This window comes from Aquarana catesbeiana, linkage group LG03 (genome assembly GCF_042186555.1).
Source record: "Aquarana catesbeiana isolate 2022-GZ linkage group LG03, ASM4218655v1, whole genome shotgun sequence".
NCBI classification, from domain to species: domain Eukaryota; kingdom Metazoa; phylum Chordata; class Amphibia; order Anura; family Ranidae; genus Aquarana; species Aquarana catesbeiana.
Window position 1 is genome coordinate 272,263,282 of NC_133326.1, and position 72,089 is coordinate 272,335,370.

General features: G+C 44.0%; 2 protein-coding genes across 2 annotated transcripts in view; one reads left to right on the forward strand and one right to left on the reverse strand.

Annotated features, from left to right (window-relative positions):
• Positions 1-14,542: 14,542 nt before the first annotated feature.
• YEATS4 (YEATS domain containing 4) lies at positions 14,543-44,438 on the forward strand. Its single transcript, XM_073620078.1, has 7 exons — positions 14,543-14,738; positions 22,982-23,101; positions 41,631-41,697; positions 41,802-41,896; positions 43,529-43,621; positions 43,785-43,872; positions 44,199-44,438. The coding sequence occupies exons 1-7, from the start codon at positions 14,688-14,690 to the stop codon at positions 44,366-44,368; spliced, it is 684 nt and encodes a 227-aa protein (XP_073476179.1). The 5' UTR covers positions 14,543-14,687; the 3' UTR covers positions 44,369-44,438.
• A 14,628-nt stretch (positions 44,439-59,066) lies between these two features.
• The window catches only part of NUP107 (nucleoporin 107), a 127,260-nt gene continuing 114,237 nt past the window's right edge, over positions 59,067-72,089 (reverse strand). Inside the window, exon 28 of the mRNA XM_073620079.1 lies at positions 59,067-59,299. Within this exon, the coding sequence (XP_073476180.1) occupies positions 59,192-59,299 (108 nt within the window). The 3' untranslated portion in view covers positions 59,067-59,191. The remainder of the gene's footprint in view (positions 59,300-72,089) is intronic.

A 72,089-nucleotide genomic window follows, 5' to 3' on the forward strand; every position in this document is an offset into this window, starting at 1 on the left:
GAAGCCAAGGCGTCCAGGCATGATTCAAGTACAGACAATTGGTCTATATTTGGCAAGTACAGGTTCGCAAATGTAAATGTCTGCGACTGGATAGTACCTTTGACAAAAAGGTATCTACCTTCCGGGTCAGCATGGAGGTCCCTCAGCTGCCAAGGCAAAGTTTTAGCCAGGAGGATACTTGTCCCTTTAGACTTTGAGGAAGGTGAAGCACTGTGGTACACTATCGGGAAATGTTTGCTGTGGAGTTTAGGGATACAGTCAGCCCGAAAATGGGTCTCCTGTAGGAACACAATTTGGGGTCTCTGTCTCCAAAGGTCAGAAAGACAACTGGAACGCTTCTCTGGAGCATTTAAGCCTTTCACATTCCAGGATACAAACTTCAGAGACATGTCTGATAGAACGGAGCCGGGTCGCCAGACCTCCCCAGAACCCGGAACTATTAGAGATATATATAAAAAAAAAAAAAAAAAAAAAAAAAAAAAGGGGGGGAAGGGGGAGGGGGAAAATAGATTAGAGTAGAAGAGTTGCAGTGAAAGAGTGGTGAGAGACACAGATAGAGGCAGGAAAAATAAAAAGAAGAATGGAAGGACAAAAAAAAAAAAAAAAAGATTGGGGAGAAGCAGGAATAATCTAAAACTCCAATCGGAGAATTACTGCCTAATGGGGCAGCTAGGGCCTAGTTGGGGAAGCGGTAGGGCACTTCAGAGGTCGGGCTCCCGGAACGCGAATCGCCCCCCAGGCCACCTCTCAATAGGAACGGTCCCATCCGGAACCGCCTTGGTATATTAGACTTCATTGAAAAGAGATAGCTCTTTAGAAACACAGAGCATACAACCCTATGACGTTCAGTATTTTATAACACTTCTTAACGTTATAACCAGTAACAATAAAACGTTGAGTAAAGCCTTAGTTAAAAGAACTATATTAAATTCTGATCTCCCGTTATTAGCTCTATTTACTAACTGGATCACTAAACCCACTGGGTCCCATCCAAGGGAGGGCAATCCAAAACTCCTTACCCGAGTCTCCATATCTGTGAAAGTCAGTTTCCATCTGAAACTATCTCAGGGTCCCGAGGTAGGGTAGTTGGTAAGTAGTAGGGGTGGATAAGGGAGGGGGTGAGGAGGGGAAAAGGGGGAGGTAAATGTGGGGGAGGGTGTGAAAAGGGGAAGGGTAGGGAGGGGAGGGAAGTAGTGGACCAATAGTTAGATAATTACCTCTCTATACAGATATTTATCCTTTGTTATTCTAAGAAATTCCAACTCTTGATATCAGCTAGTCCCTCTTTGTCCCCTCTCAGAGGTTAAACTCACTTCAGCGGTAAGCCTCAAAATTATTAAACAGTGTGAACTATTTGTACCCTTTTCTGAGTCTGGTAGTGTGGTACACATATAAACATAAATCAGTGAGGGGTTGCTGAATTATTATCGACAGAGTCTGTTATTTCTAGTTTACAACAATAATGACATATCTGTGCCTTCTTAATGATGATCTCTCCTGTGAGGCCCGCTTACATGACTGCGTACTTTCCCTCCATTCCTGGAAAGAAAAAAAAAAAAAAAAAAAAAAAAAAACAAAACAGGGGGGGGGGACCAAAACTGTCCAGGATACTGGAGACTTAACTTGTCTCCATGGAGCCCCTAGGCCAGAGAGATACTAAAAAGTCTAACCAGAGCATACGAAAGATAACAACAATAGGCAAGTAAATAGCCAAGTTCAGGCTTCAGAGCGACTTATCTCTGTGAATTCAAGGTTCGTTGTCTTGTGGGGCCAGCGGTCTTCTACGCTGCGACCTGTTGTTGCGTCGAGGTCTTTGAGGTCTGCCCGACGGGTTTCCTGCTGGTATGTTAGTAGTAGGTGTCAGGACAAATGCCAGCCAGTTAGGTAATGCCATTGATGGTAGCCCAAGGGTAGTGAGGAAGGTGGGAACCTCCCTAGGGTGTCGGAGGATGTATGTGCGACCTCCCTTCCTTGCTATCAAATGAAAAGGATGGCCCCACTTGTAGGTGATTCCTTGTTCATTGAATTTCTCCAATAGGGGTTTCATGCAACGACGCATCTGTAGGGTCCTGCGGGAAACATCTGGTAGGAGAGATATCTGGGCTCCATCAAAGTCAATATGCCCTCTACGCCAGGCTCTTTGTAGAATGTCCTCTTTAATAGAGTAATTATGCAGGCAACATAGAACATCTCTAGGCCTGTCCTCCATCGCATTTCTGGGGCCAAGGGTTCTGTGGACCCTGTCTATTGCGATAGGTGTTTCTGTCGGGCGCTCTAAGCAATCATTAAATAGAGCAGTCACTGTCGTTTTTAAGTCCGCTTGCCGGGTCGCTTCTGGCAGACCGCGGATTCTTATGTTACGCCTGCGGCTGCGGTTTTCCTGGTCATCTAGTAACAAGTGTAGCTGTGCGATTTGGTCTGCCATCTCCTCTTTTGTGTCATTTAATTCTGTGAAGCCCTGGCGCAGGGTTGTGGTTTCTTCTTCAATGGAAGTGACTCTTGCGGTGACTGCTGTTACTGATTGCTTAATTCCAGCAATCTCTCCTCGTAACGCTGCCTCCATTCTAAGTGCCACTGAGTCCAGGTCATCTCTTGTGGGCAGCTTTTGCAATAGAGCCCATAATGTCTGTTCTCCAGTAAACATAGATGGGGGCATATGTGCAGGCACAAGCAGTGGGGCAGAGCTCATGGAAGTCTGCTGTAAGATGGGCAGAGGCGCATCAGGGGTTAAGCTCTGTGACTGAGAGCGTTGTATGTCATGTGAATCCCACTGCGGTGTGCAGCTGGGTTCTCCTCCCGGGCTTGTAAATGATGTGAGTGATAGTGAGCGGGGGAGGCAGGGGGAAAGGTCGCTGCTCGGTGAGAACGGCAGCATGTCATTACACTGGGCTTGTCTCCCCCCTCCTCCTGTCGGCGCGCCAGGCTCCTCACCTTCGCTTGTGCTCAGCGCCATCTTAGGAATGTCCGGTGTAGAAGCCACTGGCTGTTTCGGCACCAGGTATCTCTCCATTCCGCTCTCCGCTCACACAGCACAGCTGAGCAGTCTTTCCTGGCCAAGAGGATACTCTGAGAGTCCAAAATGTGGGGTTTTTCTGTGTAGGCGATCTGTGAACAAGCCGCGACCCGGGAGCCCTCTGAGAAACACGGCCTCACTCCTCCATGCCGAGACCACGCCCCTCTCTCAGAGGTTTTGAGGGGCGTTACCTTGTATGCATTTGTGGGTGAGGCAGAGGGTCTTAAATGTGATCCTATTCTTTACGGTTAGCCAATGTAGGCTCCTCAGGGGTGGGGAGATGGACTCCCAGGGTTTTTTTCCTGTTAGCAGTCTTGCCGCCGCGTTTTGGATGGCCTGTAGGCACGCAAGCTGATATTGGGGTAATCCTTTGTAAAGTGAGTTTGCGTAGTCGAGTCGGGAATTGATGATTGTTCCGACTACTGCTGCTTTGTCCTCTTCTGGGATGAAGGGGATGAGTCTGCGTAGCAGGCGGAGGAGATGGTGAGATCCGCTAACTACTGATCCTATTTGTGCATCCATTCTTCGTTCTCCCCTTGCTTTGTAGCTGTATTTGGGAATGAGGAGGAGGTTTTGGTTAGATGATCGCAGATTGCGATTGGGAGTGTAGTGTTTTATTTTCTCTCAGAGGTATTGAGGGGCGTTACCTTGTATGCATTTGTGGGTGAGGCAGAGGGTCTTAAATGTGATCCTATTCTTTACGGTTAGCCAATGTAGGCTCCTCAGGGATGGGGAGATGGACTCCCAGGGTTTTTTTCCTGTTAGCAGTCTTGCCGCCGCGTTTTGGATGGCCTGTAGGCACGCAAGCTGATATTGGGGTAATCCTATGTAAAGTGAGTTTGCGTAGTCGAGTCGGGAATTGATGATTGTTCCGACTACTGCTGCTTTGTCCTCTTCTGGGATGAAGGGGATGAGTCTGCGTAGCAGGCGGAGGAGATGGTGAGATCCGCTAACTACTGATCCTATTTGTGCATCCATTGTCATTTCTGAGTCAAAGATAACTCCAAGATTCTTGGCTTTGGTGCGCGGAGAGATGGTTTGTCCTAAGATGGTGGGAGGAGTCCACGGGGTCTTGGTTTTGGCACTTTGGTTAGCGTGTAGGAGAAGAAGTTCTGTTTTTGACCCGTTGACTTTGAGGGAACTAAAGGTCATCTATCAAAGTGAGGCATTTCTTTAATTGCTGATGGTGGTCTTTTTGTCCGGTGATGCGAAAGTAGATTTGGGTGTCGTCAGCGTATGAGTGGAAGCAGAGGTCTGATTTTTTGATGATTTTGAGGAGTGGGCGGATGTAGATGTTGAATAACACTAAGCAGAGAGCAGGGGGGGACAGGGGTGCTTTTTTCTTTTTTTTCTTTATTCTTTTTTTGCTTTTTTATCTTATTTTTATACTGCTCCTTTCATTTTTTTTTTTTTATCATTTTTATTGTTATCTCAGGGAATGTAAATATCCCCTATGATAGCAATAGGTAGTGACAGCTACTCTTTTTAAAAAAAATTGGGGTCTATTAGACCCTAGATCTCTCCTCTGCCCTCAAAGCATCTGACCACACCAAGATCGGTGTGATAAAATGCTTTCCCAATTTCCCAATGGCGGTGTTTACATCCGGCGAAATCTAAGTCATAAAATGCTCGTAGCTTCCGGTTTCTTAGGCCATAGAGATGTTTGGATCCACTCTGGTCTCTGATCAGCTCTATGGTCAGCTGGCTGAATCACCGGCTGCATTCTCAGGTTCCCTGTTGAGACAGGAGAGCCAGAGAAAAACATGGAAGACGGTGGGGCGAGCATTCCCTCCCACTGCTTGTAAAAGCAGTCTAGAGGCTAATTAGCCGCTAGGATTGCTTTTACATGAAAGCTGACCGCTGGCTGAAAAGAATGATACCAAGATGATACCTAAACCTGCAGGCATCATTCTGGTATAACCACTCAAAGTCGTGAATGGCGTACCTGAAGACAAAAAAATGGTTAACAATAAAGCACAGTAAACAGGAGAGTATAAAAAATTGCATACCTGAAAAACAAACATGATAAAACATAATAACAATAAAACATTGCAGAATAGAATACAGTAAAAAAGAGCAGAACAATAGAGAGAGAATAGAGAGAGAGAGAGAACAATAAAACGACAACTATTTTTTTTTTATTTTATATTTTTTTTTTCTTTTTTACACTTTTTTTTGTAACTAACTTTTATAACTGTAACCGGTTCCAGGTTCGGGTCTCTCAAAATGCGATGGCATCTTGGGAGACCCTGTGAAAGTGTGCCTAGTCTGTGCAATGCTGTACCCTACGCTAATACTCAACTAGTGAATGATAGCGTTCAAAACATTCACTAATGCAAAGACCAGGATTGTCAGGACAGGAGGGACAATAATAGCGGGTGTCACGCCTATATCAGCGCTTGCTGTAGACACAACATCTTTTTTGGGGGGGGTCATTGGGTAGGGGTACTCGGGAGGACATAAAGAAAATGCCTCTCATGCAGCCGACTGCATTTGGTTGGGGATGTGAATGGGGGAAGTACGGGTGCTGCAGAAGTGGTGGGTTCCCAATTATTAGGATTGGCGAATGCAGCAGGAAGGGCGTTATGGGTACAACGGGCCTGTGTTTGTCTTCTTCTTGGTGGCAGCGGGACACTACTTGTGCTTGCCACCTCATCAGCTTGAACTGCACTTATGGGACTCGCCACGTCACCAAGTGTTACTGCAGTGCTGGTTTGACAACGACTGGGGTGTACTAGGCCGCTGGTGCTTGCCAGTTCACCAAAACTGTTAGCGATCGCAGGGATCAGGCCTGACTCTGCGAACGCTGCAGTTATGCGTTTAGTTTTTTGTAAGTGTCAGTGATCGATCGATACTGCACTTGGGTGGGCTGGGCTGGGTCGGGCGGAGGGGCAAAACGCAGGTGCTAGCAGGTATCTGGGCTGATCCCGCTAACACTGCGTTTTTGGGAACCCTAAACTGCTGGGGACGCTAGTATAGATCTGATCGGATCAGATATTGATCCGTTCAGATACTATACCACTAAGGGAGGTGTACGGTGCGTGCGTGGGTGTTAGCGGTACTGGCGCTAACCTGACGCTGCTTGGGGCTGGCGCTTGCCAGTTCACCAAAACGCTACCAAAAAAACTGTTAGCGGTCGCAGGGATCAGGCCTGACTCTGCGAACGCTGCAGTTATGCGTTTAGTGTTTTGTAAGTGACAGTGATCGATCGATACTGCACTTGGGTGGGCTGGGCTGGGCCGGGCTGGGCGGAGGGGCAAAACGCAGGTGCTAGCAGGTATCTGGGCTGATCCCGCTAACACTGTGTTTTTGGGAACCCTAAACTGCTGGGGACGCTAGTATAGATCTGATCAGATCAGATATTGATCCGTTCAGATACTATACCACTAAGGGAGGTGTATGGTGCGTGCGTGGGTGTTAGCGGTACTGGCGCTAATCTGACGCTGCCTGGGGCAACGCATATCACTGCCGGGCGATCAGGGGGCTAAACCTTTATTAGGTAATAAACGGCGGGTGCCCTGACACTATAAAAAATAAATGAACTAACCAGCGTCACCCGTAACAGTTATACGGTGATCAGTGGTGAAAGGGTTAACTAGGAGGCAATCAAGGGGTTAAAACATTTATTAGATAGTATATGGGGGTCCCTGACGCTATAAAACGCTGACGGCGAACCTATATATTTACCTCCCTAACTAGCGTCACCAGTGACACTAATACAGCGATCAGAAAAATGATCGCTTAGTGACACTGGCGATGGGGGGTGATCAAGGGGTTAAAACTTTCTTAGGGGGGGTTAGGGGGGTATCCTAGACCTAAAGGGGGCTAACACTAACTGCCCTACCACACTAACTGTCACAAACTGACACCAATGTAGTAATCAGAAAAAAAAAAACTGCTTGGTGTCAGTGTGACGGGGGGGGGGGGGGGTGATGGGGGGGGAGGGGGGTGTAAAGTATGCCTGGCATGTTCTACTGTGTGTGTGTTTTACCATCACTCGGATGTCTTCTCTCCTCGGCGCAGGAACGGAAAATACCGAGCCGAGGAGAGATGACATCACTTCCTTTGCCTCTGTGTACTATACAGAGGCAGGGGAAGAATCTCATTGGCTGGGAGCGATCGCGAGGGGGGGCCACGAATGGATGGCCTCCCCCTCATCTCTGAACGCTCCCAGTCAGAAGCCGACCGCCTCGGGCACGGGGGGGTCCGATCGGACCCCCCGCCCGTGGCAAGCAATCATGTACCAGGTACGTGATTTTGCCTGCCCGTGCCATTCTGCCGCAGTATATCTGCGTTAGGCGGTCGGCAAGTGGTTAAACTCTCCAGTAATCTTCCCAACTATAGAAGTTAAACCAACAGGTCTTGATGTCAGATAGATTCATTCCTCCTAAAGATTTTCTGGTGGTTAAAATGGAGAATGCCACCCTTGGTTTTTTTCCGTTCCATATGTAGTTTTTTAGTTTTGTATTTAATTGTGTAAAAAATTTGGTCGGGATTGGGATGGGTAAAGATCTAAAATAGTATAATATTTTAGGGAGGGTTTTCATTTCAAATGCGGCTATTTTCCCTACGCAGGAGAGTTGTGTTTTTTGTATATTTTGTAGGTCTTGACTAGATCTAAAAAGGTGGGGGGGAGTTAACTTCGTATGTTTTGGTTGGTGGGTATAAGAATTGTATCCCAAATAAGTTATTGAGGCGTTATCCCAATTAAAGCCATATTTCTCACGTAGCATATTAGTTAATGTCATAGGAAGGTTCATAGGGAGAGCATAACACTTGTTTTGATTTATTTTACCTTACCAAATTTTTCTATCAATTTTTGAGCTTCTGGTAGGGAAGAGTCAGGATTGGTTAATGTAAGTATGATATCATCTGCAAATAAACCTAATTTATGCTCATATCGTCCTATAGTTATGCCTTTGATGTTAGAGTTTGATCTTATATATTCCGCAAGTGGTTCTATGGCTAGTGAAAAAATGAATGGGGATAGTGGACATCCTTGTCTGGTCCCTTTAGTAAGGGAGACATTTTTAGAGATTATACCTGATGTAAATACTTTAGCCGTGGGTTGTGTGTATAGCGCCATAATTGCCGAGTGGATGAATCCTTGGAATCTGAATTTAGTTAGAGTTTTGGAAATGTATACCCAGTGCATTCTGTCGCCTGCCTTTTCTGCATCTAATGCTAGAAGCAATGAGGGTGTTTGATCGATATGAATTTGGTTAAACTTTGAATTCTTCTGGTGCTTTCCTGCCCTTAATAAAGCCTACTTGGTCAGGTCCTATTAGGTAAGGGGTTAGGTTTACTAGCCTGCTGGCCAAGATTTTTGCATACATTTTTAGGTTGGAGTTTAATAGTGATATGGGTCTATAATTTAGAGGGGATGAGGGGTCTTTGCCTTGTTTCGGTAGTGTTATTATTATCGCTTCCAGTAGATCTTTTGGAAAAAGTTTAGAGTTAGCTATATGACTAAACATGTTAGTTAGATAAGGGACTAGAATTTCTTTGAAGGCCATGTAATATTCCCCTGATAGGCCATCAGCTCCTGGTGCTTTGTTTTTGGGTAGTTTTTTTTTTATCACTTTAAGGGTTTCTTATTTGATATTGGTTTATTGAGTCGCTCTAAATCATTAGGATCAATATTTGGTAGTTTTATGTTAGAAAATATAACACAATTTCTAGATATGTTAGGTTGGGTAGTATTACTTTCATCCTTTAGGTTGTAAAGTGATTCATAGTATTGCGCAAAGGTATCTGCTATTTCTTGAGGATTGACTACTACTTTACCAAAAGTATAATGGGATAATTTATGGATTTTATTTTTTATTTGGCGCTGGCAGAGTTGAGAGGCTAAAAGTTTTTCTACTTTGTTGTTCTGGGAGTAGAAATTTATTTTCATTAAAAAAACAAAAAACCCCCCAAAAAACAGACCAAATAAACTAGACTCTGCAACATTCCCCCTTACAGCATGCTCCACAGTGTTTCCCTTTACATCAAGGAGATAAAGAGAGATCTCTCCAAAGTGAGGGGTTATTATACCTAAGAAGACAGTTGTCACAAGAACAGGTTTACTCATTGGAAGATTTCTCCTCTCCTCTTGTTCCTGTGACTGCTTAAAAAGCTTGGATTTTGCCTTAACCTATTATAATGGAGATAGTGGTCACCAGCACCAATAGTGAGGGTGAGTCTCCACAGGGGACAAGGGTAGCAATAAAAACTAGACATAAGTTCTAACATTTCCACATTCTTTCAAAAAAAAAAAAAAAAAGTGCTTTACATACTGTACACTTTAAAGCGGGGGTCCACCTATCTATCTTTTTTTTTTTTTTTGAGTTAATTCACAAACTTTTCTTCTCAGCATTACATACTCACATATTGTGTGTAATATGTCCGCCTGTGTCAGATTTCGTCGGAAAGAATAACTTATATTATTCACTGCGGTTTCCATCTTCATTGTGGGCATTTGAAGCCCACAAGCATTTATTTCCTGGATGTGGTGAATGCTGTGCTCCCAGCATTCACCGCTCGTTCCCGCACATGCTCAGTGGCATGCTGGGAAGCCTGAGACTAGCTCCCAGGAGTCTGGGAGAGGCTAGAAACACGCCTACTCCCACGGGAGGAGAACCAGGAAGTGCAAAGAAGAATAGAGAAATAAAAGGTAATAACGGCGTTTTAAATTTTTTTAAACGGCATGTCAGCATCTAGGCAAGGAAGAGAATACATACAGATATTGTTCAAAATGTGGGTGGAACCCCGCTTTAAAGCAGAATTCCAGACAAAATAACAACATAATAAATAGTATCCCATTATATGATAAAGCTTATTCTACAATATTCGTCTTCAGTCCAGAACCCTGCAGTACCTTTTTTTGCACCCCTACCTGTCCTCAGTCTGCCAGCCAGAATCCAACGCGCTTCCTCTAAGACCAGGCTGTCCTGAATTCCCTTCCCAGTCTGTGACTGAACAGTGAAAGTATAAGCAGCACAGTGATAAGCACATCTCTATGTCACTCTGCTCTGACCAGTGTTGCCAACCCCCCATGATTTATTTTAATGACAAAACATGGAAAATTTACTGAAGGAACACAATTTTTACTGACCTTCTGAAAAATGACAGAAACTAATATTATAAGCTAGGACAATTAACCAGTAAAAATAATATGTAAATATTAACAAAACTAATACAAAGTAATCTGCCTGCCTTTACAAATAAAACTCAAAACAGTGACAAAATGTGAGCATGACTAGGATCATGAAAGGCTTGAGGCACCCTAGTTTAAAACAGAAAAAAGTTCTGTAGTGTGAGTAGCACACACCGTGTCAAACAGTATGCATGGCTAGATTTTTCCTAGCAGTGGGAAGGGCCTAAAGAGGGATCATTTCATCTCCCGGTTATCTTCTTCTCCTTTGTCATTTCTTTGGGATAGGATGTAAAGGGGAAGCTCCTTGATGGAACATGGTCATAAATAAAAAATGATACTCTAGCTATAACTAAAAAAAAAAAGCTCATGCTCCAGCAGTCCTCTCCTGCACTCCCCCCTCCATCCCAGATAACCCCCCTGTGACAATGAGCGGGGTTCCTCTACCTGAACCAGCTGTCACTTTTCAAAAGCTGTGTGGCTGTGCAGGCATCATTCATTCACAGAGATCTGTGAATGAAAGAACTACAATTCCTGTCTTCCACCATGGCAGACGGCTTGTAGTTTTCAATGAACTGCAAGGGCGTTGATGAGTGCGCTCGTATGCATCTTTTGTTATGTATGTTTTTGTCCTATTACATGTACCTCTTATGATTAATAAACTTTACATACTTTTTTACATTGTTGTTATGGTAGTGCCTTTAAAATCCCACCCCTAGGGGGTTCCTCCATTCCTATACATATTTGGGATGTGGCACACCCTCACTAGAAGCAGGCTGTTTTGGATATCCCCGTTTCATGAGTGCGCTCATAGTTCATTCACAAGGCCTGCAGCTTTCAAACTGACAGCCAGTACAGAAGTAGAGGCTGAAAGTTGAAGGTCTTGTCTGAAAGAGCCTGATATTGCACAAACATTCCACTGATCCCAGTTTTTCTGTAAAAATACAGTATGCGCATGTATTATTTTTTCCCTGAACTTATTTTTTAACCACCAATGGAGGATCTACTCCTCTTTATTTATCCAGTGCCGATATGAATGGCACTGGATAAATAGATTTCAGTCGGCCCATTTGTATACCAAGCTATCATTAGATGGCTTGGTACACAGAGACACTGTTCCAAGCTGATCCAAAGTACTGGGTACCATGCAGGGTTGCCAATTGTCTGTAAATTTATGGACAGTCCGTAAATTTGAACCCGTTTACGGGCTGTCCATGTGCAGTTCTAAAGCCGGCCTGGCTCAGGAAAGCTTGGACAATTTCGGGCGGGCGCATGCGCAGCGAGTCAATGACATCATGGCGCAATTTTTGGATGAAGGGCCGCACATCAGCAGGCATGCCTCCTGTCCCGATCCAGAGATCAGACCCTGGCCCGCACCATCCATCCATGGCTGGAGTCTGGACTTGGCGGTAGGCCCAGCGGCTTACGTACACTCTGAGCACAGCACAGGTGGCTTGGACTGCTGGAAAAAGACGTTGGAACTGGTACTGCTGGATGGACTTGTCAAGACTTGAGGAGGTACAGACAGGTCAGCAGACTGTCTGTATCATGTCCTCCGCAGCCCCTAACCATCTGCTGTATCATGTCCGCTGCAGCCCCTAACCATCTGCTGTATCATGTCCTTCGCAGCCCCTAACTATCTGCTGTACCATGTCCTCCACAGCCTCTAACCACCTGCTGTAGAGAACACCGATTGTAGGAGACCATTGATCAGAGAACACTGATTACAAAAGACCATTGATCAAAAAACACAGAGTACAGGAGGCCATTGATCAGAGAACACAGATTACAGGAGACCATTGATCAAAAAACACTGATTACAGGAGACCATTGATCAGAGAACACCGATTACAGGAGATCACTGATCAGAGAACACTGATTACAGAAGACCATTGATGAAAAAACACTGATTACAGGAGACCATTGATCAGAGAACGCCGATGACAGGAGACCATTGATCAGAGAACGCCGATGACAGGAGACCACTGATTAGAGAACACCGATTACAAAAGACCATTGATCAAAAAACACAGAGTACAGGAGACCATTGATCAGAGAACACAGATTACAGGAGACCATTGATCAGAGAACACAGATTACAGGAGACCATTGATCAAAAAACACTGATTACAGGAGACCACTGATTAGAGAACACCGATTGTAGGAGACTTTTGATCAGTGAACACTGATTATAGGAGACCACTGATCAAAAAACACAGATTACAGGAGACCATTGATCAAAGAACACTGATTACAGAAGACCATTGATCAAAAAACACTGATTACAGGAGACCATTGATCAAAAAACCCAGATTACAGGAGACCATTGATCAAAAAACCCAGATTACAGGAGACCATTGATCAGAGATCACCAATTACAAGAGATCATTGATCAGAGAACATTGATTACAGGAGACCATTGATCAGTGGTGGCCAGTGCATTGTGGGCGCACGGGCGCTGCCCCCCCTGACACCTCCGCCGCCCTCCCTATTCATGTGCCCGGCCCCTTTCAGGACACCGGACACATGAAATACTATGGCGGGGATAGGCAGGGGGTGTGTATTTTGAAGCACGTGATTAAAGCCAGAGGCTCTAATAGGCTTTAAATAGGGTGGGCTTGGGCTCAGAGCACTGCGTCCCGAACCCACCCTGTTGTGTGGCATAACGTATTAATTTTCGCTATGGCCAAAGCATTAGGGGATCCTATTGGATGCCTAACGCTTTGGCGGAGGAAGCCTGAGGAGCCGCCGCTTTCTGCCAAGGAGGAGAGCTGCCGCTTGCCGCCGAGGAGGAGAGTCCCGTCACTCCAGGAGAGGAGCACAAATGGCTGCATACGACGGGCACAAGTGGCTGCATTTGATTGCCACAAGTGGCTGCATTTGATGGGCACAAATGGTTGCATTTGATGGGCACAAATGGTTGCATTTGATGGGCACAAATGGCTGCATATGATAGTCACAAGTGGCTGCATATGATGGGCACAAGTGGCTGCATATGATGGGCACAAGTGGCTGCATATGATGGGCACAAGTGGCTGCATATGATGGGCACAAATGGCTGCATATGATGGGCACAAATGGTTGCATTTGATGGGCACAAATGGTTGCATTTGATGGGCACAAATGGCTGCATTTCATTGGCACAAGTGGCTGCATATGATAGTCACAAGTGGCTGCATATGATGGGCACAAGTGGCTGCATATGATGGGCACAAGTGGCTGCATATGATGGACTCAGTGGCTGCATTTGATGAGTATAGTGGCTGAGTTTGATGGGCACAATAGGTGCATTTGATGGGCACAGTGGTTGCATTTGATGTGCACAGTGAGGCTGCAATTAATGGGGGGGGGGAGTTCAGTATTTTTCAGGTTTGTGTCCCCCCCCCCAAATTTTGAGCATCAGCCACCACTGCCATTTATCAGAGAAAACCCAAATAACAGGAAACCCCTGATCAGAGAAAACCCAAATAACAGGAGACCCCTTATCAGAGAAAACCCACATAACAGGAGACCACTGATCAGAGAAAACCCACATAACAGGAGACCACTGATCAGAGAAAACCCAAATAACAGGAGACCCCTGATCAGAGAAAACCCAAATAACAGGAGACCCCTGATCAGAGAAAACCCAAATAACAGGAGACCCCTGATCAGAGAAAACCCAAATAACAGGAGACCCCTGATCAGAGAAAACCCAAATAACAGGAGACCCCTGATCAGAGAAAACCCAAATAACAGGAGACCCCTGATCAGAGAAAACCCAAATAACAGGAGACCCCTGATCAGAGAAAACCCACATAACAGGAGACCACTGATTAGAGAAAACCCACATAACAGGAGACCCCTGATCAGAGAAAACCCACATAACAGGAGACCACTGATTAGAGAAAACCCACATAACAGGAGACCACTGATCAGAGAAAACCCACATAACAGGAGACCACTGATCAGAGAAAACCCACATAACAGGAGACCACTGATCAGAGAAAACTTAAATAACAGGAGACCACTGATCAGAGAAAACTTAAATAACAGGAGACCACTGATTAGAGAACACCGATTGTAGGAGACTTTTGATCAGTGAACACCGATTACAGGAGACCACTGATCAAAGAACATTGTTCCACAATCTCCAAACCCCATTCTAATAAGATGCTGTCCTAATAGCAGAAACAGAGCAGTCATCAAGCTGAGGACACCGCCCATAGACCCGCCCCCAACCTTCCTCCACTGGCTCTGGTAATCAGGACCCACCGCCATCAGGCTCCGCCCTGCCCCGCCTCTTCTTCCATGCGGCCTGGCAGTGGCGGGGGGTTGCCTGGATTGTACCATTATGACAATAGAAGAGGGGGGGCGCAGATTGCGGCGGAGGGTTTGCCTGTGGACATCCCTGTCCGTTCGTGTCGCTGAAATTGGCCGCACACTATGTGCGCTCCCCGCTATCTGCTCGGCTTTGTGTGCTCGTTGAATGGTGTGTGAGGCGCTGGCTCCGGTGTGAGCTGCTCTTGCTCCTCCCCGGCCGCCTCCCGCGGCAATATGTTTAAGAGGATGGCTGAATTCGGGCCGGACTCCGGAGGGAGAGTGAAGGTGAGGGGCCGGGGAGCGGTGTGTGTCGGCGGTGGGGGCTCCGTGCTATGGCGGGCCTTTGTGTGGGGGGCTCGTGTATGGAGTGCTGCTTTGTACGGACGGGGCTGCCTTCTATTTTATCTTGTTTTCTGGGCCGAGATACAGGAAGCTACAAGTCTCCTCACAGAGAGGAGGTGTGTCCTGTGCTGGTCACCTACACACCCCTAGAACCTTTAACCCCTAGAACCTTTAACCCCTTGACACCCAGGCCAATTCTGGCATTTCTCCTACATGTAAAAAAATCTTTTTTTTTTTTTTTTTTTTTTTTTTTTTGCTAGAAAGTTACATAGAACCCCCAAACATTCTATATATTTTTTAGCAGAGACCCTGGAGAATACAATGGTGGTCATTGCAACTTTTTATCTCGCACAGTATTTGCGCAGCAATTTTTCAAACGTGTTTTTTTTGGGGAACAAAAACAGTTTCATGCTTTTAAAAAAAAAAAAAAACGGTAGTTAGCCCATTTTTTTTTTTCTTTGCATAATATGAAAGATGAAGTTACGCCGAGAAAATAGATACCAAACATGTCACGCTTCTAAATAGCACACGCTCGTGGAATGGCGCCAAACGTTGGTACTTAAAAATCCCCATAGGAGACTGGTTAAAATTTTTTACTGGTTACGTGTTTTGAGTTACAGAGGAGGGCTAGAATTATTTCTCTCGATCTAACATTCGTGGTGACACCTCATGTGTGGTTTGAACACCGTTTTCATATGTGGGCAGGACTTGCGTATGCGTTCGCTTCTGTGTGCGAGAACACGGGGACAGGGGCACTTTAAATTTTTTTTTTTTTTTTTTTAATTAATTTTACTTTAGATTTTTTTAGTTTGATACTTAAAAAAATAAATAAATACATTTTTTTTTAATCACTTTTTTATTCCTATTACAAAGAATGTAAACATCTCTTATAATAGGAATATGTCATGACAGGTCCTCTTTACAGTGAGATATGGGGTCAATAAGACCCCACATCTCACCTCTAGGCTCGGACAGCTGAAATAAAAAAACAATCTCAGCTTCTCAGCCGAGGCGGTGCCATTCGTTTGAATGCAGAGGCCAGGCATGACGTCATAATATCGCGCCTGGCCTCTGAATGATCATAGAGACTCCAGCAACCATCTGGTCCGCCGGAAATCTCTATGGTAAACATCCGGGGCGGTGGATCCATTCTCTGACTCATCGATGGCAGTGGTGAGTCGGTAGAAGCATCGGAGGGCGGCGGGAGGGTGGTGACATCCCCTTTCGCCGCCCGTAAAAAAGATCAAGCGGCTGACCATCGACAATCATTCTTCTGGTGTAGGGAATTGCTGGCTGAAAAAAACAATAGCTGAATGATGCCTGTAGCTGCAGGCATCATTTAGCTATACCCGCACAAAGTCAAGGACGTCATATTACGGCCGGCGGGTGGGAAGTGGTTAATATTGATTGGACCCTGGGCAAACATTTTCTTGATAATACTGATTTTTTTTTTTTTTTTTAATCGACTTATAATATAAAGAGGCGTTTCAACACTGACCACCAATGTAATAGGGGTTTACACTGACCACTAATAGAAGCATTCACAGTAACCACCAATGTAAGGAGGGATTTACACTGACCACTAATGTGAGGGGAGCATTCACACTGGCCACTAGTGTGAATGAAAGGATTCTACACCAAGCCTCAATGTAATGAGAAGATTTACACTAACCACCAGTGTAACTGAGAAGTTTAGCCTGCGTTCACATTTGTATGTCGGGAACACATGCAAAATCACTTTCCTGACACCACGGAAATGTGCTGCCCTTTAGCAAATACACAGCAGTGCCATTAACTGTTAATGACACCCTCATGCATCTGCTGACGTGCTGTGGCACTGTGTGATTTTTGAAAAAGGGTTAGAGACTTTCTTCTGCATTTCTAGCGCATAGAGCAGCCCATTGACATGAATGGGCTGCCCTACACGCGACCTACATCTTTATCCACCCTGTCGGTACACCTTTGCATCCTTAATGACCACTGTTGTAGGCAGGACTTTCAAGCATGCCCCATTACCTCCCCAGTGGGCAGCATTCAGTATAGGTGATGGAGGATATGACCTCGGGGGGGCATGTTATACATATGAATGCCGCCTTTATTTGCATATCAATACCGGTTATTTACATGTAAACACAGGGTCTGCCAGTGAGTCACCTGTACACAACAATAGGGCAGAGCTGGGCAGCATTAGTAGCAGAACTTCACACTGAGATATCAGGACACAACACAGGACTAAAATTTCAAGGGATAAGGGAATTTAAACTGGGATAGTTTGCAAGTATGAGGCCTCTGCTTTGGGCCCCACAACAATAATGGGGCCCAGGGCAGCTGCCCCTTTTGCCCTGCCTTAAAGACGGCCCTGCTTATAATATCCAACATGTCGCCTATGGGAGAGAACCAACCTATACCAGGTGTGCGTGACAACCTCACAATAATGGTTCCCTATTAAGGTCCATCACACCAGCGTGTTGTGTTGTATTAGCAAAACGCTGACAAAAAAAGTATAGTGTGCATTACAGCTTATTTTTCTTTTTTTTTTCTTATTTTTTCAGTGCAACGCGTTCAAATGCATGCATGAATGCAAGACTCTGCAAGGCAACCCCCCAATGCCATGCACGACAATGCATTGGAGAACTATGCAAAAAATGTAACATGCATTCTCTGTGGTGTGAATGAACCCTTAGTGTGCTGGCTGCATTTCTTTATTCCTTTTTGTTTTTCACTTGTTGATCCTTCCAATAACACCCTTCCTGTCCTAGGGTAACAACACTCACTGTCTGTACTGTATCTGGAGAATCACTGCAGGACCGCAATACACTAAGCTGTGGTTGTCAACTTGAAAGGGGGTCTCCAATGTGGCCCCTAGTGTCTTCAGAGGGCCACGTAAAATATTTATTGCATGTAAGGCTGGGATCATGCGGGGCGGATCCGCTGAATGGCTTTCCCTAGCTCCGCGGGGGATCTCTCCGCTGATCCCCGCTGAGCAGGTGGATGACAGGTTCATCTCTGCTCACTGTGCAGAGACGGACCTTTCAATCCTGCTCTCCTCTATGGGGAGATTGGATATAAACGGACAGTGTGGACGGATGGTGAACGTATCGACATCCGTCTGTTTTGAGCGGATCTTGTCAGATGGCAGGCGGGTGTCGGCGGACACATCTCCACTGACATATGCCTCCACATAGAAGTCAATGGGTGGCCCGCTCGGATCCGCCTGAAAAACAGACAGCTGGATCCGAGCGGGCCAATTGTGTGAAAGGGTCCTTATGCTACAGAAAAATGTCAGACTGAAGACTTAAAGCGGAGCACCCAGAAAGGGGAAGCTCCGCTTATCTGCCTCCTTTTCCCCTTCGCTGCCAAATTTGTCACTTTATTTTTGGGGGGGGGGGGGGGGGGGGGGGGGGAAGAGCAGGTACCTAGTTTTGACAGGTATCCAGGCGTTCACCCCCCCCCCCCGCCTCCTGCCAGGCCATTCACAAAGCGTTTCACACATGCACAGTAGGGGACTGCCTGTTTCCCTTACCTAAGATGGCAGCAGCACCCGAGAACTGATTGAAAAATCGTCTCAGATTAGACACTGCTGGATTCGCAGACAGGTAGGTGTCCTTATAATAAAAGTCAGCACCCACAGTATGTGTAGCTGCTGACTTATTTTTTCTGAAGGAGGCTGGACCTCCCAATACACATAATGAGAATATCGGATGAATGATTGTCCGTGTGGTTTTTTTTTTAATTTTTTTTTTTTTTTTTGCATGCGTGTCTCATATCAAATAAAGATGTTACTAAAGTTATAAAAATTTTTGTAGGACAGAATACAACTTCAGAAGTGATGTAATGTGTTTTACTTGGGGATGCACCAATACCAAGCAGTTACGTGAGCATCGGTACTCTCCCAAATGCTCCCAATACCAAAAAATACTTTGCAATGCGATTTTGTGTCAATACAAAAAGAATGGGTGCAAATTGCACTGCAAAGAACCACATGTAATTTGAACAGGAATGCTGTACATTTTCCTGTCTGAATGACATGCGATTTCCCACACCACTAATGTGTGTGTAGAAAGGGGTTAAAACACCATCTAGTGGGCAGTTTAAAAAAAAAAATGTAAGAACTCACAGTACATGGAGCCTGCATGCACAGGCCACTGGTGGAGATGTAGAGGCGGTCCGCCCCCAAGCTGACATCACTTCCGCCCTATACCCATGGGGTCCTGGGACTTATCCTACAGCGGCCCTGATTTACTACCATCAGCAGACCGGGACACCTATGTAGATTATTTTGCATATGGCCAGATGTACAGTGCCTTGCAAAATTATTCACCCCCCTTGGCATTTTTGCGTTTTTTGTTGCCTCACAACCTGGAATTAACATGGATTGTTTGAGGATTTGTATCATTTAATTTACAGAACATGCCCGCAACTTTGAAGATTTTTTTTTTTTTTTATTCTGAAGGAAACAAGAAATGGGACAAAATAACAGAAAAAGTCAATGTGCATAACTATTCACCCCCCTAAAGTTAATACTTTGTAGAGCCACCTTTTGCGGCTATCAGAGCTCCAAGTCGCTTTGGATAAGTCTCTATGAGCTTGCCACATCTTAACACTGGGATTTTTGCCCATTCCTCTTTGCAAAACTGCTCCAGCTCCTTCAAGTTGGATGGTTTGCGCTTGTGACTTGCAATCTTCAGTCTGACCACAGATTTTCTATTGGATTGAGGTCTGGGCTTTGACTAAGCCATTCCAACACATTTACATGTTTCCCCTTAAACCACTCAAGTGTTGCTTTAGCAGTGTGTTTGAGGTCATTGTCCTGCTGGAAGGTGAACCTCCGTCCTAGCCTCAAATCACACACAGAGTGGTACAGGTTTTGATCAAGAATATCCCTGTATTTAGCACCATCCATCTTTCCCTCAACTCTGACCAGTTTCTCAGTCCCGACTGCTGAAAAACATCCCCACAGCATGATGCTGCCACCACCATGTTTCACTGTGGAGATGGTGTTCTTTGGGTGATGTGATGTGTTTGGTTTGCGCCAGACATAGCGTTTTCTTTGATGGCCAAAAAGTTAAATTTTTAGTCTGACCAGAGCACCTTCCTCCATACATTTTGGGAGTCTCCCGCATGCCTTTTCTCAAACTCAAAATGTGCCAGTTTGTTTTTTGCTGAAAGTAATGGCTTTCTTCTGGCCACTCTGCCATAAAGCCCAACTCTATGGAGCGTACGGCTTATTGTTGTCCTAAGTACAGATACTCCAGTCTCTGCTGTGGAACTCTGCAGCTCCTCCAGGGTTACCTTAGGTCTCTGTGCTACCTCTCTGATTAATGCCCTCCTTGCCCGGTCTGTGCATTTTGGTGTGCAGTCATCTCTTGGCAGGTTTGCTGTTGTGCCATGTTCTTTCCATTTTGGTTGTGATAGATTTGATGGTGCTCCTAGGGATCATCAAAGATTTGGATATTTTTTTTATAACTTAACCCTGACTTGTACTTCTCAACAACATTGTCCCTTACTTGTTAGGAGAGTTCCTTGGTCTTCATGGCAGTGTTTGGTTAGTGGTGCCTCTTGCTTAAGTGTTGCAGCCTCTGGGGCCTTTCAAAAAGGCGTGTATATGTAATGAGAGATCATGTGACAATTTGATTGCATACAGGTGGACATCATTTCACTAATTATGTGACTTCTGAAGATAATTTTTATGGGCTTCATAACAAAGGGAGTGAATACACACACACATGCCAATTATCATTTTTTTATTTCTAAAAAATAGTTTTATGTATACATTTTTCTAATTTTACTTCACCAACTTAGACTATTGTGTTCTGATCCATCACATATAATTCAGATTAAAAAAACATTGAACAAAAGGCTGTAATGTAACAAAATAGGTAAAAAGCCAAGGGGGTGAATACTTTTGCAAGGCACTGTACTGTGAGTTCTAACGTTTTTTTTTAAACTGCCCACTAGATGGCACTTTTCTTTTTTATACACACACATATATACAGTTGCAGTGGGGGAAAGCTCATTCGTGATTCTTTGCCGTGTAATTTGCGTCTTTTTTTTTTTGTATTTACGCAAATCACACCACAAAGTATTGGTACTCGGTATCGGCAAGTACTTGCCTGAAGTATCTGTACTCGTGCTCGCCGATTAAACCGTATCGGTGCAACCTTAATTGTAATGTATTCTTTAGTTTCTGAACATGTGCGGTCTTGGTCTTCTAATTTTTTTTCTTTTTTTTTGGGTGAAAGCTGTCCTGATTAAACAAAAATCATACATTTTGGTATCGTACGAGAAACATTTTTGTGCTTGTCCCTTCGGATAAGTTTGCATGAACTGTTGTGATTGGCCCTTAAAAGCTGTGTACTAATGATCAAGTTATTAGCTGATCACTTTGAAAGCAATAATTTTTCTCAGATTTATTCGTGTGTATTAGCTTTACTAGAGGAAATGGTCAAATTGTTCTTCTAGAGTGGTTGGAGACTGAAGCAATGCTGTAAAAGGCTGCCAGAGACTATGGACATGTTACAGGGGACCACCAGACTTTATTACAATTGAGGGACCCTTTCAATCCTTTTGATCCCTCTGACTCCTGGAGCCCAAGGGCTGCATTTTAACCTTTTTCCTGCTAGAGCCGTTTTTTAAAGAGGAACTGCAGTCTGCTCACATAATTTGTAATAAAAACATCTTTGCCATTCTGAAGCTTCCCTCCAACCACTTTGCATATTATTTTAAATATACTGTGATTGAGTACTTGCCAAATATACTGCAGAAATCTCTCTCTCCACTAAGTCTGGCTGCAACCATTCAACTGTGGGCAGCTGAAGCTGCTAGCCTGTTCACTTCCTGGATTTACAGACACACAGAGGCACACCTGCAGCTCTGCAGCTGTGCAGCTCTCATTGGCCCTCTTATGACTCCTCCCTCCTCCCTTCCTGGCAAACTCTCACAAGAGAGAGCTGTACATGATGTCATAAACCTAGGCTAATGACCAGACAAGAAACAGGAAGTGGGCTGTATAAGGTATTATTTACTGGCAGAAAAAAATGTTTTACTATCCAAAGTTAAAATAACAAGATCAGAAGATTTAATGGATGGAAAGGTGAAAAAATGACTGAAGGTCCACTGTAAGGTTTTATTTTGCATATGTTTAAAAAAAAAAAAAAAAAAAATCATTTTAGCCCTGAAGATTGCATAAAACCCCCACAACATTTATATATTTTCTGAAAGCCCTAGAGAAAAAAATGGCGGTAGTTACAATTTTTTATGTAACATATTACCACGAAGGTTTAGGAAACGCAAAATTTTGGTAAAGTATAAAAGATGAGGTTGCATCGAGTAAATACCAAACACGTCAAACCTTAAGTTGTGTATGCCTGAGAAATGGCGACAAGCTTCAGTACCTTATATTTTCCATAGGCGATGCTTTAAAAGCCTCCTATAGGTCATATAACATTGGCGGTGGTTTGGTGCTAGCAATATTGCTCTCCTGCGTGTGCGATGATATGTAACATAGGTATCGCAATTAACGTTTTCATGCGGAGGCACTCCAATGTGTGCGTTTACGTTTGTCCGGTGTGTATATGTAGGGGTAGGAGCCTCAATCTTATGCAAACGACCCCCCCATCCGGTGCCACATTTGGCGCCTTGAGGGGGGGGGGGCAGATACCTTGTTTTGACAAGTACTCGCTCCCACTTTCTGCTGAGTTTGCCGCAGCCGATCCATTGAGAAAGTGCAGCGAGATTCACACATGTGCAGTAGGAAACCGGCTGTAAAGCCACCCGAGAGCTGATTCAAGATGTGGCTTGGATGAGGATCCCTGGTTAGGTAGGTGTCCTAATAGTAAAAGTCAGTAGCTACTGATTTTTTTTTTTTTGGGGGGGGGGGGGGGGGGCTGGAGCTACGCTTTACACTCAGATGGGCACTGATTAGGCTGCAATGATGGGCAAGGCTGCAGATGGGCACTGGCAGGAGAACATTATTGTACCTATGGTAAGACGTAACGATTTCAATGTGTGAGCAGGCGTTAGTGCTCTTTCCTGAGTCGACAATCCTGATAAGGAGTGGTTTTAGGGAAAAGCATGCCCCAGGTGTGTGTTGTCTTTGCTATTTTTTTAATATGTAGTCTTGTGGAGTAGCTGATGTACCCACGGACTCTGTTGTAATATGTTTATCTTTTTTTTTTTATTTTTAGGGAGTTACAATTGTGAAACCTATAGTCTATGGAAATGTGGCACGATATTTTGGTAAGAAGAGAGAAGAAGATGGCCATACTCACCAGTGGACTGTTTATGTGAAGCCATATCGTAATGAGGTAATATTGTTTATTGCATATGTAAAACTGACGCTTTTTGTGACCTTTCATTAACCACTTGACAACTGGGCACTTAAACCCCCTTCCTAACCAGACCAATTTTCAGCTTTTGGTGCTCTCACATTTTGAATGACAATTACTCAGCCATGCAACACTGTATCTATATGAAATTTTTGTCCTTTTTTTTCACACAAATGGAGCTTTCTTTTGGTGGTATTTAATCACCGCTGGGTTCTTTATTTTTTGCGCCGTAAAAGAAAAAAGACAGAAAAATCTGTAAAAAAAATGCATTTTTCTTCATTTCTGTTATAATATTTTGCAAATTAGTAATTTTTCTTCATATATTTTGGCCAAAATTTTTACCGCTACATATCTTTGGTAAAATTAACCCAAATCGGTGGATATTATTTGGTCTTTGTGAAAGTTATAGAGTCCAAAAGCTATGGTGCGAATATCTGAAAATTGATCACACCTGAAGTACTGACGGCCTATCTAATTTCTTGAGACCCTAACATTCCAGAAAAGTACAAATACCCCCCAAATGATACCTTTTTGGAAAGAAGACATTCCAAGGTATTTAGAAAGATGCATGGTGAGATTTTTGAAGTTGTCATTTTTTCCCACAATTCTTTGCAAAATCAAGGTTTTTTTTTTACTTTTTTTTTTTTTTTCCCACAAAATTGTCATATTAGCAGGTTATTTCTCACACACCACATATGCATACCACAAATTACACCCCAAAACACATTCTGCTATTACTCCCGAGTATGGTGATACCACATGTGTGAGACTTTTACACAGCGTGGCCACATACAGAGGCCCAACATGCAGGGGAGCACCTTCAGGCGTTCTGTAGCTCCCAGGCCAATTCTGACATTTCTCTCCTACATGTAAAAATCATCATTTATTTGCTAGAAAATTACATAGAACCCCAAAACATTATATATGTTTTTTTTAGCAAAGACCCTAGAGAATACAATGGCGGTCGTTGCAACTTTTTATCTCGCACGGTATTTGCGCAGCAATTTTTTTAACGCGTTTTTTTTGGGAAAAAAACTGTTTTGTGCTTTACAAAAACCAAAACAGTAAAGTTAGCCTAATGTTTTTGCATAATGTGAAAGATGAAGTTATACTGAGTAAATAGATACCCAACATGTCACCTTTCAAAATTGCACGCGCTTGTGGAATGGCGCCAAACTTTGCTACTCAAAAATCCCCATAGGCGACGCTTTAAAATTTTTTACTGGTTACATGTTTTGAGTTACAGAGGAGGTCTAGGGCCAAAATTATTACTCTCGCTCTACCGATCGCAGCGATACCTCACATGTGTGGTTTGAACACGGTTTTCATATGTGGGCGGGACTTACGTATGCGTTCGCTTCTGCATGCGAGCACGCAGGGACAGGGGCGCTTTAAAATTTTTTTATTTTTTTTTATTGTTCATTTTACTTTATTTATTTTAGTTTGATGCTTTTTTCCAAAAAAAAAAATTTTTGACCACTTTTATTCCTATTACAAGGAATATAAACATCCTTGTAATAGGAATATGGCATGACAGGTCCTCTTTACAGTGAGATATGGGGTCAATAAGACCCCACATCTCACCTCTAGGCTGGGAAGCCTGAAATAAAAAAAAAAAAAAAAAAAAAAAACGATCCTGGCTTCGATCGTAGCGGTGAGTCGGTAGAAGCGCGGGAGAGGGGGAAATCCCCTCTCGCCTCCCGTAAGAACGATCAAGCAGTGGAACAGCTGCTATGATCGTTCTCATGGTGTAGGGAATCGCCGGCTGAAAAAGCCGATATCTGAATGATGCCTGTAGCTGCAACCATCATTCAGATATCTCCGCACAAAGTCAAGGACGTTGTATGACGGCCGGTGGGCGGGAAGTGGTTAAAACGCATTTTTTTTTTTTTTAACACAAAGTTGTCCATTTATACAATATTTCTACCACATTACATGTACATACCAAAAATGACACCCCAAAATAGATTCTCCTACTCCTCCTGAGTACGGCGATACCACATATGTGAGACTTCCACAGCCTGGCCACATACAGAGGGCGAGTACAGCTGAGCATGGCTCGGTATGGCGGGGTATGGCGGGGGCGTTGCAGAGTATGGCGGGGGCGTTGCAGAGTATGGCGGGGGCGTTGCAGAGTATTGCTCAGCATTGCAGTGTAGTGGGGATGGCTGAGCATGGATGGATGGATGCCTGGATGTCTCTGTGCAGCGCTGTGGGCACTACACATACAGCCCACAGCGCTGCAGACATCCATCCATCCCCCTCCCCGCTCACTGTGTACCGATCGGTACACAGGCGGGGAGGAGAGGGGGAGGAGAGGAACCGGCGTCATCAGATGACGCCGGTCTGTTTACATGTGATCGCGCCGTCATTTGACGGCGCGATCACATGGTAAACGGCCGCGATCAGCGGCCATTTACCGGGATCCGTGATGCGCCGGGTCCTCCGGACCCGGCGGTCACGGATGTGTTCGGGTGCGCGCCCCAGGGGGCGCGCGAGAGGGGAATTCTGGGAGGACGTCATAGTACGCCCTCCCAGAGTTATCCAACCGCCCTGCAGCCGTCATTCGGCTATGGGCCGGTTGGTAAGTGGTTAAAGCGAAAAAATACTCCCATTTACTGCAGGGCTGTGGTGTCGCAGAGCCCCCTGCTGGCCGCTGACATCTTCAGCCAGTGTGCTCCTGTCTCCTAATCTTTGGCCGTTTTTGTTGACCGTCCCGAGATGATGTCAGTCAAGTATGTGCAGGAGTTCATTTATTTCAGCAATGTCAAAATTATACACTGAGCTGCACATGTGCAGTGCAGACAGGCAGGTAAGAAACTTTAATGCAGAAGAGACATGGTATGCCTCTTCTGAATTAAAAATCCTGCCTGTTCAACAATTGTTTTTCTAAAGTTGCACTTTAAGATCTATTTCACAGCCGTGTTGGGATGTGGTTTTGTCTGTCCCAGCTGACTGTACTTAAAAAAGCAGTATTTTTTTTTTTTTATCAGCTTACACCACTGCAACGTAGGAAACTGCGAACGCCAAAGTATCAATGGGCCCTCGGTGATGAAACTGGTCATATTGCATTTGGTTGCTGAAGGATACAATTCTTTTATTGAAAATATTGTTATGTCAATGACCACATAGTTACATATATGTCCAGACTAAGGGTTCATGTACAGAGTTTTATCCCTATTGTGGGGTCATCCATCAGTACGGTATTTGTACATTGAAATCGTATCCTCTCTCAAGCATCTCATCACCAGAGAGAATACGTTCAGTGCTTGCTGTCTTTTCCCGTAACGGAGATCCTCCAGTTCTTTAATTAGTATTGTTGCCCTTCTTTGTACTCGCTCCATTTCCAGTACATCCTTCCTGAGGACTGGTGCCCAAAACTGGACAGCATACTCCAGGTGTGGCCGGACCAGAGTCTTGTAGTGGGAGAATTATCCTTTTATCTCTGGAGTTAATCCCCTTTTTAATGCATGCTAATATTCTATTGGCTTTGCTTGCAGCAGCTTGGCATTTCTGAGCCTGTCATCTACTAGAACCCCCAGTTCCTTTTTCCATCCTAGATTCCCTACAGAGGATCTTCGCCTAGTGAGTAGATTGCATTCATATTTTTGCTACTCGTATGCATTATTTTTCTACATTAAACGTCATTTGCCATGTAGTTGCTCACCCCATTAATTTGTTCAGATCGTCTTGCAAGGTTTCCACATCCTGCAGAGAAGTTATTGCCCTGCTTAGTATTATCCGCAAAAACTGAGATTGAACTGTTTATCCCATCCTCCAGGTCATTTATAAATAAATTATATAGGATTGGTCCCAGGACAGAACCCTGGGGGACCCCACTTTCCACACTATTCCGAGTACTCCCCATTTTATCACTACTGTAACTACTTGTGTAACCACAGTGTGAGCTGGAATTGGGCTTCAGTTTGTTAATGTATCTAGATCTGCCAGTACTTCTAATACTACCCTCCCCAGACTGAGAATCCTGCTGTCCAAAGGTGCTCCTTCATCCAAAGTGGAGGCACTCTAATACAGGAGGTGTGTTACTGGCCAGATCACCAGGTGAAAATGGGAAGGGGCTAAAAAAAAAAAAAAACTAATGCAGCTGTCACATCTAATGATTGGTAGGCTGCAATATATTACATTTTTGGTTTTGGGTTTAATACCGCTTTTATACCCTTTTGAAATTGCTTTATAAGCATGTTAGTCAGAAATAGCACGTGTATACACAGACGTGTTTTGCTTTCTGTCTCTAGGCAATCGTATGGCAAATTCAACATTATCTCAAGTGACCTGTAGCTATCCTGGAAAAGTTTATATAAGTGGGTCAACCCGATGGTTGTTGGTGTTGTGGTTACAGAGCAGTCATATGGGTATAATTATTCCTTGGTCTTCCCATTACCAGTTGGTTGGCCAATAGAGGATGATCGTTCCTCCCCCTTCCATGTCACTTTTGTGTAACTAGAAACTACTTGCAGGACTATTCCGTCAAGAAGGCATTGTTATAGTGAATATGTATCAGGTGTGTGTGTGTGATATTGGCAAAGCTAGGGTTGGGTTTCAGCATGTGCCTGGCCTGTTTGTGAAAGGGTGTAATGGTTCCAGCATGCCCTAGGGTCAACATTTTTGGAATGACAAAATAATAATTTTTGCAATCATCATTACAAGATATTAGCAGCCTGCACTATGAGAGCATTTAGTGGCTTTTTAAAGCCTCATGCACACAGGCTTATAAATTAAAAAAAAGTTTTTTTTTCTGCCAGAAAATAGCAGAAAAACACCTTTTTGTTTTTAACCACTTGACAACCGGCTCAGGCCGATATACGGCAGCAGAGTGGTACCATGGCGGCTCTTTAAAGAGCCATAGCAGGCGTGCGCCCGCTGCGTGTGTGTGTGTACGCACAAATCCCTGTTCTGACAGGGGAGGAGAGACAGATCGTGTGTTCCTAAGTAGGAACAGCTATCTGGCTCCTCTTCTAGTTTTTTTTCGGTAAAAAAAAAATGTAGAAAGAAAATGTAGAAGAATACATATTGGCCTAAACTGATGAAGACATTTTTTTTCAATATTTTTTTTTTGATATTTATTATAGCAAAAAGTGGGATTTTTTTTTTTTTTTTTTTTTTTTTTTTAATTGTCGCTCTTTTTTTGCTTTTACATAGATGAGCAAATACACCAAAAGAAAGCTCTATTTGTGGGAAAAAAAAAAAGGATTTAAATTTTGTTTGGGTACAACGTTGCATGACTGCGCAATTCAGTTAAAGCGACGCAGTGCAGTATTGCAAAAAAAAAAAAAATGGCCTGGTCATTAAGGAGGCAAATCTTTCTGGGGCTGAAGTGGTTAAAGTATGTATGATGTTTGAGCCTAAATGCATACTACTGGCCTGAATATTAATTTATTCTACCCGTTGGAATACATTTACATGCATCTTTTTCCCCTAATCGTCTTTCAGGACAGCCACCTGAGAGCTTGGCTCCTCCCCTCTGATTGGAAACACCTGCGCCAGCTTCTATAAATTTCCTCCTCCCCTGCTGGCTCCTCAGTTATTTGTGTTTCCTCCAGAGTGTTGAGACACCACAGAAACCAGCCAGGAGAGCCAGTGAGGCTCAGGCAGCATGTCCTGAAAGAGGAGTAGAGACTCCTACGACAGACCAGGGGGAAAAAGTTAGTGTATACACCCGCAGCGGTTATAACATTAACCTGGTCAGAAAAACTTTCTCTGGATATTGCCACCCCCGCATCCCTGAGCGCAGGTTGAGGTCGGGGGGCTTCCCTTTCATCACCGAGCGTGGTGAAGCGGAGCGCGGCTCCTGCAGTCTCATGCCCCCAGCAGCATGTGGAGTAGAACATGCTGGGTACTGAGATTGCGCGGCCTGTGGCGGGTGACATCATATCCGGCCAGAAGGGGCATGCACTTCCGGGTTCACGGCTTCCGGTTTCGGCTGCGAACGTTGAGAGGGAGCCAGGCATGGGGCTGGAGAGGAGCTGTACATGCTGTAGAGACAGCAAAGCCTCCAGAGGTGACACAAGGATGGAGGATGCAGAGGATTCAGACCGCACTGCTTCAGCAGAGACCAGCTCCAGCCATGTTAAGGTAAGTGGAACCTAGGGTGGAGCTCCCCTGGCCTGAACCATCCCCCCCCCCCCCCCCCAATATTAGTGTGGGACAGGTACGGGGGGGGGGGGAGCGGGTTAAAGACCCTCAGGTGCCAGAAGGTGGACTCATAGGGCACCTGGTGAGGAATGAAAGTGTTGCACTCCTGCCATTATGCAGGAAAGGGTACTGTGTGTTAATGGTTGGGGGTTTTTTCTTATGTCTTTTCAGAAAACAGAGAAAACCAGGTACTCATGTTTCAAAAAGGAGGTGCCCTTCCTGTAAAATTACCCTTAGAGATTCTTGGGAAAAACCATTATGTAAAGATTTTATTAGCAAACTAGTACATGAACATTCTTCAGAGCAGGGTGAACTAGCGGCATCTGTTAAAGAATTGTCTAGTACGTTTGAATCCTTCAAAAACTTTTTTGAAGGGTTTCAGATGCCACAGTTTCAGACTGCTCCTCCGACAACAACGGTACCAAAAGCTCAGGCAATACCCTCCACTAGTGCAGGTCCTTCGGTAGCCCCTAGAGAGGAGGTGGAAGAGGAACCTGACAGTGCAACTTCTGGCTCCCAAGATTCTGAGGGGGAAGCTCTGGATGGGGATTCCAGGAAGCCACCCCCATACAAACTCTCATTAGAAGAGGTAGATCACCTTTTAGGGGCCATTTATACCACACTAGGTATATCAACGGAGAAGAAACCATTATCATTGCACGATCAGATGTATGAGGGCCTAGGGGAACGGGAAAAGAGGAATTTCTCCAAGCGTCTTCCAGGACAGCCCATGAGACCTTGGGCTCCTCCTACCAGGACAGGAAACACGTCACCCCCACCAGATAAAAGGGCGGTCCTCCAGGCCCATGTCAGTTATTTGTGTTTCCTCCGGACGGGGGGTAACATGTTCATGGAACCTGCTCCCATAGGCCTTATAAGCAGGGGCTTTGTATGGCCTTTTTCTGGGGCATATCACTTACCTCTTCCTCTGCCAGAAGCAGCACACCGCTGGGGAGGTTGGCTGTGTTGCTGTTCTCTGTCCTCAGTGCCTGGAGAGGGCCAGGACCGGTGTGAGGTCGTGCCCCTAGCGCAGTGCACTGCACTCTAGCTCAGCTGAGCTTCGGTTGTCCTTCCCTGCCGACAGCCTGGCTGATCTGAGCAAGGAATGGAGGAAGCCGAATCGTTCGAGGGGGCGGAGCTATTGCGCTCCAAGCTGGCCCACAGGAAGTGCCTGGAGAGAGTTACTTCCGGGGCATATGACATCATCATCGGGCGCCGGAGACGAGGTTCCAGTCTTCATAAACGGCGCGAACAGAGAACGCTGGCTGCTGGTGTTTCTTGGTGTTAAGCAGCCAGGCTGTGGATGACCAAGAGGGGCAGAATGGATCCTCCTGCAGTACCTGCACAGGCAGCGGATGCAGTTCCCAACACCAGCACCTCACAAGTAAGCCTGGGGTGTTCTGTCACCACCTTACTATCCCTGTGAGTGTTCCCTCCCCCTCCCCCCTCTGTAGTAGTGGGTGTAAGGGGACACATTTCCTCCCTCCTGCACGTGGTGTTACGGAGTGATTGTGTGGCTTTAATTACATTGTGGGTCATTTATTTTGTCTTGCAGACCAAGACTCAGGACAAGGCCCAAGCGCAGCCACTTAAAAGGAAATGTGCGGTTTGCGCAAACAAATTGAGCTCCTCATGGAGCAAAGCAGTTTGTCGCACCTGTATAGAAGGCCTAGTAAAGGATGACCCGGTTGCCTCTTGCCAGAAGATGCTTACTTCTGTTAGGGATGAGCTTGCGTCCACCTTCAGTTCCTTTAGAACGCTTATTGACAAGCTACAGACTCCAGCAGAGAGTCCGTCTTCACTGAAGGCGTCAGTAAGCACTCCGCAGCAGGCAGAGAGTGAAGACTCTGAGGCTGAGGTCAGATCTACCCGTTCTTCTCTGGAAGAATCAGGGTCAGATACAGAGCCCAGAGATAGAGAATCCACTCGAGGCTCAAGATTTAAGTTATCTGTTGAGGATGTAGATGACTTATTAAAGGCTATCTATACTACCCTTGAATTAAAAGAGGAAGAGGTTCAGTTATCCAAACATGATCTTATGTATAAAGGATTACATAAGAGAAAATCAAGAGTGTTTCCAGTTCATAGTTCTTTGGTTGATACTATTAAACTGGAATGGGATAATCTTGAGAGAAAACCATTCTTCTCCAGTAACCTAAAAAGGAGGTTTCCTTTTGATGAGGACACTGCGCAGCCATGGAATAAGAATCCCAAGTTAGACGCACCTCTTTCAAAAGTTTCAAAAAACTCGGACCTGGCGTTTGATGATATGGGTACGCTTAAGGATCCGATGGACAAGAGGGGGGATATCCTTCTCCACAGAGCCTGGGACTCAGCAGTTGGAAACCTGAAACCAGCTTTGGCTTCCACTTGTGTGGCCAGAAATCTGGAGGTTTGGTTGACTCAGATTCAGTCACATCTGTCAGCAGGTACCTCCAGAGAGCAAATTTTAAAGTCTTTTCCTCTCCTATTTCAGGCAGTGGGTTTTTTGGCAGATTCTTCCGCTGAGTCGGTAAGAATGTCAGCCAGGACTTCGGCTCTAGTGAACTCGGCCAGGAGAAGCCTTTGGCTTAAGACCTGGTCAGGGGACTCGGCCTCCAAGTTGCGCCTTTGTGGCCTTCCTTTAACTGGCGATCATTTATTTGGCCCAGGTCTACAGGAGGCACTGGAACGCACGGCTGATAAGAAAAAGGCGTTTCCAGAGAAAAAGAGAGTTCAGACAGCCAGAAAATTTTTTCGTGGCCAAAACAGGCAACAGAGTCCTAGAGAAAAGGACAGCAGGCCGAAAAAGCATTGGACTGGGCACAAAGGCAGAGGCAAAGGGGGAGTGCTATTTAACCCTCCTCAACAGCCCGCCAAGCCGCAGTGACTTGTGTTCCCCGGTGGGAGGGAGATTGAGGGCCTTCATCCCACAGTGGGCAGCAGTCACTCTGAGCCCCTTCGTCCTGGACCTAGTGACCAACGGGTACAGGCTGGAGTTTGTTCACCAACCACCAGAACGTTTGTTGGTCACATTTCCTTTCCTCCACAAGATCGGGAGAAAGCAAGGGCTCTGGGTCTCCAGATCGGAGACTTAGATCAAAAAGTCCTGATTCCTGTTCCTCGATCTGAGCAGGGCAAGGGATTCTATTCCCATGTATTTGTGGTCAGAAAGCCAGCAGGAAAGTTTCGACTTATCCTGAATCTCCGGACCTTAAACAAGTCCATCAGATACAAGCATTTCCGTATGGAGACGGTTTTTACAATCAAAAACCTACTATACCCAAACTGCTTTATGGCCACGTTGGACTTAAGGGATGCTTATCTTCACATCCCTATCCATCCAGCCTTCCAAAAGTTTTTGAGATTGGCAGTGAAGACGTGTATGGGGACCCGACATTTTCAATTTCAGGCCCTCCCCTTCGGTCTTTCCTCAGCCCCTCGCATCTTTACGAAGGTGTTGGGGGAAGTGCTGGCTCCTCTAAGATTAAAGGCAATAACGGTTATCCCTTACTTAGACGACCTCCTGATAGTGGCAAAATCATACCAAAGGCTGTTGGAAGATCTCCAGGCTGTACAGGACTTCTTACAGTCCCTAGGCTGGCTAATAAACAAAGAAAAATCGTCCTTGATTCCGGCCCAGAAAGTAACTTATCTGGGTTACGATTTTTGCTCCGTGAACCAAAGAGTTTTTCTTCCTCAGGAGAAGATTACCAAAGTGTTCCAGACTATGTCAACATTGCAGACCAACCAGTCGGTCTCTCTGAGACAGGTGTCGAGGGCAGTGGGTCTTATGACCTCATGTTTTCCCGCAGTACCATGGGCGAGACTCCATCAGCGTCCGTTACAAAGGTTTCTTTTAAGAAACTGGGACGGGGACGTAAGGTCCCTGGAGTCAAGGATTTGGCTTCCCGACAGGATAAAAAGAAGCCTGTGGTGGTGGAGAGCTGGTCAGCACCTAGCAGGAGGTCTCCCATGGTCCTTTCCCATTTCCCGAAGGATTACCACGGATGCGAGTTCCTGGGGATGGGGGGCCCACCTCAGCAATGCAGTAGCACAAGGAGAGTGGTCCCCAGAGGAGGCAAGGGCCTCATCCAATCAAAGAGAGCTGCTTGCAGTCCAGAGAGCCCTCCAGTCTTTTCAGATGGAGATCAGGGGTCACAACCTCCAAATCCTGTCAGACAATATAGCGACAGTCGCGTATATCAACAAGCAGGGAGGCACGAGAAGCCGGAGGCTTCAGTCCATTGCCCAGGAGATCCTTTCATGGGCAGAGGGGAATCTAGCCTCCATTTCTGCTGTACACCTGAAGGGGAAAAACAATTGCCTGGCAGATTATCTCAGCCGTCACAGGATAGACCGAGACAACTGGTCCCTTCATCCCGAAGTCTTTGCAGACCTCACCAAGAGATGGGGTTATCCGGTAGCGGATTTGTTCGCAAACCGAAACAACCGCAAGACGGAGATATTCTTTTCCATGAACCCGGCAGACCAAGCCTTGAGGATCGATGCTCTGGCGAACCCGTGGCCTCCAGGCCTATGTTATGCCTTTCCGCCAATCAGGCTGATTCCAGAAGTCCTCTGGAAGTTTCGGCTGGAAGAGACAGATCTGATTCTAATTGCCCCGTTTTGGCCCAAGAGGCCATGGTTTTCCCTGCTACAGTCTCTGGTTTCAGAGCCTCCGTGGAGTCTTCCGAAAAGGGAAGACCTAATATTGCAGGGTCCAGTATCGCACCCTCAGGTGGTTTCCTTTAACTTGACGGCCTGGTATCTGAAGAAAAGATACTGAGCGCCCAAGGGTTCTCTGACAAAGTAGTCAGGACTCTCGTTAATTGCAGGAAGCCAGTTACTAGAGCCATATATTCCAAAGTTTGGAAAAGGTTTAACTCATGGTTATCTGAAAATGATAGATTAACTCATGATATTCCGTCTATTTTGGAATTTTTCCAAGAGGGTGTCGACAAAGGTCTTTCTGTTAGTACCCTAAAGGTACAGGCGGCAGCTATTAGTGTGTTCCTCCAGTTTTCTCTCCTGGAAAATCCCACTATAGCCAGATTTTTCAAATCTATTTCTAGGGCCAGACCAGTAGTAGTGAGAAGTTGTCCAACGTGGGATCTGTCCCTAGTACTTCAAACTCTGGTAGAATTTCCGTTTGAACCTCTGGAAAGTATGTCAGTTAAATTACTTACATTAAAAACTGTGTTCCTTATAGCTGTTACCTCAGCTCGTAGGGTAAGTGAGTTGCAGGCCCTATCAGTTAGGGAGCCCTTCCTCACGTATTTTGAGGATCGAGTTGTGTTACGAACCGATCCAGGTTTTTTTGCCCAAGGTGGCAAGTACATTCCACCGATCTCAAAACATTGTATTGCCAACCTTTTGTAGTTCGCCACAGGGCGACTTAGAAAGAAAATTTAGTTTTCTAGATGTAAGAAGAATTCTCTTGGTCTATCTTGAGGTCACGAAGACCTTTAGGAAAACTGATGCCTTATTTGTCCTCTTTTCTGGAGTTCACAAGGGGAATAGTGCATCTAAAGCCACATTGGCTGGATGGATAAAGCAAGCCATCTTGGAAGCTTACAAAATTAGGGAGGTCCCTACACCTTTTGTTACTGCGCACTCAACTAGAGCCTTGTCTACGTCTTGGGCTGAGAGGGCTGGTGCCTCACCGGAACAAATTTGCAGGGCTGCCACTTGGTCCAGTTACTCGACCTTCATTAAACATTATCGCCTGGATCTCCTATCAGCTCAGGAGCAGGTGTTTGGTCGTAAGGTCCTTCAGGCAGTTGTCCCTCCCTAGACTGGTAAGTTCTGGCTCATGGTCTCATGGGCTGTCCTGGAAGACGCTTGGAGAAAAGCTGAGTTAGACTTACCGGTAACTCCTTTTCTGAGAGTCTTCCAGGACAGCCGGATTCCCACCCGGTATTGTCTGAAGTTATGTGTATTATGCATATGTTTTGCAGGGTCCTACGGTTCTTGAGAATACTGACATGGGCCTGGAGGACCGCCCTTTTATCTGGTGGGGGTGACGTGTTTCCTGTCCTGGTAGGAGGAGCCCAAGGTCTCATGGGCTGTCCTGGAAGACTCTCAGAAAAGGAGTTACCGGTAAGTCTAACTCAGCTTTTTCCTGTTCATGAGGTCCTAGTAGAGGCTATTAAGAAAGAGTGGCAGGAACCTAAAAGAAGGCCATTCTTTTCTAAGGCCTTAAAGAGACAGTTTCCCTTTACAGAGGATCCAGCATCAGTGTGGAACAAGGTTCCAAATCTAGATGCAGCCTTCTCGCAGGTGTCAAGGCACACGGACTTGGCATTTGAGGACATGGGAGTTCTTTCTGAGCCAATGGATAAAAGAATGGACTCATTGTTAAAAAAAAAAAAAAAATCATGGGACTCGACGGTGGGAAGCCTGAAGCCAGCTATGGCGGTCACGGTAGTGGCGAGGAATGTAGAATTCTGGTTAAATCAATTGCAGGCTCACATTGAAGAAGGAACTGCGAAGGAGCAGATTCTGGCTTCATTTTCCACACTCCTGCGAGGTCTTGCGTATATCGCAGACGCCTCCGCAGAACTGGTTGGGATGGGAGCCAGGTCCTCCGCACTGGCCAATTCCACAAGAAGGGCCCTTTGGCTTAAGACATGGCAGGGTGACTGCGCGTCCAAAGCCAAACTGTGTGGGATTCCTTTTTACAGGGGATCTGCTGTTCGGACCAGGGTTAGAAAAGGTGCTGGACTGAACTGCAGATAGGAAGAAGGCGTTTCCACTGAAGCGTAAAGCTAATTGGAAACAGCCACAACAAAGTAAGAAGAGGCAAAGAGGGAATACAAGATCCCGCTTTACAACTCCCAAGATGGAGACCTTGGGTTCATAGAGGGAAAGGCAAGGGAGGGGCGATTTTTCGTCCTCCTGAGCAAACCCAGAAGAAATGACAAAGTAGTCGCAGTGGGAGGGAGACTGGGGGGCCTTCCTCCCGCAATGAGAAGAAATATCTTCCAACCCGTTTATTCTGAGAACAATAAAGGAGGGATATCGTTTTAGAGTTCTCAAGATCACCCCCAAACAGGTTATACATCACCAAACTTCTGAGGATCAAGGAGAAGGCCGGAGGATTTATGAGATCCTTAAAGGAACTCAAAGAACAAAGGGTGATTATCAAGGTACCAAAAGGGGAAAGAGGGCAAGGTTTCTACTCCCACATATTCGGAGTGCAGAAAACTTCAGGGAAGGTCAGACCAATCCTCAACCTCAAGCCTCTAAATGTGTCCATAACCTACAAGAGGTTCAGAATGGAGTCCATATATTCAGTAAGGGCACTTCTGCCCCCAAGCTGTTATATGGTCTCCCTAGACCTAAAGGACGCATACCTCCACATCCCGATACACCAGGAGTGTCAGAAATTCCTGAGATTAGCAATAAAGACGGAAGTAGCAATCATGCACCTTCAATTTAAGGCTTTATCCTTTGGCCTCTCCTCATCGCCCAGAGTTTTTACAAAAATTCTGGCCGAAGCTCTGGCACCATTACGGGTTAAAGGCATATCCGTCATTGCCTACTTGGACGACCTTCTCTTGTGGGCAGAGTCGCCCAGGAAGTTACTACAAAACCTCAGCTATACGCAAATTTTTTTAGAGAGTCTAGGTTGGCTGGTAAATTGGGAAAAATCCAATTTACAGCCCAGTCAGCAAATAGTATACTTGGGGTATGTCTTAGACTTAGCGCAACAAAGGCTGTTTCTTCCCAAAGAGAAAATAGGGAAGATTCAGAAAAAAGTAAGCAGATTGCAAGCCAACTTACCATGTACCATAAGGCAGATAATGTCAACACTGGGACATCCGCAATCCCAGCAGTGCAATGGGCAGGCCTGCATTGCTGGCCACTGCAGGTGTTCCCATTAAGGATATGGGATCACAGGCAGGAGTCCTTAGACACCAAGGTGCTATTGCCAGCAAGGGTAAAAAGAACCTTATGGTGGTGGAGGAGGACAGAGAACATAAACAAAGGACGGCTGTGGAGCCTACCCATTTCCCGAATCTTAACCACAGACACGAGCGGCGTAGGGTGGGGAACACATTTAGGCTTTCAGATATCACAAGAGACTTGGGGAAAGGAGGAGAGGATGAGATCATCCAACTGGAAGGAATTGAGAGCAGTATGGTATGCACTTCAAACCTTCCAGGAAGAGCTGAGGGGTCATCATTTGCAGGTCAGGTCCGACAATGCGTCAGTGATCGCCTATATAAACAAACGGGGGAATAAGAAGCGAAACCCTGTGGTCCTTAGCAGAGGAAATCTTAAAATGGGGGGAAGAAAACATACTCTCATTGTCAGAAGTCCATTTGAAGGGGGACTTAAACAAAGTGGCGGATTTCCTCAGCAGGAAAAAAGTGAAGGAGGGCGATTGGGCGCTGAAGCAGGAGGTATTCGAGCAGATTGCTCAAAAATGGGGAATACCTCAGGTGGACTTGTTTGCCTCAAAGGAAAACAGGAAAGTCAGAGCGTCGTTCTCCCTGAAAAGAAAGGACGGAGCGCTCGGGGTAGATGCGTTAGCACAAATGTGGGCATTCAACAGATGCTATGCCTTTCCCCTACCGGTAAAATATATATGGATTTCGCGCAATATTAAATAAAATTATAATAAATCAATAAATAAATAAATCCACGTGTGCAAACTATATGGTTAAAAATCCTTTATCATTGAATGCTTTTTTTCTACAATATGAAGGTGAGGGTCCTGAGAGACCATTAGAGGAAACACCACCAGCAGGGTCACGCACCTCTTATACCTTATGCACTACAATTAAATAGAACTGCATTTATCTACAGACTTTTGCATTTTGCTACCCATAAATCTCCAACTATTACTTTATTCCCCATTATAACAGAGTGTTGATGAGGACTTTTTTAACACTTTCTCATGAGATTATGGAGTGATGTCCTAAGATAATAAATATATATATATATATATATATATATATATATATATATATATATATATATATATATATATATATATATATTTTTGTATGCACTTATGTCTAATCATGTTTAATGGTTGCTTAATATTATTGTTTTTCACGCACGTTAATGTTGCAACTAATTTATCACTATTAGAAGATAGTGAATATAGCTATATGCTGCAATATAGAGACAATTGATCCTTTGCAGTGATAGCCCACTAATCAGCACCTTAATTGACACTGTTTTTTACGTATAACCATATCGTTTGTCACACGTGGATTTATTTATTTATTGATTTATTCTAATTTTATTTAATATTGAGCGAAATCCATATATATTTTACATTGTATTAACTGTTGGTGTGAACACCCCAATTTTGCTGCAATATTGCTATTCACTCGCTATGCGATTTTATATACTGTCACTTTGAAATCAGTTTACAATTTTTACATCCGACAAGCGCAAAGGACACTATACACCTTTTCCCCTACCGGTACTGCTACCAGCGGTACTAAGGAAGTTACGTACAGAGAAGACAACACTAATTCTCATAGCGCCCTATTGGCCCAGGAGACCGTGGTTCTCTATGCTCAGAGAACTCGAGGTGGAACCCCCCTGGTTATTACCGATCCAGGCAGATCTACTCTCCCAGGGTACAGTACACTGCCCCCAAGTGCAAAGATGGAACTTTGCCGCGTGGTGTCTTAGGAGCAGTTGCTAGAAGCAAAGGGGTTCTCAGACCGTCTAATAGACACAATGCTGAAGAGCAGGAAGATTGGGACATGGAACATCTACCAGAAGGTATGGAGATGTTTTAACATGGTGTACAGACAAGGAAGTTAATATACAAAGCTCAGTAGCAGTCCTGGAGTTTCTACAGGATGGGATAGACAAAGGACTAAGTCTTAGCACGCTTAAGAGTCAAGTGTCAGCACTTTCAGTTTACCTGGAAAAGAGATTGGCATCTGATCCGTGGGTAATCAGACTCTAGATCACTGAGCAGACAGACCAATACAAGGTACAGTCTTTCCAAAGTGGGATCTGTCATTAGTGCTGTAAACTATGACAGCAGACCCCTTTGAATCAGTGGATAGTTGCAACCTGAAGATGCTGACGCTTAAAGCAGTCTTCTTGGTGGCAATTACTACAGCAAAAAGGGTCTATGAGTTGGAGGCCCTGTCAATCAGGCCCCCCTTTTTTCAGATTTTTCCAGATCGCATAATCTTTAAGATGGATCTGGCATTTCTGCCTAAAGTGGCCTCGAAATTCCGCAGAGACCAGGAGATTGTGTTACCATCGTTTTGCCCAAATCCGTCTAAAGAACAGGAAGTAAAGTTCCATAGTCTAGATGTGAGGAGATGCGTGTTGCATTATTTAGAAGCAACAGAAGAGATTAGGAAGACGGATTCCTTATTTATTTTGATTTCTGGAGTAAGAAAAGGGCATAAGGCCTCAAGACGCACCATAGCCAGATGGCTAAAAGAAGCCATTGAACAGGCTTATAGGTTAGGAGGCATGCAGGTCCCAGAGGGTATCAGGGCAATGGCTGCGTTGCAAGCAGAAGGACCTGGAGCAACGCCGGAACAGATTTGTAAAGCAGCAACCTGGTCCAGCTTTGCCACCTTTGTAAGACACTATAGAGTGGATCTTTTGGGCGGCTAAAGATCAGACCTTTGGACGCAAGGTCTTACAAGCCGTGGTCCCGCCCTAGGGGGTAAGTGCTCGTTTATCCTCTTAGGTGGCTGTCCTGAAAGACGATTAGGGGAAAAACGAAGTTACTTACTGGTAACGTTCTTTTTCCGTAGTCTTTCAGGACAGCCGGGTACCCACCCAATTGTGTAATAAGACCTAGAGATTTCCTTACAGGAAATGTGATATAATGAATTATGTGTATCATGTTCTTGTGTCTCTCCAGCGGACTGGAGGTGCTCTTTAAAGAACTGAGGAGCCAGCAGGGGAGGAGGAAATTTATAGAAGCTGGCGCAGGTGTTTCCAATCAGAGGGGAGGAGCCAAGCTCTCAGGTGGCTGTCCTGAAAGACTACGGGAAAGAACGTTACCAGTAAGTATCTTCGTTTTTTTTCTTCTCAAAAGCTCATCATAGAGCGCACCTTTTTTTTGTTTTTGTTTTTATTTTCCTGCCTGTAAGCGTTCCTCTTCTAATACTCTTGTAAACATCTATGTGTGCATGGCCACATAGACTAACATAGAGGTGGCTAAAAAAAAAAAAGCTTAATTTCTATATAGCATTGGCTCCCGCTGCTCTCCGTGGGGGCACTCAAAGTAGGGGAGTAGCCAGGAGCGCCACAGGGGCACCCCAGAAGAAGAGGATCTGGGCTGCTCTGTGCAAAAACAGAGCAGGTATGACTTTTTTTTTTTTTAAAAAAAAAAACCTTTAAACTTTAAAGAGGAACTGCAGTTTGCTTACATAATTTGTAATAAAAATGTTTTTGCCATTTTTGAAGCTTTCCCCTCCAACCTATATATATATATATATATATATATATATATATATATATATTATATATATATATATATATATATATATATATATATATATATATATATATTATACTGTGATTCTGTACTTACAAAATATGCTGCAAAAAAACTCCCTCCACTGAGTCTGGCTGCATCCATTCAACTGTGGGCAGCTGAAGTTGCTGCCTGTTCACTTCTCACTTCTTGGCTTTACACAGACACACCTGCAGCCTGAAGCTCTCATTGACCTCTTATGACTCGGCCCCCCTCCCTTCCTGGCAAACTCTCACCAGAATGAGAGAGAGATCTGTGCATGATGTCATAAGCCTAGGCTTTTTACCAGACAAACAGGAAGTGGGCTGTTGAAGGTATTTACTGTCAGAAAAATGTTTTACTATCCAAAGTTAAAACAACAAGGGCAGAAGATTTAATAGATGGAAAGTTGGAAAAAATGACTGAAGGTCTGCTTTAAGCGCCGTGTGCATGAGGCCTGATGAAAAGCTATGATTTGGCAGCCAAAAAGAGAAGACCAGATGTATGTATTTGTATAAAAGCAATGTATATCTAAATCCTTCTATATATTTTTTCCCCCCTTCTGTTCTTCACTATGGGGGGATTTTCTAATGGGTCCTGTTTTGTCTCTATTCATGAAGTGTGGTGAAATTTGGTGGGGAGACAGAAAAAAAAAAGTAACAGGTGTCCTAGGCCTTCCCTTGCCCTAGTTAGGAAGTGCATTTTAATGCAGTACTTTTTAACCCTTTCACATTTTCATTATACTAACAGATTTAAAAATAAAGAAACACTAAATAGAATGTTTATATAGTTGGGCACAATACTATACTTTGTATTCCTCTCCAGAAAACGTTACTGAATATATTGTTTTATGCTAAAGTTAATATCATAGTCTTATGAGCTAATTTTAATATGCTTTGATTCTGTTTTCAGGACATGTCTGCTTATGTAAAGAAAATTCAATTCAAGTTGCATGAAAGTTATGGAAATCCCCTTAGAGGTATTTACTTATTTATTTTTTAATTTGTTTTTTTATTTATTTTATTTAAAGGCAGAAATATTTTACTTTTCAGTACATCAGTTTACCCCCTTTTTTTTGTTTAGTTGTTACCAAGCCTCCTTATGAAATTACAGAGACTGGGTGGGGTGAATTTGAAATCATCATAAAAATATTTTTCATCGATCCAAATGAAAGACCCGTAAGTAAATTTTATTTGCTTATTTTTCTCTCAAAAATAAACTTAATTTCATATTGGGTAGAAAAGGTTAATTTAGGAAATTTCTATTAATTGCACATGCACTGTACAGGACGGGGAGACTGGTGCTCAGGGCTCGTAAATACTGGACACTCACAGAATAAATTATGGTAACTGGTAGTTTTTGTCTTGCTGTATAATTGAGTTATACATTTCCTTGTGATTTCATTTGTGGGCTTTGAGGCTGTAGAATCCTGCTCCTGTGTGCACTTTCTTGCCACCGATCCATCAATTTTTGCAATTGCCTACAGCTTCAAGACCCTGCAATTGATTGTGAGGATATAGAATATAATATAAAGCTTTGATGTGATCCCCCTTCCTCACCTGTTGTCTCCATAGTTTATATAACGCTTGTCAATATACCTCCATGGGCTCAAGCCAGTGGTGTAACTAGAACCTTTATGGCCCCGATGCAAGAAACCATGAAGGGCCCCCCTGGACAGGGCCCTTTCCTCCAAGCCCGGTGGCAGAATGCCAGGACTTGGTCACAAGTGGGTGGCTGCATATAAAGGAACTGGCTTCTCATCCTTCCTCCCACAGGCATTCAGCGGCTGCAGGAGGAAAATGGAGAGATAGGTTCCTCTATGCCAGTGTTTCTCAATCTCTTTCCAGTCAGGGCAAACTTGAAGTATACCCCTAGGTGAATGGGGCTGCACTGCAACCACTCCACAACTTTTTGCATTGCACGCAGTTGCAGCATAGTGATGATGCATTTAGGGGATTAAAACAGGCGGTCAGGAGGAAACATATTGCCTCTTTACCGTCTGTCAAATGCCTCTGAAAAGCGATCTGAGCATGGATCGCTTTTCAGAGGAACGATTTTTTTTTTTTTTTTTTGCTGGAAAGAAAAATCTGTTTGTACACATATAGGGGGCCAGGATTAAAAGTTTATACGTACATGTAAACACACATACTGTATATTTAAGCACACACATCTATAAACACACTCAGTGTGTGTGTATGTGTGTGTGTGTGTGTATATATGTATGTATGTGTATGTATATATATATATATATATATATATATATATATATATATATATATATATATTAAATAATATCTGCTGTTTGCAAAACGGCAGTCCTTTACCTAATCTCTTCCTGCTGGGTACTGCACTGTAGGGGGAGGCAGAGAGCACAGCACACACTGTTCACTTTAGGTGTAAACAGTGTGACGAGCTCCCCGCAGTGCTGATTTACAGTTCGGCTGAGGATCAGGGAGCTTGGTCTCAGCCGCCCCTCCTATCCTAGGCATACAGGGGGCCTGGTCATGATGGCGACCGCTGGTTGTCCGCCCCTGGCTCAAACATTTAAACAGGTGGACATCTTCTACAGGATCCCAAATAGAGGGGCTACTGTGAGTCTACATGGATAGAAAACGACAAAATGCATTAAAGACTTGGCTACAGATTTTTAGGGAAGAGGGCAGCCTTTTGTGGCTTTTGAGGATTTTTTTTTTTTTTTTTAAATAAAAGTATTGTACCCACAGTTCAGCTCGAAATTATAATGTTGAAAAAAAAAATAACTGCCTGACTGTGACATACTTTTTTTTTTTTTATTTGTGTATTGGCTCTAGGTCACTTTGTATCATTTGTTGAAGCTGTTTCAGTCTGACACAAACGCTATGCTAGGAAAGAAGACCGTGGTTTCAGAGTTCTATGATGAAATGGTGAGAAGGTGTTTTTTTTTCCCATCATGTTGGATTAGCAAAGAACATATTTAATTTTTGACGAGTTATTAGTTAAGAGATATTCAGCTGCTCTGCAAAGTAACTAGCCAATAACTTACATTTCTGTCACAAACTAATGTCAGCTTGTTTGTCATGTATCTAGATATTCCAGGATCCAACAGCTATGATGCAGCAGCTCCTGACCACGTCACGCCAGTTAACGCTTGGAGCTTATAAACATGAAACAGAATGTAAGTAAAATTGTACTTTTACCTCCCTGACATCGAGCTACTATCAGCTGAAATTAATGTAAAAATGTATGGCTAACTAGTACAAGGCAGTAGCTGTTTCTCTCATTAAGTAATTAGATATCAGATTCAGCATGTTCAGAAAAAGTATCCTAATGTACGAAAGTACATTGGACTTTTGAGTGTACTCCTAAAAAGACATTTTGCAAGTGGTCAGATGTGGTAAAAGCCACAGGATCAACTGTCGCATTACTTGCCTTGAACTGGCTAGTTCCCCCAGCAGCTTTTTCAGTTATATTTTATTTATTTTTCTTCTATTTTCCTCTTAGTTACAGAATTAGAAACAAAAACTAAAGAAAAGGTGGAAGCTGCCAAGAAGAAGACCAGCTTTGAAATATCTGAGTTAAAAGAGAGATTGAAAGCCAGTCGGGAAACCATAAACTGTTTGAAAAATGAGATCAAGAAATTAGAGGAAGATGATCAATCTAAAGATATATAAACTATTGTACAGTTTTTATGATGCAGTTTGTTGTTTTTTATGTAAATACATATTTGTAACTATAACATTACTTCTGAGCTTTGATTGTTTCTTTATAAAAACACTTTTGATTCTTCAAGTGGAAATATAGGTGCAGTCCACATGGTTGTTGCCTTTGTTCGTGGTTGAAGTAAAACTAGTGGATTTTGTCCATTGTGAGACACATGGGGGAGATTTTCTAAAACGCACAGAATCAGGCGCAGCCGTGCATTGTAACCAATCAGCTTCTAGCTTAATTGAACAAGCTGAAGTTAGAAGCTGATTGGCTACTATGTACAACTGCACCAGTTTTAGTAAATCTCCCCCATAAAGACCTTAACCACTTATACACAATACCAGGCACTTTCCCCCCTTCCTGTCCAGGACAATTTTGAGCTTTCAGTGCTGTCGCACTTTGAATGACAATTGCGCAGTCATACTACACTGTACCCAAACTAAATTTTTATCATGTTCTTCCCACAAATCGAGCTTTCTTTTGGTGGTATTTGATCACCTCTGCGGGTTTTTAGTTTTTTCTAAACAAACTAAAAAAGACCGACATTTTTGAAAAAAAAAATAGTTTTTCTTTGTCTGTTATAAAATTTAGTTTTCTCCTTCACTGATGAGGCGGCACCGATATGTAGAATTGATGGGCGGCACTGATTGGGCAGGTACTGACAGGTGTTAATGCTGGGCACTGATTGGCACTTGATGGGGCACTGACTAGGCACCAATTGGCAGCTTGTGGGTACATTTGATGGGTACATTTGATGGGGGCTGTGACCACCCCCCCCCCTCTCTGACAGAGCCGCCGATCGGCTCTCCCTGTCAGCGCGAACTGAGGAATGCCGTTTACTGGCACTTCCTGGTTCACGCAATGAACAACTGTGATTGGTCACAGCTGATCACGTGATAAGAAGCCATCACGATCCGAGATGCGGTGTGTCAGACTGACACGCCGCAATCTGGCGTGTTATCCTGCTGGACGTCATATGACCCCTAGTCAGGATAACTGAACCACTTCCCAGCTGTCATTCTGTTATAGGCCGGGCGGAAAGTGGTTAAAGTACAACTACAGCAGAAAGTAAGACATCATAGAGAGATAAATAAAAAATTATCTATATCGATCGCTCTATCCACTTGCCGATATACGTCGGCACAATGGGAGCGATGGGCGTGCCTGTACGTCCCCTTTAATTGGCTGGGCTAGCGGCCGTGTACAGTGTGACCGTGCCCGCAGGACCCACGGACTCTGTCTGCCGGTCTCCCGGCAATCGTGTCACGGAGCCGCAGAACGGGGGAGATGCCTCTGTAAACAAGGCATTTCCCCCTTCTGTCTTGTGACATGACAGAGATCACTGCTCCCTGTCATGTAAGTGGAAGCCCATACCCCATCAGTTAGAATCACTCCATAGGACACACTTAACCCCTTCCCTGCCAGTGTCATTTACACAGTAATCAGTGCATTTTTATAGCACTGAGCACTGTATAAATGAGTGGTCCAAAATAGTGTCAAAAGCGTCCGCCATAATGTCGCAGTCACGATAAAAATCGCAAATTGCCGCCATTACGAATAAAAAAAAAAAAAAAAAAAAAAAAAAGAAGACAAAACTATCCCCTATTTTGTAGACACTATAACTTTTGCGCAAACCAATCAATATACGCTTATTGGGGAAATTTTTTTTTTTTTTACCAAAAATATGTAGAATACAGATCAGCCTAAACTGAGGAAAATGGTTTTATTTTTTATATATTTTTAGGGGATATTTATTATAGCAAAAAAGTATTTTTTTTTTTTTTTTTTTAAATTGACACGCTTTTTTTTTGTTTTATAGCGCAAAAAATAAAAACCACAGTGGTGATCAAATACCACCAAAAGAAAGCTCTTTGTGGGGGAAAACAAGACAGCAATTTTGTTTGGGTGCAACGTCGCGCAATTGTCAGTTAAAGCGACGCAGTGCTGAATCGCAAAAAGTGCTCTGGTCAGGAAGGGGGTAAAATCTTCCGGAGCTGAAGCGGTAAATTTATAATTTTTTTTTTTATATATATTTTTTTTTTTTTTTTTTTTTTTTTGTTTATAGCGCAAAAAATAAAAATTGCAGTGGTGATCAAATACCACCAAAAGAAAGCTCTATTTGTGGGAAAAAAAGGACGTCAATTTTGTTTGGGTACAGCATTGCACGACCGTGCAATTGTTAAAGCGACAGTACCGCATCGGAAAAAATGGCCTGGTCATTGAGCAGCCAAATCTTCCGGGGCTGAAGTGGTTAAAGAGCATTTCCCTAACTGAGACACAGACAGCAATAAAAACCTGTTTAATAGGTGTTCTAATCCATCTCCACTGATCTAAAACTAGAAAAAAGTTTTGCCTTTAGTTACACTTTAAGCCAGGGGTGCCCAAGCTTTTGAAGAGCGAGCGCCACTTAAGCGACTTGGTAATTGGTCGAGGGCCACAATGAGAGGAGTGGGCAGATGACAGGTCCGTGTCCACTCTGCATATTCCAATCCTATCTGCCCAGATGGAAGGTGATAGATCCCCTTGGTTTTTTTTTTTTTTCCTTTTAGTGGATCGGATTGGAGGTAGGTGGGTGATAACCTGGTTAATATAGATTGTAGTCCCCTCATCCGACCATCACGTGCAGGCAGTTCTTCGCCACAGCAAATTTGGTTGCAACAGTGCTGTCCTCTAAAGGCATTTTCAATGGGCGACACAGGATTTGCCATCCTGACCAGCTATTCAGTGTTCCATAAGGGCACATGCCTCTTGGTCAAACTATATTGGCATTTGAGGCGGCAGCTTTCCAGTCAACATGTTTACTCTGGGTACACTGTCCTTCCATCATGTCACTTCCACCCATGTTCTGCTAGATCCCTGGGAGCACAAAAGAGGCAGGCTCTGCGTTTGTGAGCGCTCTCCGATTCTCCTTAGACATGGGACCTCTGAGCACCCCTACAGGAGATATGTTCCAGCTGGTGCCTCCCTAGCCTGCTAACAGCCTTCATTTCTGTAAGGATGTAATCATATCATGCCACATTGTTGAGTATCAGACTACAGTGCCACCGGCAGTAGTGGATTGCAGAGTTAACCACATTGTTCTAGAGGCAGTGTACTAGCACGGCAGTGACAGAGGGATATAACTGAAGTCGATAACTATTTAAATCAAAACTTAAGCATAGCCAAACTTCTCTTTTGGGTCACAGAAATATACTTTAACTTGTGTTCTCCCATGACGCAGAATTGTCAGAGCTGCTCTAGAACAGTGGTCATTAACCCTGTCCTCAGGGCCCACTAACAGGCCAGGTTTTATGTATTACCTTGGGGAAATGCAGACTAGAGTACTGCAATCACTGAGCAGCAAATGATATAACCTGTGATGTATTTCAGTTCTCTTGCAAACTTGGCCTGTTAGTGGGCCCTGAGAACAGAGTTGATGACCACTGCTCTAGAAGGATCCCAACAATAGTCGGGAGATGGCTCAGCTTCTTGCGACCCTGGCACTCCAGTAAGCGCTGGAGCGGCGGGTGAGAGCAGAGTAGTGACTGACTGACAGGAGTGGGGCAAGAATTGAGCGATTAGCGGTCATGTGATCACTCAATTCTTGGGCTTAGGGCCAGCGGGGGAACAGCTGCAGCCATATAGGCAAGTATGTATGTTTATTTTTTGCATTCTCGCACTACTTTAATGTAGAAGGTCTTGGCACAGAATTAAGCAGGGAAGCTTTTGAGGGCAGGTGCACTGTTAATTTTTCATGTCACTTCACTTTGACAAACAATTGATGTGTTGGCAACAGGAGAGATACAGTTGAAGCTACCACCAATTGGCGCCTGGACTTTTCAACTTATGGTTTTATCAATAAACCCCTATATCTGAAATAAATGAATAATATTTTATCAAAAGCTCCCTCTGCTCTCCACAAGACTGGCTTTAACCCATTTTAGGCCCACGCTATAGACAAAGACAGCTACAGCACGGGCTTAAAATGCCGGGAGGGCGTACATGGATGTCCACATGGCTTGCTCTGTGATCGCCGAGTACTTGAGCCCTTTACCACGTGATCAGCTCTCAGCTGATCACAGAAGCCGTTTTTCGGGCTTTTTTTTTTTTTCCACTTCATGCTGTCAGCAGGAAGAAAAGAAGAAAGCCGTTAGGCACCTTTCACACTGGGGCGGTGGGGGCGTCGGCGGTACAACAGCGCTATTTTTAGCGCTGCCGTACCGTCGTTCTTGCAGCGGTATTCGGCCGCTAGCGGTTCGGTTTTAACCCCCGCTGGCGGCCAAAAAAGGGTTAAATCCGCTCGTACAGCGCAGCTATAGCCGTGGTATTACCGCGCTGTCCCATTGATTTCAATGGGCAGGAGTGGTTTAGGAGCGGTGAATACACCGCTCCTTCCCCGCTCCAAAGAAGCGGCTCGCAGGACTTTTTTTTACGGTCCTGCGAGCGCACCGCTTCAGCGTGAAAGCCCTCGGGCTTTCACACTGAACAAATAGCGGAGGCTGTTTAGGGGCGGTATATTTAGCGCAATAGCGCCTGAAAACCGCTCCAGTGTGAAAGGGGCCCTAGAGGGACATCAGTCCCCTTAGTGATCACCAGTGTTGCTAATCAGTGTCAGCTATTAGTGCCCATCAGTGCAGGAGAAAAATTACCCGTTTTTCCAAAAATGTTCTGTCTTTTGCTTAGCAAAACATACAAAACCCAGTGGTGATCAAATACCACCAATAGAAAGCTCTATTTGTGGGAAGAAAAATGATAAAAAATTTGTTTGGGTACAGTGTTGCATAACCGTGCAATTGTCATTCAAAATGCAACAGCGCTGAAAGCTAAAAATTCACCTGGGCAGGAGGGGGTGAAAGTGCCCTGTATTGAAGTAGTTAATGCATTCCCTGCATTGAAGTTAAAAATGTCCCACCTTCCAAACACTTACCCGAGTCCTTTCTCAACCCAGCCCCAGGCTTGTCTGGAGAGCGGCACTCTCCCCTTTCTCAGGACAGAATTAAACTTCGACTTGGGAAACTTAACATTAATAAATCACCAGGACCGGATAACTTGCACCCGAGGGTACTTGGGGAACTCAATGAAGTAATTGCCAGACTATTGTTCCTAATTTTTACTGACTAGAATGGTACCAGCTGATTGGAGAAAAGCCAAATGTAGCACCAATATTAAAAAAGGGCCCAAAATACATCCCTGGGAATTACAGACCAGTTAGCCTAGCATCAATAGAATTTAAACTATTGGAGGGGATGATAAGGGACTATATACAAGATTTTAATAATGAGAACGGTATCATTAGCAGTAATCAGCATGGATTCATGAAGAATCGTTCTTGCCAAACCAATCTATTAACCTTCTATGAGGAGGTGAGTTGCCATCTAGATAAAGGAAGACCCGTAGACATGGTGTATCTGGATTTTGCAAAAGCATTTGACACAGTTCCCCATAAACGTTTACTGTACAAAATAAGGTCCACTGGCATGGACGAATACATGGATTGAAAACTGGCTACAAGGGTGCGTTCAGAGGGTGGTGATAAATGGGGAGTACTCGGAATCGTCTGGGGTGGGTAGTGGGGGCCCCCAGGGTTCTGTGCTGGGACCAATCTTGTTTAATATGTTCATAAATGACCTGGAGGATGAATTAAACAGTTCAATCGCTGTATTTGCGGACAATACTAAGCTAAGCAGGGCAATAACTTCTCTGCAGGATGCGGAAACCTTGCAAAAAAGATCTGAACAAATTAATGGGGTGGGCAACTACATGGCAAATGAGGTTCAATGTAGAAAAATGTAAAATAATGCATTTGGGTGGCAAAAATATGAATGAAATCTATACACTGGGGGGAGAACCTCTGAGGGAAACTAGGATGGAAAAGGACCTGGGGGTCCTAGTAGAGGATAGGCTCGGCCATGGCATGCAATGCCAAGCTGCTGCTAACAAAGCAAACAGAATATTGGCATGCATTAAAAATGCAAGTTAGACTCACCAGTAACTTGTTTTCCAATAGGCTTTCAGGACAGCACTCGAGAAATCATGGCTCCTCCTCCCACAGTAAACACCTCATCAATTAAGTCTTTAACCACTTCCCACCCGCCCTATAGCGGATTGACGTCCGGGAAGTGGTTGTGTTATCCTGACTGGACGTCATATGACGTCCAGCAGGATAACATGCCGCAGCGCGCCCCCGGGGGCGTGCATCGCGGCGATCGGTGGAGCGGTGTGTCAGTCTGACACACCGCTACACTGATCTTGGTAAAAAGCCTCCGGCGGAGGCTCATTACCACGTGATCAGCCGTGTCCAATCACGGCTGATCACGCTGTCAATAGGAAGAGCCGTTGATCGGCTCTTCCTCACTCGCGTCTGACAGACGCGATTAGAGGAGAGCCGATCGGCGGTTCTCCTGGCAGGGGGGGTCTGTGCTGATTGTTTATCAGTGCAGCCCCCCCTCAGATCACCACACTGGACCACCAGGGATCGCTACTAGGACCACCAGGGAAGGGGCAACATGTGGATGGCCAGGTATGTACCCCATGGCCATCCACATGTGCCCAGTCAGTGCCCACAAATGGGCACTGATTGGCACCATTATGTTGCAGTGATGCCCAACAATGCCACCCTTAGGGGCATCACTGCAAACAACCAGTGCCGTCAGTGCCACCCATCAGTGTCCATTCATGCCACCTGTCAGTGCCCATCCGTGCCCATCCGTGCCAACTATCAGTGCCACCCATAAGTAACCATCAATGCCACCTATGAGTGCCCATCAGTGCCGCTTACCAGTGCCACCTATCAGTGCCCATCAGTGCCGCCTATCAGTGCCGCTTACCAGTGCCACCTATCAGTGCCCATCAGTGCCGCCTATCAGTGCCCATCAGTGCCGCTTACCAGTGCCACCTATCAGTGCCCATCATCAGTGCCCGTCAGTGCCCATTGGTGCCACCTCATCGGTGCCCATCAGTGCCGCCGTATCAGTGCCAGTCAGTGCCCGTCAGTGCAGCCATATCAGTGCCCGTCGTTGAAGAAGAAAACGTACTTATTTACAAAAAAATTTTAACAGAAACAAAGAAAAACTTGTTTTTTTTCAAAATTTTCGGTCTTTTTTTATTTGTTGCGCAAAAAATAAAAACCGCAGAGGTGATCAAATACCACCAAAAGAAAGCTCTATTTGTGGGAACAAAATGATAAAAAATTTGTTTGGGTACAGTGTAGCATGACCGCGCAATTGTCATTCAAATTGCGACAGCGCTGAAAGCTGAAAATTGGTCTGGGCGGGAAGGTGTCTAAGTGCCTGGTATTGAAGTGGTTAATTGGAGTCCTCCACCTTGCCTCATCAGTTGTTTGTAGAGAACTCCAGCCCCAGCTGCAACACATAAGCAACAGTTATATCATAGTATTACGGCAACAGCATAAAAAAAGGGCGGGTTACTGCTGTCCTGAAAGCCTATTGGAAAACAAGTTACCGGTAAGTCTAACTTGCATTTTTCCAAAACGTCTTTCAGGACAGCACCCGAGAGGATAATCGAGACTTACTCCATTTAGGGTGGGACAACAGCCTGTAAGACTTTTCTTCCAAAATCTTGGTCCCCCGCTGTCATGAGGTCTAACCTATAATGACGGGCAAAGGTTGTCAGACTTGTCCAAGTAGCTGCCTTACAGATTTGTTCGGGGGTGGCGCTAGCTTTTTCTGCCCAACTTACTGCCGAAGCTCTTGTAGAATGAGCCTGGACATTCACTGGACTCTCTTGACCTGTAAGGGAATAGGCTTCTGAGATAGCCATTCTCAACCATCTGGCAATGGTTCCTCTGGAAGCTTGTCTTCCTTTTTTATCACTGGAAAATAAAACAAATAGAGCATCTGAACATCTAAAGTCTTTAGTGTTTTCCAAGTAACTCAAGACTGCTCTTTTAACATCCAGGGTATTGCATTCTTCTTCCTTCTTACCCGATGGATTAGAACAAAAGGTAGCAAGTATTATCTCCTGAGTTCGATTCTGGACTGAAGCGACCTTTGGTAAAAAAAATTAGGATCTGTCTTCAGAACAATTCGGTCTGAAAAAAATGGAAAAAAAATGGCTCCCTGATTGATGAGGCTTGCAGCTCACTGACTCTTCGAGCTGTTGTAACAGCCACTAAAAAAACTGTTTTCAAAGTAACTAATTTCAGGGAGGCTAAATTAATGGGTTCAAAAGGTTCCCTGGTCAGGGCTTGTAGAACAACTGATAAGTCCCATGCTGGACAGCTTTTGACCACCACTGGTCTAAACCGGGTGAGAGCTTTGAAGAATCTAAATCCTAAGGGTTCTGATGAAATGGATTTTTCCAGAAATACCATCCAGAGCAGTAACTTGAACCTTGAGGGTGCTAACCGCTAAGCCCTTGTCCGCTGCTCCTTGCAGAAATTCCAGAACAGAGGAAATTTGTTTTGGTGATCTGTCAGCTGATGTGCACCAGGAGTTGAAGACTTTCCAAACTTTGGAATATATTTCTCTTGTAACCTGCTTTCTGCTGGATAGGAGGGTAGCCACCAATCTATCCGAGAAACCTTTTCTCTTCAAGAGCTGTTCTTCAGTAGCCAAGCTGTGAGTTTTAGCTTTGCTACTTCCTGGTGAAGCAGAGGACCTTGTAACAGAAGAAGGTCTTTCCTTAACGGAAGGTGCCAATACAGTTTTAGTTGTATCTGAAGAAGGGATGAAAACCAAGGCCTTTTGGGCCAGAAGGGAGTGATGAGGATCACCATTGTATCCTCCTTCCTGATTTTTGCTATGACCCGAGGGATAAGCTGAAACGGGGGGAATGCGTAACAGAGGTGAAATTTCCAACTGTGCGCCAGAGCATCCACTCCCAGTGATGACTCGTTCCTGTTCAGGGAGAAGAAACGAGACACTTGCGAGTTTTCCTGGGTCGCAAAGAGATCCACTCTTGGGCGCCCCCATTTGTGCACGATCAAATGGAAGACCTCTGGATTCAACTGCCACTCCGCTTCTAATACCTGGTTCCTGCTGAGGAAGTCCGTTACCCTGTTTAGGGTCCCCTTTAAGTTGATCACGGACAAGCATAGAGTAGAGTATGGAGCTCTGCCCAACTTAGAATGCTTCTTGCTAGGTTTTGCAGAACTCTGCTTCTGGTTCCCCCCTGTCTGTTTATGTAGGCCACCGCCGTGGCGTTGTCTGACAGGATCTGAGTATGCTGTCCCTGGACTTCTTTTGCAAATGTCAGTAAGGCTATCTTCTATAGCTTTTAGTTCCCTCTAATTTGAGGACCTCAGTGCATCTTTTGTGGACCACCGACCGTTCATGTGAGCCCCCCAACCCCAGGAACTGACATCGGTTGTTAACCTTACTTGGGTTGGGAAGGACCATAAAAGGCCCTCTGAACATCTTGTCTGGTTCTTCCACCACCAAAGACTCCTTTTCACTGATGTAGGGATCTTCACTAGTGAATCCAATGAATCCAGCTGGTGATTCCAGATTTTTAACAGGAAACTTTGCAGAGGTCTGAAATGGAGCTTTGCCCACTGGACGGCCGGTATGGAAGAGGTCAGGGTTCCCAATGCTGACATGACCTTCCTGATGGACAGAATTTGATTGGACTGTAGCAGTGACACCACTTGTAACCAACTTTTTCTGTTTTTCCTCTGGAAGAAATTTTTTTTGTTCCAAAGAGCTGATATTCCTGGGTTTCCGTAACACTTCCTGTGAGGGAATCAGATTTGATTTTTGAAGGTTTAAGATCCACCCTATGGACTCTAGGTGAACACGAGCTCTGAACAAGTTTTCTTGAAGACCTTATCTGGTCTGAGCAAAAAACAGCAAATCGTCCAGATAAGGAATAACGGAGATTCCTTCTAGACGCAGAGGCGCCAAAGCTTCAGCCATTATTTTCGTGAACACCCTTGGGGTTGATGACAGACCAAACGGGAGTGCTCTGAATTGCAGATGTACCACTTTCTTCCCTTCTTTCAGTGCTAACCTCAGATATTTCTGTGACCTGGCGGCAATAGGAATGTGGAGGTAGGCATCTTGTAAATCTATTGATGCCATGTAGCACCCTTGATACAGGAGGTTTCTTACTGAAAAAATGGAATCCATTCAAAACCTTCTGTACTCTGATTTGTTCAGCATTTTGAGATTTAAGATGAGGCGGAACTTTCCTGAAGGTTTCTAAACGAGGAATACATGCAAGTAGAAACCCTGGAAGAACTCCCCCTGTCGGGACCGGAACAATGACTTTCTGGGTTTTCAGTTCCTGAATTAGGGACTTCATGGCGAAAGCCTTGATTGGATCCCTTGGGAAGTTTGTCATCAAGAATCTTTTTGGAGGTTCTTCTGTGAATTCTATCACATACCCCTGGGAGAGCATATTTGCAATAAATTGGTTTGAAGTGATGGCTCTCCACTGAGGAAGAAACTCTTGGAGTCTTCCCTCGACCTTGAGGGATTTTCCGGAGGTCGCAGGAGGATTGAAGAGCACTCCACTCCTACCTTTGGGCTTCTGAGAAGACCATGGCTTCTTCTTGCCCTGCATTTTTCCTTCCTGCTGCCCTATTTGGGGCCGAAAAAAACGCTTACGGGTTTGGACCTGTTCCTTCTTGACCGGAAACGACGACTTCTTATCTGCCGTACGGTCAAGAATGGACTCTAGCTCCGAACCAAATAACAGATCACCTGCAAAAGGAATACCACACAGTCTATTTTTAGATGCAGCATCCCCCCTGGCCAAGTCTTCAGCCATAAGGCCCTACTAGCAAAATTAGTTAAAGCTGCTGACCTGGCTGACATGCGAATAGATTCCACAGAAGCATCCGCAATATAGGATATTGCTGCAGACAGAGTTGTAAAGGAGTCTAGAATCTCCTGTTTTGAGGAATCCGCTGTAACATGGGCCTTCCACTGATTAACCCAGTGATCCAAATTCCTTGCAACACAGGTTGTTGCCATTGCCAGTTTTAGATTGTTCATCACCGATTGCCAGGTTCTTTTATCCATGGGCTCCTTCAGAGTGCCCATATCCTCAAAGGCGAGGTCCGTAGACTTTGAGACCTGAGAAAAGGCAGAGTCCAATTTTGGAACCTTGTTCCATATAGAATCAGGATTTTTCTCAAATGGAAATCTTTTCTTGTGAGCCCGGGAAAAGAATGGCTTTTTCTCAGGTTCCAGCCACTCTTTTTTAATCATATCAGTAATTACTGAGTGGACTGGAAAAGAACAGCATTTTGAATCTCCTAAACCAGCAGGGAGAGTTCCTTCTTTTCCTCTTCTATCCCCAAAGTGGCATGGATTACTTTCAGGAGTCCTCCAACCTCTTCTAGCGACATTTTGTACTTAGAGGCGGCATCTGTTTCATTTTCCTCCTCAGAATCGGTTTCATCTGGAGCGAGGGAAACAGACCCTTGGGAAGTGTCCTGTGATATCGGACCCCCTAAAATAATTTGAGAGCCGACTTGGGGTTCTGAAGATGGCTGCGGAACTGAAGGATCCCTTGAGGGACCTGGTTCCTCTCTTAGATTTGACCTAAAAGCTTGAAAGGTGGCCCGGAGCTCATCCTTTATGGTTGTAACCAAATCGCCACACATGGATGGAGACTCCTCCCTGACTAGATTTGCAATGCAATCTGCACAAAGCGTTTTGGTCCAAACATCGCTTAATTTCTCTTTGCAGACAGGGCACCTTTTCTTGATTGGTTGGGCAGAACCTTTGGCCTGGACAAACAGAAAAGAGACAAGGAACCACGCTTAAAAGGCTGCTACACAGCACAGATAAGACACCGAGGTGCACTAAGGAAGATAACATCTTACTTCCATGTGCCCAGCAAGCCACCACCACCTAAAAACCCCCTGTTGCTGGGCAGACATGCTAACACTAGCCACTGCAACATACATTCCCAGGGAGATGGGGGGTGGGAGGGGAGGGGGGAAAGGGTGAGTAACCCCCCACAGGAGAAAACGGCCCAGAGTAATAGAGGACACAGTCCCTTACCTTAGCCTTGCCGGCGCCTTGGCTTGCCCCCTTATCCGCTGCATTGCTATCTATAGCTGTCTGCGGACGCGTGGTGAAACGAAGGGTTCCAGATTAGAAAACGCAGCTTCGCTGACCTGGAACCGGAATTAAGGCACCAGGTGACCCTGCCCTCTCCCTCTGCGCCCGGAAATGACGCACGCGCCGACCCGGAAGTGCTGCTTCTTCCCATACAGGACATGGCTGAGGCGCTCCTCTGCCACCAGAAACATGGCGGCCACCACCGCTTGTTCCGCAAATGCAGCCAGCAGGGAACGGAGGACAACCGCCTGTCTGGCAAAAAAATGGAAGCAGCATTCCCAGGCGTACAGGTTCTCCCCGAGCACGGAAGAGGGAGAGGGAGCCCACGGGACCGTCCATCTGGGAGGATCACTCTCCTAGCACAAAAAAGACCTAACAGGTGAGAACCTGTCCCCAGGAAAGCCCTGGGAGATCATGGCTTCCACCAGAGGTGTTCCTCCAGCTGGAGGAAAAACAAAAAACTGACGAGGCAACGTGGAGGACTCCAATTAAAGACTTAATTGATGAGGTGTTTCCTGTGGGAGGAGGAGCCATGATTTCTCGAGTGCTGTCCTGAAAGACATTTTGGAAAAAGGGGATTAATTCCATAGATAAATGATAATTCTCCCGCTCTACAAGACTCTGGTCCGGCTGCACCTAGAGTTTGCTGTCCAGTTCTGGGCACCAGTCCTCAGGAAGGATGTACTGGAAATGGAGCGACTACAAAGAAGGGCAACAAAGCTAATAAAGGGTCTGGAGGATATTAGTTATGAGGAGAGACTGCAAACACTGAACTTATCCCCTCTAAAGTGTCTCTTCTCCAGAGAGAATATGATTTCAATATATAAATACCATACTGGTGACCCCACAATAGGGATAAAACTTTTTCGCAGAAGGGAGTTTACCAAGACTTGTGGCCACTCATTAAAATAAAAAGAGATTTAACCTTAAACTACGTAGAGGGTTCTTTACTGTAAGAGCGACAAGGGTGTGGAATTCCCTTCAACAGGCGGTGGTCATCGATAGTTTTAAAAAACTATTAGATAAGCACCTGAACGACCGCAACATACAGGGGTATACAATGTAATACTGACATATAATCACACACATAGGTTGGACTTGTGTCTTCCCTCATTATCCCATTTACAAGGAGCAGATAAAAAAAAGTCCAGAGTTCATTTCAAGTGTGCTATTTGCATTTGGAATCTGTTGCTGTCAACTCTCAATACGAGATCCAAAGAGCTGTCACTATCAGTGAAGCAAGCCATCATTAGGCTGAAAAAACAAAACAAACCCATCAGAGAGATAGCAAAAACATTAGGTGTGGTCAAATCAACTGTTTGGAACATCCTTAAAAAGAAAGAACGCAGCGGTGAGCTCAGCAACACCAAAAGACCCAGAAGACCACGGAAAACAACTGTGGTGGATGACCAAAGAATTCTTTCCCTGGTGAAGAAAACACCCTTCACAACAGTTGGCCAGATCAAGAACACTCTCCAGGAGGTAGATGTATGTGTGTCAAAGTCAACAATCAAGAGAAGACTTCACCAGAGTGAATAAAGAGGGTTCACCACAAGATGTAAACCATTGGTGAGCCTCAAAAACAGGAAGGCCAGATTAGAGTTTGCCAAACAACATCTAAAAAAGCCTTCACAGTTCTGGAACAACATCCTATGGACAGATGAGACCAAGATCAACTTGTACCAGAGTGATGGCAAGAGAAGAGTATGGAGAAGGAAAGGAACTGCTCATGATCCAAAGCATACCACCTCATCAGTGAAGCATGGTGGTGGTAGTGTCATGGCGTGGACATGTATGGCTGCCAATGGAACTGGTTCTCTTGTATTTATTGATGATGTGACTGCTGACAAAAGCAGCAGGATGAATTCTGAAGTGTTTCGGGCAATATTATCTGCTCATATTCAGCAAAATGCTTCAGAACTCATTGGACGGCGCTTCACAGTGCAGATGGACAATGACCCGAAGCATACTGCGAAAGCAACCAAAGAGTTTAAGGGAAAGAAGTGGAATGTTAAGCAATGGCCAAGTCAATCACCTGACCTGAATCCGATTGAGCATGCATTTCACTTGCTAAAGACAAAACTGAAGGGAAAATGCCCCAAGAACAAGCAGGAACTGAAGACAGTTGCAGTAGAGGCCTGGCAGAGCATCACCAGGGATGAAACCTAGCATCTGGTGATGTCTATGCGTTACAGACTTCAGGCTGTAATTGACTGCAAAGGATTTGCAACCAAGTATTAAAAAGTTAAAGTTTAATGGATGATTGTTACTCTGTCCCATTACTTTTGGTCCCTTGAAAAGTGGGAGGCACATATACAAACTGTTGTAATTCCTACACCGTTCACCTGATTTGGATGTAAATACCCTCTAATTAAAGCTGAAAGTCTGCAGTTAAAGCACATCTTGTTTGTTTCATTTCAAATCCATTGTGGTGGTGTATAGAGACAAAGAGATTAGAATTGTGTCACTGTCCCAATATTTATGGACCTGACTGTATAACCTCTTTTTTTATGCTACGAAAAAAAAAAAATATTGCCTTTATAACCACCTATACAGCTGCCCCATACGAAAGTATTTATTTTTAGTGTGCTAAAATATTCACAACTTAAGTTTAAATGTAAAAGTAAATAATATCTGCATTACAATGTCATTTTTACTGAGAAAATGTATTTTATTATATATAAAAAAAAAATTATCTGGCAGCAACTTAAGAAAAATATATTGTTTTGAACAGTCACAGAAGCCGCTGCCACCTTCTTTTCTCAAACAGAAAAATTAGGACTGGATTTCGTAACCCAGAGGATCGAGCTGCATATCCAACAACATCAGCGATGATTCTCTTAATTTTTGCAATAGCTTCCTCAACTCTGCCTTGGAAAACACCTGAGAAAACAGAAAAATATGTTTAGGACACATCAGTAATAGAGACCTAGAACAATTAAATACAATTTGTTGTTAATGAACCCATTGGTTAGCACCAAATAGACTGGATTAACACCCTTCACCTTTTTTTTATTCTTTCCTAACCATTCATGACATCTTATTTTTGTAGCATTAAAGAGAACAAAAATGTAAAAGTCGAACGTTAACACCTTCACGCCGACAGTATGCATATATGCAGCCCCCACTGAACTTGGCTTTTTTCCGCAAAGCGTGCTCCCAGCACAGAGACCGGGGTCTCAGCGGGAGCCCCGGGCCCCATACAAACGATCTGTACCTGGAACTTACGGTTCCCTGTCACCTAATTGCTGTGATCAGTCACTGTGATGCCCACCCCTTGTGTGTTTCTCTCTGTGAATGGAGAGGAGAGATGCATTGTGTATCTCTCTTCTTGCAGAGAGGAAAAAATAAATAAATGAGAAAATATAAAATAAGAAAATAAATAAAAAATAGCTAGATTAAGGTTTGATCTAGGTCAGTGCCACGATTAGTGTTTGTGTCAAAGGTCAAGGTCAGTTTATTTTGGGCAGAAGAAAATTTTTTTTTAACCACTTCAGCCCCGGAAGATTTTACCTCCTTCCTGACCAGAACACTTTTTGCGATTCAGCACTGCGTCGCTTTAACTGACAATTGCGCAGTTGTGCGACGTTGCACCCAAACAAAATTGTTGTCCTTTTTTTCCCACAGATAGAGCTTTCTTTTAGTGGTATTTGATCGCCTCTGCGGTTTTTATTTTTTGCGCTATAAACAAAAAAAGAGACAATTTTGAAATAAAAAAAAAAAAAAAATCGCAATAAGCGAGTATTGATTGGTTTGCACAAAAGTTGACGTGTCTACAAAATTGGGGATAGCTTTATGGCTTTTTTCTTATTCATTTTTTTCTTATTAGTAATGGCGGCGATCTGCGATTTTTAGCAGGACTGCGACATTATGGCGGACACGTCGGACAATTTTGACACTTTTTTGGGACCACTGGCATTTTTACAGCGGTCAATGCTATAAAATTGCATTGATTACTGTAAAAATGTCACTGACAGTGAGAGGGTTAAGTGTGTCCTAACTGAAGGGGGGTGGGGGGGTGGGACTGTGCAGGAGAGATGACAGATCGCTGTTCATACTCCGTATGAACAGATGATCTGTCTGTTCTCCCCTCAGAGAACCGGAAACTATGTGTTTACACACACAGATCCCAGTTCTCGATGGGCCCTGAGCGATCACGGGAGCCATCGGTGATCGCGACCGCCGGGCACTCGCATCGGCTCCGTGGGCGAGCAGGGGGTGTGCACGCGCCCCCCTAGTGGCCGTCTGTTTTACCGACGTAACATGACGGCGATTCGCGCAGCCGAGCCATGTTGCTGCATTGCAACTGCGGTGGCTGGTCGGCATGCGGTTAAAAGCATTTTTTAAATTCGTATCAGTGTCAGAGTCTGTGTTGTAGGTAGGATAAAAAAACAAAACAAAAAAAACTCCAAAAAACAAAATGCGCACTATTGTTTCTGGTCTAATTTGGGGTTGTTTTTTGGTGGAAGGTTATGGTTTTAACAAGAAATATATAACTACATTAAAAAAAAAAAAAAATTTGGGCCAGTTTTCCTATGATAATAAAAAAAAAAAAAAAAAAATCAGGAGATATCCGTAACCATTTACCACCAAATAAAAAGCCTAATTTGTCCTGAAAAAACCCCAAAAACAAACAAAAAAAAACAAAAAAAAAACAAAAAAAACACAAGGTATAATCCACCTGGATGCACAAAGTAGTTGATGTATGTATGGTTTTACTAACACATAAAAATTGCAAAATTGTGCTCAGGCGTCAATTGTTGAAGGGGCTAATCAAAAAAATGGCATTTCTGTACTAACTGTAAAGTCCTTTTCTCAGTAGTTCATTTTACAGTATGCAAAATCAATGACTACAATAAAATCATGTAGCAGATTAAAACCCCTATGAGAGAAACATAAGACAGAAAATTAGTAAACCACCACTCCTATTTATTATAGATTTATTATAGATCAGTTTAGTGCATAATTAGGACACATAATATTCGTGTGCTTTTTCCAAATCCAACATCAGTCAATTTGTGCTTCCGCAGGACGACTGGGTCTGTCTATTGCAATTTTACATAACAGAATGATAGAAGCCATGCATATGAACTGGTCTCTGGGGTGGACATAGGGGCCAAAACAGAACTAATATGGCAAAAAAAACAAAAAAACTGCGCTATTCAAAAACTAAGTACTAAAAAGGTTGCAACTCAAAGTGATACACAACACCATCAGAACAATCGAATAAAAGGAGCTGCGCTAGTAAACAATATATAAAAAACCTTAAGTGAATAGGTGAATAAACCAATCAGCTGCCAACAAACAACGATTCCTTCAGAAGAGATCCAGCTTCAGGAGGTGCTGAGCCTGTGGATCGTTCGCAGCAGCCGCTTGCAGCAGCGGGAGTCCTGCGCTACCCTGCAGTGGGTGACAAGCTTTTTTAGCTGGAAATCTGGTAAGCCTGCATTCCTTTAGGTGGTGGATTCACTTTGCTTTCTGACTTATGAAGATTCATCACAGGGTGTCGCAGCGTTATCGTGCTGAACAGCATTGCTATTGACTGTTTTTGGGCTCATTTACCTTTGCTACCAGCACTATTGACTGTTCTGGGCTTATTTACCTTTAATACCTGCACTATTGACTTTTTGCGATTTAATGTTTGTCTTAATAGTGTTCATTAATGTTATGGCATTTGTTGTATGATATACACATATTTATACACATTAATATGCACATTGCACTTTTGGTTTATTCACCTATTCATAAGGTTTTTTATATATTGTTTACTAGTGCAGCTCCTTTTATTCTATTGCCAAAACAGAACTGCCATACTCTCAGGCAAGGTAACAGCAAGCTGGTATATAGAGGGCTGGGGCAAATAGCCAGCTGAAAATACTGGGGGTATATTCTCATATGGCCAGAAAATAGAGAAAAGTACTTCCCAATAAATGGACTTATTCCCCCGACAGGGAAAAGGACAACAATCCCCATGGAGGGGAGTCAGATTATCTTCATAACAGCAAATTTAGGAGTCTAATAGTAAAAAACATCCACCCCAAAACAGGGAAAGATTCCACCTGATGTATATACACCACCTTATGCACCTCCCTTGATTTTACAGTAAGTATAAGTTAGGACATACAAAACTAAGCCAACAATACTGGGAACAATGCTATGAAGTCAAATAAAAAAACAGAAGCTGGCATGAGATGAGGCCACAATGTCCATCTAGTAGAACGGTAGAGAACATGAGGACAGAAGACAAGGTGGCAGCCTTGCAATCTTTGCAGTTTCCCAATGCAGAAAACCCAAGAAGCCCTCACAGGACTTCTAGAGCGGGGGTTGGCAACCTGTCCATCATGATCTACCAGTTGATCACCAGTAGGTGTCAGGTAGACCGTGATCCTTCTGTGACCATAACTAAACATAGTAAACAATTTACTATGCTTCAGTATGTGAATGAACCGGAAACCACTCAGCACAGCACTTCCCAGGGCAGCTGAGGTTGCACAGGAACCAAAACCTCCCAATAGGGCTCCTAAAAAAAATTAAATACACACAAAAAAAAAATGAATTTGTTGTTAAATCTAATAAAATCTGTCCAGTTTTATTAGATTTTTCTAAGTTTCCCTTACTATTTAGTTAGGCCTTGCTAGTTCATTTCTAAAATAAAATAAGGGTGCTGAACACCGGGGATCTTCGATTTCTTTCATGTTCAGGTAGATCTCCACCTTTCAAAAGGCTGCCTACCTCTGTTCTAGAGTGTGCCTTAACAGGAAGGGGTGGAACCCTGATTTCTTGAGTTTATTACCTTGGATAATTGTCTACCTGAGCCACCTAAAGATGGTGTAAAACGAAGCCGAAGCACCCATACAGGGTTCATATGGGGGAAAGAAAAAAAAAAAAAAAAGCATATCAGGTCTTGTAAAGGAAGCAATGTCTGAGAGATTACAGCCTGAACCACAATCCATGCAATACAGTGAAATTTCCTTTTGGTGAACTGAAGTCGGAGAATGAGAGGAAATGCCTGGTCAAGGTGAAAGGCAGAAATTTGGGCAAGAAGAAAGTTCTGGGCTTCAACACCACCTTGCCTCAGTGCAAATGAGAAAGGGTGCTTTGCAGTATAAGGCCACCAGGTTAAAACACTCGCTTCACAGAGGTGATGACTACAAAGTAAACAACCTTGGTGGTGGGAGTAAAGAGAAAGGATGTCTCTAATGGGTTTAAATGATGGTTTCTGAAGAGCAGAGAGAACCAAAGTCAGATCCCATGGAGTCAGAGGGGAACAAAAAAGGGAAGGACGCTCTGGACAAATGTCTTAAAAAGAGTAAAATGACTGAAAGGACAGAAACTTCACAATTTCTGGTGGGTAGGTGCCAAAATGCTCATTTACACCTAGCTGAATGAAGGAGCAGTTTCATCCTACCAAGAATCTCCTAGGGGGAAATTCCCAAGGCTCATACTAAAGTGAAATATGCCTTCCATGACCAAGGATTGAACTTGCAATAAGACTTTATAAAACTAAATCAAGGAATCAAAGATGCTCCTCAGAACCAAGTCTACAACAAAAGTCAGCGACCACTGAAGCAGGATGGAACTTCAGTCCATAAAACAGAGGAGCCGGGTGATCATGAAGATCGCATGGAGCTTCTATCAAGTGTCTTTCCAGGTTAGAGGACACCATCCGCCACAGCCAATTCAAAACAATAAGGATCACCAGAATGTCCTCCATCTTGATCCTGTAAAGCAGACGAGAGAAAGCCCAAAGAGCCAACAGAGCATTCACTTCTTCCACTAGAGCAGGGGTAGGCAACCTTAAAGAGGTGGAGATCTACCTGTACAAGAAGGGATAAGTCAAAGATCACCAGGCACAACGTCGCCTCCTCACACCTGTTTTAAACATCTAATTGCCGTGCTACCATTTCGCAATTACATGCATTGCACAGCAATCAGGTGTTTAAATCAGGTGGTTAGGAGGCAACATATCAACAAAATTTGTGCCAGTAGGGGGGGATTTCAGCATGGGGCAGATTTGTACTGGGAAGAGGGGGAATGTATTGCTCTGGAATGGCAGGTCAGCAAGCCTATCCTGTGATCTACCAGTCACCTGATCGCGATCTACTGGTTGCTGATCCCCACGCTAGAGGATCCCTGTACTGGAGACAAACCTGTCAAGTTTGTTGTTGAATCTTGAGGATAAGAAGCCCACATCTTGCATTACCCATCTGTGACACCCAAAGTTTCAGGATGTTTATCAGGAGACGAGACTCCTTTAACTTAATCCTCTGGAATCCAGGAAGAGGTCCTGGGCACCCTGCTGATACAGAGCTGGATTCTCAAGCTACTAGGCAAGGGTCTTTGGTGTTAATGAAGGACTAGACTGACTTGTAACACAATGACAATGTGGCATTGTAGAGATCTGGGGTGAAACTGGTCAAATGGGACTGCCCTGTAGGAGGCTACCATGAGGCCAAAGACTCTCATGCAAAAGCAGAAAATCATGATTTCAGGACAGTAAAGCTTAAATCTAAAATTGAAGAGAAGTCTTTGCTGTGAAGAAACACTCTGACCTGAGCTGTAGACAGAATCAGATACTCCCAACAATGTAAATTCCAGCAAGGATTACCAATGTTCAGAATCTATCCAAAAATTATGTAATTTACAGATAACACAGGCTCTGTCAAACGACAGATTAACTGATCTTTCACAATAGTGTCATCTAAGTATTCCACAAAGCAGATGCCACAAGAACACAACAGGGTTAATACTTGGCCTACACTTTTGGAAAGATTGGCACATCCAAATAAGCATTTTTTTTATGTCCACAGAAACCTGCCGTATTATATGCAGAAATTCTAGTCTCAAATGAAGGCAGAGCTTAGAGAGATTTCCAAAATGCTTAAACCGTTTTTCCACAGGAACTGGGACAATTACATCTTAGTTAAAAAGACCCAAGAGAGTTTAATGGCGATCTGCTAATCTATGCTGTGACACATGAAGGTTGGAGGTGGGAAACAGATGAAGGTTTCCAATCAGTTGTTGGACACTGGAGAATTCACTATAGGAAGGGGGGACTAGTTTTAATGAAATCCTCGGTTAAAATGAATTTGCAGGCTAAACCCAACAAATCCTAAAAATGTCCCCTGCCCCTTCCTAACACCTATGCCGACCAAGCTGTGTAAGACAGATGTATATACTTTTCTATTTTCTGGCTGCTCCAGTCACTTGATCTTCCCTATGCTAGCAAGGCACAGTTGACTGCAGAGGAGAGCATCTGACAACAGCTAGAATGCCTGGCAGCGGTGATGTTAACCATAGGTTCCTATGGCCCATCTGTTGTTTCTTTCCCCTGCAGTGGTCACTGGCTGACACAGGGGAGCCGAATCACATGCCTGGCCCAGAGCAGCCTGAAAATAGATAAGTATATACATTTTTCTTACACGGGTTAGAGAGCATAGGTGTTTGGAGGGGGGAGGGAGCATATTAAAGATTAGTTAGGTTTAGCCTGGAATTCCACTTTAAGGAACAGGAAATTGCTTCTTTCAACTTTAGGAAATATCGCCAAATAAAAAGGACAAGGAAGAAATGTTTCATTGTATGCTTCAGTCTATAATGAAAATATAGAGATAGTACATGGAGCAGGAACAGTCAATTCCTACAGAAAGAATGTATTATCCACACTGAATCAGTCTGAAAGATTCTTACTCCAGAAAAAAAACATATGGATCCACTATCAAACGTGGAATAGGGGGGTCTGCAATGAAACCGGTGAAGTCCAGCATGTATGTGTCAGATTAAGCAGAGAAGGACGGAAAGTAATGTTAGTAGCATATGATTTAGAAATAGGGTTGCCACCTCATCGCTTTAAACCCGAACACAAAATGAATTACACAGGTCCTGAGGCTAATTTAATGCAGATAAGGCACAGAGTTTAATTACCACCTAAATCAGCCACAGAAACTGTGTAACTAAAATGTGTAACTAATGTGTGTTTGGGTTTAAAGGGAGGAGATGGCAACCCTTTTTAGAAATGGTGGTTATCTGTAATATGAACCCAAACTTCACATGAGGGAGGAGTAAAGGAGAGTTGTTTAGGCCCAGTCAAGGATCTGACCTTATCGTCTCTGCACTGAGTGGCACCCGTTTGTGCCCTTCAAAAAATGAATGTGATGAAATGAGTGTGAGCTCTTGTGACCAGCTTCCTGTGGGACTGTGTAGTAGTATAGGGACCAGAGATAGTCTAGGTCAGTGATGGCGAACCTTGGCACCCCAGATGTTTTGGAACTACATTTCCCATGATGCTCAACTACACTGCAGAGAGATTGAGCATTGTGGGAAATGTAGTTCCAAAACATCTGGGGTGCCAAGGTTCGCCATCACTGGTCTAGGTGGTCAGAAGAGAGCTTCCAACTCCAGTTTCTGGTTGTTGGCTCAAAAGCCTGCATAGGCCTATCAGGTCTGTATATAGATTTACAAAGGGCCCAACGGGTAGACATAATCCGTAGACTTTAGCAGATCTTTGTCACTGCTGCAGTAAGAAGTGTTAGCTCTTAAGACCAGCAGACTGAGTGGGCTTTTCAGGGATAATTTTACAGTGCGCCTGATAAACTAGCTGCAGTCCATAGACGCTTGCAGATCTTTTCTGGGTTTGGTGCAGGCATCAATAACCTGGAATTTGCACCATATGCTGGCTGCGGTGCAGCGATCCAGGTGAGCGACGCTCACTCTCTCCAGGCTACCAACTGGCTCATTATACAGCTGAAGGAAATTAGCTGGTATGCACATGTCCGTTAACTGCATCACAGCCCTAGTCAAAGAAATGATGTTATGCTGAGACAGTAATGCAAAAACGAGGAGGGAAACAAAAATGGCTGGAATAATAAGGGAGAGGGAAACAGCAGGTGATATGCCAACAGCTGTGACATCACTGAACCCTATAAAATGTTGGGAAGGTGAACAGGAGTAATAGTTGCTGCAGTGCAAGAAACAGTGCTTAGCCACTGTAGCATAGAGAAGACAATTATACTAAATGAACGGGGAAAACCTGTGCTTCACAGCTGACCGAAGGAACTACTAGATATTCAGGGCTGTTGCAGAGCGAGCAGCCAGTATACTTTAATGAACTGGGAAAATCTGCACTCATTAGCTGACTGAAGATAATGCCAGCAGGATAATAAGACCCTGGATTTAAAGAACTATGCAAACCAAGCAACCTATATATTGCCTTATGCATGTGATACTTTGAACTTGACTGGCCTGATTATGTGGCTTAAAGGGTCATTAAACCCACACCTTAAAAAAAAAAAAAAAACACATCAATAAATGCTGTATTACATGGTGTTCATAATCACGGTCACTATGATATTCGTTTTCTGCATTCTGCAAAAAAACCTGGTTGATCCTGCTGCTCTCCATCTCCACCTTCTGTTCATGTTCTCAATTCAGCTAGCGATTTTGCAGCTGTGGTGCAACTCTGCACATGCTCAGTTTTCAGTAGAGTATATCCCTCCACACATGTGGGCGTATGCAGTGTTAAATGACAGCCCACTCACCAGCTAAATACAACAGGGGTTGGATATTACATGTAGATTAATAAAGGCTGCACCTCCCTCTTAATCTAAGACACAGGCTGGGACGGGCGTGACACCGCCTGTGACTGGCAGAAATTCGCCGACACCATGGTATTGCCAAAAAAATAAAGATTTAAAAAAAAAAATATGCGTGTGTATATATATATGTATATATATATATATATATATATATATATATATATATATATATATATATATATATATATATATATATATATATATATACACACACACACACACACACACACACACATATACACACACATACATACATATACACACACACACACACACACACATATATACACACACATATATATATATATATATATATATATATATATTTTTTTTATATTAAAATAATTTGTGCTATCATCCATATACAGAAATAGAAGGAACAGACAATGTAAAATTAAACAGTGTGCGTTTAGTACCACTTTAAATATGACAACATACATGAAAATCTACAACAGAGGTGACCAACTGGTGGCCCAAGGAGCCCTTTGATGTGGTCCGCGACCACCTGCTCTACGGTGGCGGTCCGGCAAGCCCAGATTGCAGGTTGTCAGCCCACATCCCAGAGCATCAGTGTTGTGGATGGAGCCGGCGTTGGGAGGAATCAAGCAGCTGCTGAGAGCAGGAGCCACATAAACCGATGCTTCCCCTATAGCGCCGGCTCCTGTCCCAGGCAGAGTGCATTTGGTATCACTCCACCTCAGGCAGGTATCCCAGAGCCAGCAGTGCCTGCAGAAAGGGATAATAAAAAGGGGAGTTTAAGCTCTGGGCATAGTTTTTATGTGAGCTTCGCAATGGGCATAGTTTTTCAATGGTTATTAGGCTGCTTTCAAGCTGAACCGCAGTGCACTTGTGGCTTTCCTGTGAGTTAGCTGCGCTTTGTCAGACTATTCTATTATATCCTGCGGGTTTGGTGTGCTTTCAGAAAGTGCACCACACCTGCACCCACGGTGTGAGTAAAACTCATGTTTAAAAAAAAAAAAAAAAAAAAAAAAAAAAAGGGGGGATCTGTTCCCCTCTGCCTGGGTGGCTTGGAGAGCCCATAGAGCAGAGTGGACTGTGTCCATGTCTGTTCTGCATATGCGGAGGGGACAGGGACCTGTCATACACCCGCTCCTCTCTGCTCAGCGGGATGAGCAAATTTTTCGCCCTGTAGGGGCCATATAGGGGGCTCAGGACAGTAAGGGCTCGTTCATTTACATTGTGGTCCTAGACCAGTTACTAAATCACTTAAGTGGCCCTTGCTGGTCAAAAGTTTAAGCACCCCTGGTATACAAGAACAGTCTATTGCCTGCGTTCACTGGAAGTTAATGATTGTGTGATCTGCATGCCAATACTATTAATATTGAAGCGATTCTGAATAAACTTGAACACATAACTCCTATGCTAACTATTCCAACACACTTGCTATGATGTTTTGCACTTAACCTGTTCAGCCAAGCAACTCCTTGTTTACTCTGTTAACCATTTAGGTTAATTAAAGAGCTGCCACACTTATTACATACTTGAAAATAAAATCTGTGTGCATGGCTGACAATTAAAACACCTTGGTTGCCCGTTTGATCTGCATGCTTACACTAAAATACCAGAGCTGTTCTGAATGAACATTAATTAATAACTTCAATACCAACTCTTTTAGCAGATTTTCTTTATTTTGCAACCGATTTGCTTAGTTAATTAAATCCCTATTGTTTCTCGGCTAACCTTTGGGGTCAATTAAAGAGCTTCCACATTTCCTACATACAGTTGTGCTCAAAAGTTTGCATACTGTGGCAGAAATTGTGAAATTTTGGCATGAATATTGAAAATATGACTGATCATGCCAAAAAAACTGTCTTATTTAAGGATAGCAATCACATGAAGCCATTATCACACTTAGCAGGCTAGACACCGAGCCATGAGGAGGTAGAAAAGAACAGTCAAAAGACCTGCGTAACAAGGCAATGAAACTTTACAAAGATGGAAAAGGATATTAAAAGATATCCAAAGCCTTGAATATGCCAGTCAGTACTGTTTAATCACTTAAGTGGAAAATTAGGGGCTCTTGATACCAAACCAAGGTCAGGTAGACCAAGAAAGATTGCAGCCACAACTGGCAGAAATATTGCTCAGGATACAAAGAAAAACCCACAGGTAACCGCAGGAGAAATACAGGCTGTGGTTGTTTTTAGGGAGCACAATTGAAGGATACTTGAACAAAAAAAGAGCTGCATGGTTGAGCTGCCAGAAGAAAGCCTTTACTGCGCCAATGCCACAAAAAAGCCAATGAGGCATGTCAAGGTATTGTTGGGCATATTGTAACCAGGCTTTTTTGTGGAAGTTGTACAGTAAAGGCTTCTGTCAACTTGACAATGCAGCAATTTTTTGATAAAGTATCATCGTATTGTGCTCCTTAAAGACAACCACACCATCTTTTTCCAGAGCAGCCTGTATTTCTCCTGAGGTTACCTGTGGGTTTTTCTTTGCATCCCGAACAGTTCCTGTGGCAGTTGTGGCTGAAATCTTTCTTGATCTACCTGACCTTGGCTTGGTATCAAGAGATTCCCAAATTTTCCACTTCTTTTTAAGTGATTGAACAGTACTGACTGGCATATTCAAGGCTTTGGATATCTTTTTAGATCCTTTTCCATCTTTGTAAAGCTTCATTACCTTGTTACGCAGTTCTTTTCTACCTCACCATGGCTCAGTGTCTAGCCTGCTTAGTGCATCTATGTGAGAGCCAACAAACTCATTGACTATTTATACACAGACACCAATTGTGATTTAAAAAGCCACAAATGTGGGAAATTAAACTTTAATTGTCATTTTAACCTGTGTGTGCCACCTTCTGTGTCTGTACCAAGGCCAAACATTCCAGGGTATGTATCAGTGCCATTTGGGTGATTTTTGTTATTATGATTTAAAAAGGATCCAAAAAACTATGATAATGGCTTCATGTGATTGCTATCCTTAAATAAAAAATACAGTTTTTTTGGCCTGTCATATTTTTTATATTAATGCCAAAATGTCACAATTTCTGCCAGGGTATGCAAACTTTTGAGCACAACTGTACTTATGAATATGAAATCCATGTGCATGACTAACAGTTAGGATGCATTGGAGCCTGTTCGAATGAGCTTTTAAGCTAGGGAATAAACAACCTCCTCGCCCACTGGTAAGCTGCCACCAATAGAAACCATCAAGGCTCTAATCAGTCAAAACTTACAGCTGTTATGGCCCTTCAGGAGGGTGCAGACTACAAAGGGTTCATAAAGTGGACATCAGTGTCCCACAATCGGGTTGCCAGGAAAAGACAGTGGGGTGAATACAAGAGCCAAAGCTCTAAAAAGTAGCTTTGGCTCTTGTATTAACCCAATGGCTGCCAAGGGTCTAGGTTCTTTATCTAGTTAGAGGTCAGCCAAAACTGGTACCAATCCACCTGGTACATCAGGGAATCCCATTGGAAAGAAGAGATGCTGAGGTGTTTTACCTTTTTTTGTTTTTAAAGAAAATCCAGAGTTTAACTTACTGATTTCCATAAATCTTCAAGGACAGCATCTGAGAGAGATAGGCACCTGCTGCAAAATGAACAGGAAATACAACACCAAAGCAGAACTTCATCCCATGTCTCATGAGGCTGTGGGTCCATTCAGAAAGCACTGCGGGGAGCCAACTGTGAAGCGGCAGGGAAATCGCATGTAAAATACAGCAGGCTAGTTGTACCCAAGTGGATCGATCAATTTATTAACTTGGTACATTCAGCCTGCCCATACATGGTTCAAATCTCATTGAGTTCCTGCTGAAGCGGCCCAGATTCGAACAGTCTATGGCTGGTCATAGACTTGTTGATCAGAACATATACATAGTATAAACCTCCTACATGACTTACTATGGTATTGGAATAGTGCATAGGCACAACAAACATCATACATTGTAGAGTGTACAAGGTCAGAGCTGTGGTGAAGCCAAATAACATAACCACCAACATGCAACATAATACCTGAAGTATATATGCACGAGGCCAATGATGCAAGCTAAAAAAAACAGCAAGTTATTACAGACTCAAAACCCTGAAAATCATAGCAGGCCTGAGATGTACCAATTTG

What these genes read in the sequence shown, in the direction of transcription:
- YEATS4 (XM_073620078.1), top strand. Translation starts at nt 14,688, where the DNA reads ATGTTTAAGAGGATGGCTGAATTCGGGCCGGACTCCGGAGGGAGAGTG. An exon ending in TGAAGCCATATCGTAATGAG is followed by an intron (nt 23,102 to 41,630) that starts GTAATATTGTTT and finishes TTCTGTTTTCAG; the next exon opens with GACATGTCTGCTTATGTAAA. An exon ending in CAGAGTTCTATGATGAAATG is followed by an intron (nt 43,622 to 43,784) that starts GTGAGAAGGTGT and finishes TCATGTATCTAG; the next exon opens with ATATTCCAGGATCCAACAGC.